General features: G+C 33.5%; 6 protein-coding genes across 17 annotated transcripts; 2 read left to right on the top strand and 4 right to left on the bottom strand.

Annotated features, from left to right (window-relative positions):
- Positions 1 to 121: 121 nt before the first annotated feature.
- Positions 122 to 3405, bottom strand: LOC144571838 (uncharacterized). Of its 4 annotated transcripts, none has more exons than XR_013517592.1 (4): positions 3260 to 3405; positions 1997 to 2426; positions 438 to 1393; positions 122 to 358 (listed from the first exon to the last, which is right to left on the bottom strand). XR_013517592.1 is itself a non-coding variant. In XM_078321217.1 (4 exons), exons 1-4 carry the CDS (start codon positions 3286 to 3288, stop codon positions 1012 to 1014), a joined length of 690 nt encoding a protein of 229 aa, XP_078177343.1. In that variant the 5' UTR covers positions 3289 to 3405; the 3' UTR covers positions 122 to 1011. The 4 variants fall into 4 exon arrangements, 2 of the variants coding, with proteins under 2 accessions (XP_078177343.1, XP_078177342.1); XR_013517594.1 differs by having other exon boundaries at positions 122 to 192; XM_078321217.1 differs by having other exon boundaries at positions 122 to 1152; positions 1304 to 1393.
- A 12495-nt stretch (positions 3406 to 15900) lies between these two features.
- LOC144571870 (uncharacterized) lies at positions 15901 to 18456 on the bottom strand. 2 transcript variants are annotated; one of them, XM_078321258.1, is made up of 3 exons: positions 18335 to 18456; positions 16972 to 17398; positions 15901 to 16544 (listed from the first exon to the last, which is right to left on the bottom strand). In XM_078321258.1, coding segments are annotated over exons 1-3 (855 nt in total). In that variant the 5' UTR covers positions 18337 to 18456; the 3' UTR covers positions 15901 to 16118. The 2 variants fall into 2 exon arrangements, with proteins under 2 accessions (XP_078177384.1, XP_078177385.1); XM_078321259.1 differs by lacking the exon at positions 18335 to 18456 and adding an exon at positions 18095 to 18282.
- Positions 18457 to 36563: 18107 nt separating this feature from the next.
- LOC144571548 (uncharacterized) lies at positions 36564 to 39633 on the top strand. 4 transcript variants are annotated; one of them, XR_013517529.1, is made up of 4 exons: positions 36564 to 36692; positions 37544 to 38009; positions 38117 to 38638; positions 38911 to 39633. XR_013517529.1 is itself a non-coding variant. In XM_078320878.1 (4 exons), exons 2-4 carry the CDS (start codon positions 37572 to 37574, stop codon positions 39007 to 39009), a joined length of 627 nt encoding a protein of 208 aa, XP_078177004.1. In that variant the 5' UTR covers positions 36564 to 36692; positions 37544 to 37571; the 3' UTR covers positions 39010 to 39633. The 4 variants fall into 4 exon arrangements, 3 of the variants coding, with proteins under 3 accessions (XP_078177004.1, XP_078177002.1, XP_078177003.1); XM_078320878.1 differs by having other exon boundaries at positions 38117 to 38206; XM_078320876.1 differs by lacking the exon at positions 38911 to 39633 and having other exon boundaries at positions 38117 to 38788.
- A 3275-nt stretch (positions 39634 to 42908) lies between these two features.
- UVR3 (DNA photolyase family protein) lies at positions 42909 to 49394 on the bottom strand. 2 transcript variants are annotated; one of them, XM_078321195.1, is made up of 14 exons: positions 49015 to 49393; positions 48859 to 48930; positions 48664 to 48744; positions 48096 to 48266; positions 47687 to 47758; positions 47287 to 47373; positions 46814 to 46912; positions 46319 to 46402; positions 46149 to 46235; positions 44944 to 45015; positions 44648 to 44761; positions 44117 to 44204; positions 43932 to 44027; positions 42909 to 43199 (listed from the first exon to the last, which is right to left on the bottom strand). In XM_078321195.1, the coding sequence occupies exons 1-14, from the start codon at positions 49333 to 49335 to the stop codon at positions 43015 to 43017; spliced, it is 1629 nt and encodes a 542-aa protein (XP_078177321.1). In that variant the 5' UTR covers positions 49336 to 49393; the 3' UTR covers positions 42909 to 43014. The 2 variants fall into 2 exon arrangements, with proteins under 2 accessions (XP_078177321.1, XP_078177322.1); XM_078321196.1 differs by lacking the exon at positions 46814 to 46912 and having other exon boundaries at positions 49015 to 49394.
- An 810-nt stretch (positions 49395 to 50204) lies between these two features.
- LOC144571911 (protein ANTAGONIST OF LIKE HETEROCHROMATIN PROTEIN 1-like) lies at positions 50205 to 51346 on the top strand. The gene is made up of 2 exons (XM_078321305.1): positions 50205 to 50597; positions 50651 to 51346. Exons 1-2 carry the CDS (start codon positions 50205 to 50207, stop codon positions 51326 to 51328), a joined length of 1071 nt encoding a protein of 356 aa, XP_078177431.1. The 3' UTR covers positions 51329 to 51346.
- An 8613-nt stretch (positions 51347 to 59959) lies between these two features.
- Positions 59960 to 70526, bottom strand: LOC144572046 (Cyclophilin-like peptidyl-prolyl cis-trans isomerase family protein). 4 transcript variants are annotated; one of them, XM_078321443.1, is made up of 14 exons: positions 70387 to 70526; positions 70095 to 70214; positions 69676 to 69730; positions 69460 to 69548; positions 68934 to 68958; positions 68529 to 68567; positions 67531 to 67648; positions 66600 to 66760; positions 65706 to 66069; positions 65425 to 65537; positions 65134 to 65341; positions 64328 to 65008; positions 64168 to 64239; positions 59960 to 60623 (listed from the first exon to the last, which is right to left on the bottom strand). In XM_078321443.1, exons 2-14 carry the CDS (start codon positions 70170 to 70172, stop codon positions 60290 to 60292), a joined length of 2337 nt encoding a protein of 778 aa, XP_078177569.1. In that variant the 5' UTR covers positions 70173 to 70214; positions 70387 to 70526; the 3' UTR covers positions 59960 to 60289. The 4 variants fall into 4 exon arrangements, with proteins under 4 accessions (XP_078177569.1, XP_078177570.1, XP_078177571.1 ...); XM_078321444.1 differs by lacking the exon at positions 70387 to 70526 and adding an exon at positions 67835 to 67886; XM_078321445.1 differs by lacking the exons at positions 68529 to 68567; positions 68934 to 68958; positions 69460 to 69548; ... (1 more) ...; positions 70095 to 70214; positions 70387 to 70526 and adding exons at positions 67835 to 67886; positions 68088 to 68159.
- Positions 70527 to 71664: the final 1138 nt, after the last annotated feature.

The raw sequence follows: 71664 nt of genomic DNA, 5'->3' as shown, positions 1-71664 counted from the left end.
AAAGAATTACATGCACCTTCGTATGACTTCCGGCTTCTCTTCAATGCAAAACGTAGACAATAAAAAGGAGAATATTTGGGTAGTTCAACTGCAATTATCTATTCGGATTGACGATGCAAAATTTCCGAGTCTAGCACCTTCTATTCTCTTTAGATTGAACAAAACCAAGCTAGCTGCTCCAATGAAGCCAGACTATTATTCAAAATTAAATGCAGCAGTGACCAATTACGCCTTAAATAATTACCTCCAAATTGTAAATTGGCCCCGTTAATCTCAATGAAAAGAAATTAAGCAATGAAACCGGTACTGGCTATCAGTTTACTGATTTCTTCAAGTTGCTCACTCATGATTCCTTGTCCTAAAAGAAAGGAAACTAAAACCAGAAGTGCAAGAAAAAGAAAGAGAAGGAAACTGCTCAATACAAAAGTTAAGAATACCGGCTATTGATTCCTGACGTTGGCCCACATTCCATTCCAACTCAACCCAACAGTTGCAGCAGCCATAGAACCATGCTTGCATTAATTCTTTAAGCACTAATCAGAACTTGTCAAAAGGAAACAAGGATCCCCCATCAGCAAAGGAAAGATCCTTCTTCATACCTCTCATATAAAATAAAACCGACCAGATAGGAATCAGATAAACATGGAAAAATAAATAAAATTTTAATTTGTATGTATATAACATGTTTCATGGTAGAGAGAAATGATAAAGAAGCAAGGAAATTTTAATATAAAGCAATTTATAAACATAACTCTTAGCGAAAGACTATATATTTATTTACCTTTTGAGACAATTGCACTTTCCTCTTTTTCCCTAAATTCATATAAAATTGAACGACCTAGAGAATAGCTTAAACCTATGCTCAACCCTAACCAACAATTCAAAGAAATAACCTAATAAATGAAGAAGGTTTCCATCTTATTTAATCCTATCTAGAAGATGCTAGACTTCTTAGTACAGATTTTTGTTCATCATTAGAGATATTTAACAAAAGACGAAGGTTAGATAGCATTAACTCCTGTTCCCAGGTAATACACCTGTTAGTGTGTAGTGCAGCAATGGTAGCATGGTAGGCATCCAGCTCAAGCTTATGTGCCGCTCTCTCCATTTCTCTCTCTCTCTTTTCCTTCTCCATGCATAAGGTTTCTTTTTCTGGTACAAATGAACTCATTGCATCATCATCTTCAGCATAACTAGTGACCAGGTGCTGGTACATTCTCCCGCTGGTACTACAGCTACCAGTAGAGGATACAGTACTGACATTTTCAAAAGAACTATTCCTGTATTTCTCACTCAGCATTACCTTTTGAGAAATTCGTTGCTTTTTACAGATTTCATCAAATACCTCTGACGACAGCTTTCTCTTCTTTGAGTCCGTTCCATTTCCAGAGTCCTGTTAAAGCACAAGAGGAAAAAAGAGGGTTAATTTCTATGTAAGAATTTATGCAATTTTGTATGGTGCACCTCATTTTGGGATGATTTACTGGATTTGGCCAGTTACAGGGCTAACAGGTTGTGATGTATTTTTCACTTTCCCTTTTGCTGTGTATTTATGCTCAATGTGATGCATTTTACTGATTCTTGGTATGCTTTTAAGGATTTCTGTGGTCCGAGGAACAAAACAGTATGTTGCACATACTTAATTTTTAATGCAATTATTGGCACTCTCACCAGTATTTACAAAAAGTAAAGGCCTAATTCGTAAAATACAAGCATGAAATGGGTACTATAAATGTGCAGGTTTCCCCGCACGGAACAATAAGGCCATGATAAGTACCAGTTATAACTTATTAATTATCATCTGTGGGTGACAAGCAACTAGGCAATTATGACTAAATTGTCCCTCAATGCAATAAATACCCAGCAAGTACTTGGACAGCGTGAATTAAATACAAGAGACAACTCCAAATCTAACTTGAACAGAAACTCCACATTGTGTTAATTCATTGACTATTTTATCCAGCAAAGTTTTATGAAGTAGAGAAAAACATAATACCTTCTTAATTGTAACCCATTTTCCATTTTCCCATTTACGCTGCTTCCTCAGGTTTAGTTTCTTAATTGCCAACTCTCTGCAATTATCCAAGAGCGAGACAAAGTAATACTCTTTACCATAAGCGACACCTGTCACTTTAGCTGGCTTCCATGAGCCATGTACAAGTACCTCGACCATGTCACCTGGGGCCCACTCGTTAGCCTTCTCTTTTACTGGAGGAAGTGGTCTGAGTGCTTTCCTTGGTACTCTATCTGCATATACTACTTCTGATGTGTTGCTGCCTGAAGATGATGAGAAGTGGCAGTGGTTGTACTGCACAATGTATGTACGACCATTGCCCCAGACAATCTTGGCTGGTCGCCAATTACCGCAGTAAAACACCTCCACTTGGCTTCCTTTTTTAAATCTTGTTGAGTGTTTGATCTTAGGCCTGAACACACATCAAACAAAAGATATATATAAGGAGGTTGAAATTCTACACTAAGAAAATAATGTTTTTTTTTTAACGAACATTAAGAAAAGAATTAAGAGAAAAATTGCACAAATATATTAATTTGGAAAATTTGCCTTAATTCAACTTTAACTAAATTTAGTCCGAATAGCAGTATATAGCGTAACAAACAAAAAGTACAAATTACAAATTCCTCCTAAAAGTTTAAAGGTTACAAAGGTAGTACCAAAAGAGGAAACCTTCATAAATTAAATAGAGCAAAATAATTTCCGGATGGGTAAAGAAAATGAACAAACAAACCAACCAACAACATCTTTTCTTTTAACTCGCCGCAAATAAACTATTATTCTTGTTATTTAACAAACTAAAACAGAAAAAATCAATTTCTTTTCTTTGATTATTTATTGATGTGGAATAACAACCAATTTCATAATCGACATAACCTTTTCCAGAATATGATCTGGCGATTCGATTTTATCCATCGTTGAAATACAGACTGGATCAGCAAATTCAAATCAAATTGATTTTATAGTTTACAGCAAGCACAAAAAAAAACTACCAAAGTAATTAGGGAATTGTAAACCAGGTAAATAGCATATATAACATACCAGTACAAATAAAGAGTCGTAACATTAATTCATCAACAGAAAACCACTAAGAGGACAGCATTATTGAACTAATATGGGGAAAAAAAAAATAAACATCACATAAAGCAGAAAAGTCACAGATTATTAAACGATGAAACTAGTTCCGAAAGAAACAAAAAGAAAATCAAGTACAATGCACCGAGATCGAGAGAATTAAGAACTTACATGGCTGAATTGATCAATCGACAAACCATAGGCGAGATGGAGCTCGATTTTCTTCGCTTTACAGCAACAAATTTGGGAAAAAATTATCCCTTCTCTCTTATTAGAGTCGCTCTCGCTCCCGGTTAATACTACGGTAAATTGGTATTGTAATTTGTTAATTTTCAATTGTTGTGTTTAAAACTTTAAATGTTCCCTTAAATCGGCGTCAAATCCGAGCCCCCGATTGAACCGACATTGTTAGGGTCAGCTGAACCGAAATCTCATCCGTTCATTTAACTGGAAATGATTTCTACATAGCGAACCGAAATCACGCTCGTTTATTAACTGGAACTGAGTTCTGAATCAGGGCTGCTCATGAGATGAGTTGAGTCCAAGTTGAAAATAACTTGGATTCAACTCACGAACTTATGAGCGGAGTTGAGTCCGAGTCGTTAATTCAGTTTTAAGTCAAAAACTCTAATTTGAAATTAACTCACTTATAACTCATAATGTAGTACATAGTGAGATAGTCTAATTTAATTATAACAAAAAAATTATTACATAGTTTACCAAAATAATACATAATCTGAAAATGTGAGGTGGACACAAAGTGGAGAATGGGAAATTGGGGATTAGGTTTTGTCGCTTCTCTGATTTTTTTTTTTAAGTTTTTAAGTGGCAATCTGAAAAGCAGGTATAAGATTTTAGAGGCTAAAAAATTGGAAATATATGAATTAGGGTTTGGTGTGATGAGTCCAATTAAGTTGATTCCGAACTGGGTTGGAAATAACTTGGAATCGACTCATAAATCAGCTAAGTTAGTAAACTCGAGTTATAATAAGTTGAATCTGAACTGATTCTGAACTAAGTTTCGAGTCATGAGCTTTTTGTGCACCCCTGGTTCTGATAGGAAAACGGACGGCAACTGATGCTATGTTGCTTTTTTTATGTTATGGACTTTGCGGCCCAGTTTGGGTTTCGTGTGTGTTTTGTTTATGGAACGCTTGACAAGTTGCTAAATATAATTTATCAGTGCATAAATATACCTAGTATTTTACAGCGCGGTATGTATGCCTATAATTCCGTTTACTAATTTCAGACATCATCAGAAGTGTTGCAAAATTAAATAACTATTTTCCATCAAGGAATATATATATTTTTTGTTCTAATTCAGTACAGACATCTGTGCATGCATATATTACTTGTAAAGATTGACATCACGTTATGCGTAGTAATTAAGTATTCGAAAATTTATGATAAAAAAAAATAGAGAAAATTTCTAGTGTATCTATACAAAATTTCAAAATAACCAGTCTCCATTAAAACAACATAAAATCTAATATCTCTATATAAACTTAACTTTCTTTCTTCTATCACTTTTTTTATTTAACTTTTTATTTAATTAATTTAAAAATAAAAATAGACAAATATACCCTCCTCTCTCATCTTTTAAAGTTCACATATTTCAGTTGAAAAACAGAAAATTATAGATAAACCAAGATCCTTTTTTTTGTTTCTATTATAACGTCGTCTTTTATTTTCCTTAAAATAATCCTCTTCATTATTTCGTTATTATTCATTCTTCTATATATTTATGTGTAATTTGCTGTTGATTGGATATTAACAGAGCAATGTACTGTGAAGTAGACGTATTAAACTTATTGTGTGTTAAATTAAAACATTATTGGATCTATACAAATTAAACAAGTATCTATTGACAATATACGGAATTACCTTTTCTTGATATACCTTTTGTCATTCTTTTAACCAGAATTTATTTGCCTCAAAAGGTATAAGCAGATTTAAAAATTGGTCGGGGAAGCTAGGCAAGTCTAGCGAGAGCCTAAGTCCAAAATAAAATATTTGACTTCAGTCTAATTGACTACTTGAAACTTGAAAGGAGTTTCATAAGCAGGGATGCACTCATGCACCTATTATTCATTAGCTTAATATGGCACCACAAATAAAGAACCATGCGATAAATGTGAGAGGACAAATAAAGGAGTGTGGCTAGTATAATATCAGTGTCATTTAAGTTTATATAACACCACTTCTCTGAGTATCTCAGGGACCGTGCTGACATGGATGCCACTGATGCCGTTTTCTTCTCTACTGTCACCCCTGTTCCTAATACTCAAGATAGTTCTTCTCTTGCAAGCTCTCCTGCTGCATTCTAGATGTTCTAGTCCTTAGACATCCTCAAAACTGACCTTCTATTATTTTGCTTCTTAATGTGCTACGGCATTATTTTTGTTGTAATCCTTCAATCATTACTAATGTTACTTTAGATATCCTCTGACTGCTTCACAGTTGGAGTGATCTTTAGTCTAATGTTTGGTTTTTGTTTTTTACATATGAAACTCTATATTTGTATGACTATTGGTTTCTATTGAAATAGGTGGCATTAATGCCACTATTATTCAAAAAAAAAAAGTTTATATAACACCAACTCCAAAATCTATCGAATCGACTTCAAACGGTGAATTCAAACTGTTCAAACCGATCTACTTCATTAGTTGTGTGTTTACATACAAATTTATAAATTTTCAAATTTATTTAGTATCAAGTCAAGCGGTCAAATGAGTGGGTTTTTAAGTTAATTTTAATCCATTCATTTTTCAACATTTTTACAACTTGATTTGATACTAAAATAACTCGAAAATATAAAAATTTTGCATGTAATGCATCACTCATAAAGTAAATCGGTTTGAACGGTTTGGATTAATCGTTTGAAGTATATTCAATCAATTTTGAAGTTAGTGTCATATGACACCAATATCATACTAGCCGGACTCCAAATAAAGAACCATGGCTGAAGTATTGCAATGCAGGCGCAAATAGGCTTATGGGAACAAATCTGTTGCCAGAACCGGATTGAAGAAAATTTCTCTCTGTTGTCTGCAATCTTTTTTTTTTACTTTTATCTTATTTAATCTTTTTTCCTTTTATTTCTTAAGACGTTTATGGTTGTGTTTGGAGTTTAGGTGGTGTTTAATTATGCAATGTTGTGGCCTAGATGTAACTGGGCTAGTCGTTTGTAATTTACATATCCTTTAATATATTCAATTGGCAGCTCCTGCCAATTTTTCAAAAAAATAAAATAAATAAATGTGAGAGGAGAGAGAAGAGAGTATATTTGTCAATTTTATTTTTAAAATAACTATATAAAATGTTATATAAAAAAGTTAAGTTTGTATGGAGACATTGGATATATTGGTGTTTTTATGGAAATATTGGCTATTTAGCAATTTTGTATGGGTACATTAGAATTTTTCCCTAAAAATTATACATCAGTTTAGATCAGAGATGTCAATGAATAAGATCGGAATCAAGCGGAAACATTTTCGTATCCATTTATGTATCAATATTTGTATAAAATTAGTCTTGTCCGTATCTTATCCTAAGTGTCATTAAGATTAAAAGTAATAAATAATTACCTAACAAATTAATAGCCTATATAATCTATCTAAAAAAATATCACAAACAAATAAATATATTAAACACATAATATCATAAAATATATATAAACATAAATACATAATTAATGATCTATATTTTAAAACATATAATCTGTAAATTAATAAACCACATAAAATGTTATTATCTAAACCAATTTTCTCATTAATTAAAAACTATATAAAATTATTTATAAATATTTTTTCTTCATAAAGTACAAATAAAAAAACCTAAAAATATGGTATAAATCAATCTCATAATCATAATAAAATTATATAATTATGTATACAAACTCATCTATAATTACTAATAATACAAGCTCTTCTTGAAATAGTGCTTCTAAATGCTCCGACACTGTGTTTTGCTCTTTTGCCACAGGCCCACAGGCCCACAATACTTGAAAATAGTATAATCAGCGAGAATCTGGGTCTCATAATCCTGTGGATGGAAATTGGAAACTGCTGGCGACGCTTATAGTTTGGGAATCGCCTAATTGTAATTGGTCAACATCTCTGTCCTGTTTCCAATTTTCGTTTCGATAAGGATCACCATATTTCTCAAAGTGGGGCCCGTTATCCTAACGGATCCAATCATCCTAAATAGAAACGGGAGTGCATATCCTCAGAAACAGTATTCATAAACAAAAAGTCATTTTAAAATACAGTTTTGTTTCTTTTAATATTCGTGGGAATTACCGGATTCAGTCTGAAGTGGAATATACATAATTCAGAAATCTTATGTTACCTTAGGTGAAATGATGCGGTGGAGAACAGTGAAAGAGGTCAGATAAATCCTAGCTACAAGTTGGTACAAAATTCATTTATTGCATTATTACATTATGTAGATAAACATGGACCGTTTATTTCGTCACATCTGATGTGAATGATTTTGATTTATATAACACCTAGCAGGCCATCAAAAAAAGAAAAAAAAAACTACAGTTGGATAAAATATTAAAACCCCTATAACCCCTTTTTTTTTTACCTTCACAGGATTAAATAAAATTCTTTTCTCCGTTTATCCGATTCGCATCAAATTCAGTAATAAATATTCATATATATTTTAATTTTCAATCCCCTCTATCAAAATTTTCTAATTCGGTCCCTGATAAAAGCCCTATAAGGCTATGAGTCAAAAGACTGCCTAAGTAAGAAGTTAGACCTTCCTTTTTACCTTCATGACTCAGGATTAAATAAAATTCTTTTATCCGTTTATCCGATTCGCATCAAATTCAGAAATAAATATTCATAATATTTGATGAGGAGGGTTCAAATGTCTCCATTTTTTGTGCCTCCACCATGCCTCCATCTTTTAAAACTTTAATAACTCAAAATTTAAAACTTAAAAGTCAAAATAAAACCGTTAGATGTGATCTATGTTATTTTCTTTATGTGCTCATAAAAAATTATCACATTTCAATTTTGTTTTTATGTGAATCATTAAGTTCAAAAATCAACGTCTAAAAATCATCCAAATTAGTGTGTTTTTTACAAGCTCTTGATGACAATAAAAATAAAATTGAAATGTCATAATTTTTTACACGTGCATAGATAAAATGACGTAGATCATATCCAACGGTTTTATTTTGACTTTTAAGTTTTAAGTTTTGAATTATTAAAGTTTTTAAAAATAGAGGCATGATGGAGGCACAAAAAATGGAGGCATTTGAACCCTCCTCATATTTGATAGATACTACCAAGTTTCTCAAAAAAAAAAATGTTGATAATTTTTTTTTAATTTAATGAGAATAGATACGAAGAAAAAATTTCATCATACCGAAATTTCTATTCATAACATTTAAAAAAAGCTGGTAGCTTCTATCAAGCTTTTCAAAAAAAAAACATTTAAAAGAAAAATAAAATTTCAAATTATAACACCACAGTGAATCAAATTAAAAAAAAAAAAATACTATTTCTGCTAAATAATCTTAGCGAAATGCATGGTGAAATTAGATATCTAATACCAAATATTCAACACTTCTTGTTTATATTTATTATTTTTCATTTATTAAGATATATGGTGGAATTAGATATTTTTATGTATAAACTGTTTAGCAATTTATATCATAACAAAGTAAATGAAAATTATGTCTCGTAATTAACATTTTGATATTTTAAATTACTATTTGATAAGACTTAATATGTTATAATGTAACATCAAAACGAAAATATTAGTAATTTTAAATGACACTGTATTTATTCACCTAAGATTCTGTATTTATTGTCTCTATGTTGTAACTTAATAAGTCTTACAAAATACTAATTTAAAATATAAAAAATGTTAATTACAAGACGTAAACTATTTTGACTTCATCATATAAATTGCTGAGTATTTTGTACATAAAAGGTATCTAATATTCCCATTTAATTTATAAATAAAACAGCGTATATAAAAATTGAAACTGTTGAATATTAGGTATTTTTTTATATTATAATATTAAAATAAAAAATATTTCAGCAGATGGTTTCTTGGTTGAATCAAAGCGGCTCCGTGATCGGAGAATTTTTTATGTAAAAAAAATAAAAATTGTACACATTTGAACCGCTAGAGACGGTGCATTCACATTGTGCAGCGATCCCGCTATTTTGGTTATTATGGAAATTTTAATTCAATTGGTTTATTTTTTTATGCTACAGAAAATTAACACCGGTCCTGTTGCTGTTATTATCAGTCTATTTTAGCTAAAAATGAATTGCTTAATTTAGGTTTAATAATTATTATTAATTCTGCCTCTGCATGGTTTTGTTCGAACTGAACATCACACATCAGACGCTATTTATATCATTTAATCTAACATAGACAAATTCAGATTTATATAATATAATATAATATTATCCTATAAATTTCATACTTACTAAAATAGGTTTCCTTACGCGGAGGCAGATCCGTTTACCATTTTCTACGCATTTTTCTTTATTATATTTTTTCGGTCCCTTTTTCCTCCTGAAAAAATAATAAAAAAAATGAGGGTTCGCTTTTCGATAAGCGTATCCTCTGCGGAGCTTTTAATCTGGTCCGTTCGTTTCGGATTGGACGGATCAGGTCAGATTTTGTCCGAATTGAAAAAAAAAGAAAATATTTTCAAAATTTGCAAGATCTAATCTGGTCCGTCCGATCCGAAACGAACGAACCAGATTAAAAGCTCTGCAGAGGATACGCTTCCTCGCTTTTCGTGCCTTGGTCCTTGGCGAATCCCTCATACTTCACGCACAAGTCGCCTCCATTGCTCCATCTTATGAGTTGATTCATGGCAGTTTTAGCCGAATTTTTTATTCATGGCATTAAAAAAAAAAAAAAAATTAAAGGTAGTATGTATTTTTTAGAATCTCGATTTTTTCGAAACCTCTTCCATCTCTCTGTAACCGTTAATTTAATAGCAAATGTTACAAATTTATGCTCCTCATTATCTGCAAAACATTGACGATAAATTAGAAAATAAAATGCATTTAATATTACTTGTTAATTTATGCCAAAAAAGAAAAGTAATTCACTATGCGTGCAAGCGGGGACCCACTCAGAATGTACCCATATGGACCGTACTCATCTTGTACTACCGGTACGCCGGTACCAGACCGGTTAAAGCATCAAGTCATCAACTATCAAAATTTTTATTCTGTTTTTAAATTTGAATTTTTAGAGGTCTATAACAAAATTATATTTACTAATTCAAGAAATTATCTATTTTTTAAGGGATGAAAATGAAATAATATTTACTTATCTTGTTCAAGTCCACAATTTCTTAAATAAATTACATATTTAAATCCGCTATCACCTTATGGCCTTAATCATCTACTTAAATATTAGTTGCAGTGCCAAGATATTAGATGAGTGATGTCAATTCATGATTTATTTTATAACTTATTTTTACCATAATAAATATATGTTACTGTAAAATTATAAGCAATTTTTTTATAAATAAGTTAGAGTGAGTTTATGATACTATGCATAGCACAGATTAATTGATCCGTAATACGGATTAATATTTTTGTTTTCAAAATACTAACGATTGATTCGAATCGTTCAACATAATTTCCATGTGAATATGTACTTGCAGACTGAATTTATATTTCTTAATAAATAGAAAATCATTGTTTTTGAATGGTCTCAATCAATTGATTTTTTATCTATCTTAAAAAATAATAAATTTTTTTAATGAATATAAAATTAGATTTGTAAGTACATATTCATATGAAAATCATATTTAATAATTTGAAAACAAAAATATTAATATGTATTACGAAACAATCCGTACTATGCATAGGACCATAGATTCACTCAGTATATATGTTTTTTTTAGAACGGACTCACTCAATAATTGATATTACTAAAACCAACGTGGCTCTGCCACAGGCCCACAGCTCAGTGAGCTCTCGTGCTTAGCATGAATGTACAATATTTGAGGGCATAATAAATCCGAAAGAAACACAAATTACATCTGAAATGCGGATTGATTTGATCCAACGGATAAATTGGAATGCTACTGAAACGAACTTGACGTGCTACTTACAAATTTGACTGAGAATAGTTTCCGCCCGGTTTGACTGAGAATCAACTGTTGGTTAAATTTGACCATGACAACAAGTCGAGCACTTTAATGTATCCATGGAGATTACTATGTATGGTTTTCCTGTTTAGTTTGACCTTGTGCTTCATTAAGAGTAATAATAAGAAAAAACAACAACGGACAAACAGTGTCAAGTGCCAACTAAGAACCAAAGGACACTAGACCAAATTATTTGATTAGTGGAGGCACATGTTTGAAAAACTAAAAAGACAATGTTTTGTGGATAATAAATAGTTGGATGATTTGACTTTTAAATTTTATTCAAAAAAAGTGTCTAGTGTCAATTATTAATATATAATTGATGAACTGATAATGATTTATTAAAAACTATTTTATATTTTGTTATATATAATAAATTCAACAATGTGTATAAAATTTGTTATAATTTTCGAAACGTTTTTTTTCTACTTGAAACCAATGTTATCAGAACCGGACTGGACATTGGACCGCTAAAGCTTCGGTTCAATGGTTCACTGGTCATACCGGTGGTTCAACTGGTTCAATTGCTGTTTTTTTTAAATATATATAACTTATAATCTGAAAGCCAAAGTGGATATATACAATGAGAGTATGTATCTAGTTCAATAAAACATGCAATTCTAACAAACTTTAACCAAGACTACATGTCACAAATCATGGAGAAAATAGAAAAAGCAATAACATAATAGAAGTCCAATATCTGATTATTTGATACACTTGACAATTGACACATAATATATCGCAAGTAACCTCATAACACAAAATAAAATATTTAATACTTCTAATAGTTACGACAATTAACTAGCAACAAAATTAAAATTCTAAAACTTAGAAATCTAAAGCTAAGTAAAATGTCACTCAGTAACTGAAATATCATGATATATATCATGGTTAGGACTGTATGTCCTAGGTCATTTCCTACGGTTTCTCTAGCCTCAACACTTCCATTTCCTTGCTCTTGGACTCTTTTTGTATGGTTTGTGCATGGGTCTTCAATCTCATCACCGGAATCAAATTCATCCAAATTTAAAAATTCATCTGCAAAATGAAATTCATAAATACACAACAGTCTAAATGAAAATCCGGATTAAAACCCTTAATTAGAAATGAAAAGGCAAATTGGTCCTATATAGAAATGAAATGTGAAAATTTACTTGAGAGGATCAATATCTACTCGAGTACAGATTTGGTAAAACTAGTATTTTATTTTGAGTCAAACCCAGCTGGGGTGATATTGAGATCTAAAATGATATTGCTTGTTGAGGACCTCTATTTAGTGGTATTGTTATCAGATGTTACTTCTATTAGATCCTAAACTGAATGCTTACTTTGATTTATTATTTGCCAAATTTCTAAAAGTCATCGACTGTCAACAATTAAATTACCATGTGACATTTTACTAGTGTATAGTTAGTTTTTTTATCAGAGTAGCAGACCAGCTTGATACCAATTTAATTTATCCTTTGTTTGCTAGGCCCTTTGGGTTCAACAAAAACTCAACTGGTACCTATGAGGTATGGTTATATAGTGCATGTATGTTATTTCATAGTTCTTACTGGTATGGTATTGCTCTAGCTCACTTCTTGTTTGTAAAGTAGAGTTTGAAAAATAAAGAATATAAAAGCCTTAATTATTGGTAAATTATCTTAATCTGATTCCAGATCATTGTTGTCCAATAATAAAAAAAATGTCTTCACATAAATCTTTAGAATAAGCAATGTGTTCATATAAGGGCATTATTATCCATATCTTTCAAAAAATCATCTCTCTTTAGCCCTTTAGAATTTCTTTCTAAAATTTATACAGTACATAGATTATGGTTAGAAGTATTTTTCTATAATTTTTACATAATTTTTGAATTAACAGATTGAGAGAAATAAATAAAATATCTTGGATCTGGAAAATAAATAGAAAGAGTCAACCGAAAGTTGACCAAATTCGAAAAATATAATTTTAATTCAAATAAAAGTTTATAAATTAACAAACACTTGTGTTCATCTTCTCTACATACTTTGAAGCACTGACATTGCATAATATTAATTTAAAGTTTAATAAATTGATGAATATTGAGTAATTTTGCTTTTTTCTTCTATGTAAAAAACTGAGAAAAAAAAAGAGATTCTTGTATCTTATTATTTGACACTTGAAATGAATTGTGTTAAGCTTAGATACACTAGACAAACCTATAACCATGGAATCAGATTAAGGCAATTTAGCAAGAATTTACCTTTAACATTCAAATAAAATAAATAAATAATATACAAGAAATTTACCAGTAACGTAATTTACCTTTAGCAAGAGTTTTGGATACTTCTGTTGCATCAATGGACTTCAAGAACACCGTTCCCTTTGGACATTGCACCAAAAAGTTTAATAATGTTCTTCTTCTTTGATCTGTCCAGTCGTCAGCCATTATTTTGCAACCAGTCTCCTTTCACACATTACGGAATCCCTCAACAAATTTCTGTGTTTTTTTAATGTACAATTTCATGAGATTTATGAATGTGATTCACATAATAATTTCGAAATCATGCTTCAATTCTAAAGTTTACAATTAAGGGGTTAGTACCTTCTAGTTACAAATTTGATTTTACTGTAATATATTACTCAGTTAAAAATCAAGAAATAGAAATATAAAAAAATCTTGCCAGCTTAGTGCATTTGCTGTAGATCAGACAATATGACAAAATATATGTTTTTTTCCCTCTATTTACCAATACTTACCTCTTTTCCAGTGGAATAAATCACAAGTTTGGTTATGCTTACTACCTTAATGATATGTTATCAAAAATTGTTAAGTCATGCTTACTATCAGTACAAATTTTTGCTCACAAGTATTTGATTGAGAGAGAAATATGTATAGATTTAATACTAGAGTAGAACTAGGGTGCTCTTAAGCTCACCAAAGGGTTTGGTGAGCTTGACTCTAAAACCCATCAAATCAATTTCAAATGATGAATCCGAACCGTTGAAACCCGCCTACCTTATGTGTGATGCGTCTACATGTGAAATTTTTAAACATTTGAATTAATTTAATATAAAGTCAAGCGGTCAAAAAACGTTCAAAAAATGAATGCACTAAAATTAATTTATTAACCTTCTAATTTTGACCGATTGACTTTATACTAAACTAATTCAAATGTTTAAAAATTTCACATGTAGACGCATCACATGTAAGGTAGGCGGGTTCTAACGGTTCGGATTCGTCATTTGAAATCGATTTGATGGGTTTTAGAGTCAAGCTCACCAAACACTTTGGTGAGCTTAAGAACACCCTAGTTCTACTCTTAATACTAGACACTTAGGCACAATTATTGACAACTCCACAACTCTCATCCAAATCTTATTTTGGTTTGAGCATTTCATCGAACACCTTTAATGCATTCATCTATTCAGTACAATCAATTCAATCTTTTTAAGTGCATGTTTTGCAAATTCGAATTTAATGATTAAAGGAGATTACTTACAGTATTTGATGCAGGTTTTGTTAGTGATTTCATTTCAAGCCTACCCGTGGGAATGAGGTTGAGCATATGTGCAATACACAATGATATATATAAGAAGATTGAAGAAGAATGGTGAGCAAATTTCTAATTTCCTTTCATTCCAGCTTAGGGAGAAATGGCGACATGGAGAATTCTAAAAATTAGAAGATATGCGAAATCATGAAATCAGATTACAGCAAGCACAAGATATGTGAAATATGATTTGAACCACGGTTTTACACAGTTTTATTCAGCGAATTTTCAGTACGAACCGGCCGATTAAATCGTTTTTTCCTGATACAATGGCTGAAGCGATAATAGAGTAGAACCGAACCGGACAGGTGACCGGTTCCAGTTTTTTCCGGTCGAACCGACCGGTCCGGTCCGGTTCTGATAACACTGCTTGAAACATATCAACAAGATTATTATGGTAATTTATTGTCAATAATTCCAACTTTAATTTTAATTTTTAGCATAATGTACTTTTTCTGCGCATTATATATGGATGGTATAGTTTTATTTTCACCACTAAAACCTTTTTGTTCTCCGGCGAATTATTATTATTTTTAATTTATTTATCGGAGTTATGGTCTGAGATTGTGTTCTAGAACTCAGGACGTAAAAGGGATGAAAGGAGAGAAAAGAGTCATCCTAAATTTTCACCTCATATACGCTCCAATTTCAGAATCATAAAATGGCTAAATTTATATAGGGACTTCACCTTCTCTTTCTTTATATTTCTCCCCAAACTCAAGTGGTATGGAGTCTTTTGGAAATGCAAGAAATGTTCCAACCGTGACGAGATCAAATATAGACCAAGTTTCAAGGTGAGCACGCTTGATGCACAACTCTCTTGAAAAAATGAGGAAACAGATAAATGAGGTACAAAAAAGAAACAGCATAGTCCGAGTGCCATATTTCTCCAAAAGCAAATTCAATGTAACAGTTCTTGGTGGTGGAATAGCTAGTTTATTGCAAAAACTGTGCAATGAAGACGCCTAATGGTAATGGAACCATGCTTCTTTCAGAACTCATCAAACACTTGCCACTTTCAGAACTCATCAAACACTTGCCAGATTATGCAAAGTGAACAAACTAGGATCCAATCAGCAAAGGAAAAAAAACTTTCTTTGTTAAACCCTTCAACTTTGTTTCCAGAAAATTAACCAGCAAAACTACCAGAAATGATCAGATTACATATTTATACCTATATATTTAGCGAATAACAAATTTTGCTACACTTTCTCACTCTTCTTTCTACATTCAACTTAACAACCTAAAGAAAAAAAAACACCTAAGAAAAAAAGTTAAGATTTATGCTTAGCTCTTTAGCTCTGAACCTAGATGTCAAGGTATTTGACCAAATCAAGGAAAATAATTTCCATGTTTCTCAAATCTATCTCGAAGATGCTAAACTCCGAAGTACATTTTGCTGCTCATCAATGGAGATATTTAACAAGAGACGAAGATTAGATAGCAAAGCCTCCTGTTCCCAACTAATAGACCCGTTTGCATGTAATGCGGCCATGGTTGCCTGGTATGCATCCACCTCTAGCTTATGTGCCTCTCTCTCCATTTCTTGATCCCTCTTTTCTTTTTTAGAAACAGAGGTTTGGTTCATTGGTATGAATGAACTGATTGCATCATCCTCAGCATAGCAACACACCTGATACTGGTATGGTCTGCCACTGGTACTGCAGCTCCCAGTTGAGGATGCAGTGCTCTCATTATTATCACATTTCCTGTGCAGCTTGTTACTAATTTTTCCACATGCCACTTCTGATAGCTTTCTCTTCTTTGAGTTTTTTAAATCTCCAGATTCCTGTCAATTGGGGGGAAATTGTGAGAATGAATGAAACTGATGTACATAGAATTGCAACATGAGATGATACATTAAAAGTTTGGAATGAAATGAAGGTCAATTTGTGCCTCAATGATCTTCATCTTGCAGCCAAGACACAAATCAATTGATTCCCATTATGCCCCGTTTAGAACCTCAATACTGTAAATCGGTTCTTCCCCCATTCTGCAATTAAACACCAGATAAGCTACAAAAGGGGAAAATAAATAAAGGGAATTTTTTTTGGTCTGACATAACTATATTATTTCCGAATTTATACCAAAATCTGACCTAATCAGCACTACAACTGGCTAGACAACCCATCATTTATACTTGACATAGTTATGCAACACACAGTTCGATAGTGTAAAAGATAAAAAGTTAAATCATGTCATCAGTTATGTTATACCTCTTTAATTGTAACCCATTTGCCATTAAGCCACATACACCTCCGCCTCAGGTTTGCTTTCTTAACTGCTACCTCTCTACATTGACCCAATGGCGAGATGAAATAATACTCATTCCCGTATGCAAGACCTGTCACCTTTACCGTCTTCCAAGAGCCGTGCACAAGCGCCTCAGCAAGGTCACCTGGGGCCCACTTGTCAGCTTTTTCCTTTTTTGGAGGAGGTGGCCTGAGCACCTTCCTTTGCACCTTCTCTTCATCTGTTTTCTTGTTTGCAGAAGAAGAGAAGCAGCAGTTATTGTACCGCACCAAATATGTATGGCCATTGCCACAGACAATCTCAGCCGGTCTCCAGCTACCAGAATGGAACACCTCCACTTGGCTTCCTTTTCTAAATCTCATCCTTGCTGTTAAGCGTTTAGTACCAGACCTGTAAGAAAAGCATAATAGATTTATGTTAGGATCCAGTAAAATGAGCAGAAAAAAAAAATTTAGATAAACAAAATTAGAGACCTACTGGGTATTTTATCCCTAATTCAGCTTTAATCCAGACAAAAACACAAGTCTAATGAATTACAAACCACACAAATATAAGGAACATGTGGGTTTTCTTTTTTTATTAATTTCGAAAGGGCATAGAGGCACTATCTAAGAAGGAACAGTCTTAAAATAGATAAAGGAACGATGCTACCAAATTGGAAAAGAAAAAAAAAAAAGTTTGGAGCTTCTGCAGAGAGCTCCAAACATAATCCATACATGGAAAAAAGAACACTGTTATTTCTTATTTAGCAAACAAGAAAGATATTGCTTAAGAGGAAAAGGAACTAGCGAAAGAACAGCTGATTTTGTAACCACAAACCTATATACATTTTCCAACGAAGATCTTAACTGCGATTCAAAATTTAAAATCATAGCACGACAATTAGATTTGATTTTTTAAAGTTAATTTGTCGGATTAATGGCATATAAAAAATAACCTCCTAATTAAAGAATAGTAAACAGAGAAAAAACAACGAACTAAAATATTTGAAATTACAAGAAGAAGACATAAAAGTGTGATCGTTTTCAAACAATTACAAAAAAGAACACAGCACCTTTCTATCAACATAACTAACTTATTCTTTACCTCTTGATTTTGCTTCGCAATTTTCCCAAACTAGCGTCATCGGAAAACAAAAAGAAGTAACATTCAAATATCAATATTAGGCATAGAGATATACAGTTAACCTTTAAAATACTTCGAAAGATCTAAATTAAACAGAAGAGTTACAGATTAATTTCCGATCGAACTACTTCCCAAAGGAAAAGGAAAAAAAAAAGTAGAATGAAACGAAAAAGAAAGAAAGGAGCGAACTATAGAACTTACATGGATCAACTAATCAATCGGAAAACGAGATGAGAACAAATCTCTTCACTTTTCGCGAAAGAAACACCGAATTGGGGAAATTTACTTCCTCTCTGATTAAAATAAATTTATTGCTGATAAAATCGAAATGCAAATGGTAATTTTGAGTTTTTATATGTATCCAATCTTGAAAGGATGCTGCATCCGACCCGTTGATCGAATCCTCCTTGGCGTTAGAGATGAAGAGAAATCATATCTCGGTCGGATGCAAAACAGACAGCTGAGATGAGTTTGATTTCTTTTTTTAATGAGGCATTGGGCTATTTTATGTCATATGGACTTGAATTACATATGGGGCCGAATCTGCCGCTGTCAGCTTGGTGTGAATCCAAACTCAAAGTTTTGAGTTACTTTAGTGGATCCGAATTCAAAAAAAAAAAAAAAAAACACTATGATCAGTTGGGTCATATGTAGGTATTTTAAAAAGTCACGGCATAACCGGATACACCACGGTATGGCACAGAACATGCAAGTTGTGCAAATTGTTAGAATACTAGAAATGTTGTATACATATTAGCTAATTTCATGTATTTTTACATATCATGTTCAACTGCTTAGATTGACTGTTAGTACTTCGAAAATCAATTAAGTTGCAATTCGGTGTTGTCCCTTATAGAATTAAAACAAACTACATAAAATCAATGAGACATTATATATATAGGCAAACTACGTACATAAAATGTGTCCCTTATATATAGGATTAAACAAATATGCCTCTATTTTTGAAAACCTTTATATTTAATAACCAGTTTCAAAAATTTCAATCATTTGATTTTAACATGTTTAAATTATAGTAATTTAAATTAAGGGAAAATTGGTTATTTGCCACTCCAAAACCTTAAATTTTGAAAAATGTCATCCCAAAATTAGAAATCATTCTAATGCCACTCTAAACTTAGTTAATTTTTAATTTTTTCACTCCAAATAATTAATGACTAAAATACCCTCTCCATCTCACATACCTTCCTGAGAAGCCCACCATTACTGAACTCGTGCTTCCTATCTTGAAAATCTTTCAAGACCTTTTCTCTCTGAACATTCCCCATCTCTAACTTGACCTCTCTCTCTTCTCCTCCACTGAAAAATAATCCATGTAAAAGACAAACCCAACAAAGAATAGGTAGAACACAACAGCATGCCAGAGGTATATCTCAGCACTTAGATACACATAAAACAGTGCTGAGGTGGCAACCAGGTAGAAGAACACATCTCTGATAAATGAGGCTGGTTCAACAGAGAAAGGAGTTGCTTGGATTGCCACAACACCTACAACGAAGGCAGAAACAAAAGCACCAGCTGAGAGAATTGCTCCTCCTTTGTGAAGGCAACAAATTTCATCAACAATCAAATAAAATTCAAAGAAATATAGAGGGAAAAGAGATAGGGAGGGTATTTTAGTCATTAATTATTTGGAGTGAAAAAATTAAAAATTAACTAAGTTTAATGTGGCATTAGAATGATTTCTAATTTCAGGATGGCATTTTTAAAATTTTAAGGTTGTGGAGTGACAAATAACCAATTTTCCTTAAATTAATCATAACGATTTACATTTTAATGGAGCCTCTTAATTATGGTTTAGGGTTACTAACAGAGCCCAAATTTTCCTCTAGCTAGCGTCAAACTTTTAGTTTTAAACTTCATCATTTTCCTAAAGTAATGCTAATTATATAATTAAATCTGACCAACAGATTTGAAGTAGCACGAATATTGACATGCACCATTTCATATTGGACAGTCTAATTGAAAACTAAAAGTTTATCATACTATAGGCCCAACTACCAGTGAAGTCTTTTCACACAGAAGGGCGCGCCTCCTAAGATTTTAAAATCGCCATCGTATTGCGCCGATGGAATTAAGTATATACGCCAACGGTTAGGATTCGAAGCCGATAGAATTAAATATACACCAACGGTTAGGATAAGGAGCTGATGGCACATGTATTTTGAAATTTTATTTCACATATTTGATTAGTACCGTAGCTAGGTGTCGTTTCAATTTTCAAATATTGATCGAGATATCACTCCAAATTTACTTTCTCCGCAGCGAGAACTCAAAAGGACTCAAATCTAAGTTTTCTCTTTATCTCACTCACATTAGGTGGCCACCATTCCTTACTCTGTCACTGAAGTTAAGGTTGCTCCCTCTCACTCTATCTTTTCTAGGTTTTTGATGTGAGGTTACAACAAATTTGTAGTGTTTTTTCACACTAACAATAACTTATTTGGATTTTTTTTGGACCGACAGCCATGTTGTCACCTCCCACTGGAGACGAACAACCTCACTCTCCAAAGCATGAAACAACTCCTTTGAGAAAAAGTAGACAAAATGGGAAAGTGCAACTTTGTCTGACAAGGGGTTGGTAAAAATTCGTCAGATAGGGTTTTGGGTAATTTTTTTTTTTTGGGATTTAATTATTCTGTAACATGAAATATATATATATATATATATATATATATATATATATATATATATATATATATATATGAGGTGGGCTACGGTGAGTTGCGAAGTAAAACGCGTTTCTACTTCACGCCGTATTTTTATTTTGAAATTCCAAATGACCGATCCGAACCATTAGATGTTTAATCCATATTGAAATGTGCTTGGAGACAAAATTTTACATTTTTTGGAATTTTTTTACTATTTATTAAGCATTTTTGAAAATTGCTGTTTTGCTGTAAATAGTAAAAAACAGTAAAATTTTCTGGACCATCAGATCAACGACTTTCAAAATTGCTTAATAAATAGTAAACAAATTCCAAAAAATGTAAAATTTGGTCTCCAAGCACATTTCAATACTGAGAACAAGATGAACGGTTCGGATCGACGTTTCGAGCTTTAAAATTGCAAAATATGAGCGTGAAGTAAAATAGTCGCTTTACTTCGCAACTCACCGTAGCCCACCTCATATATATATATATATATGTGATACGTCCAAAGGGTATGTAAAAAGCTTCAATACAATGAGATGTACCTTTTAACCCTAAATACACTTTTTGGTTTGGATTGCAAGTATACAATCCTATCTTGTAGTATATTGTCGGGTATCGATCCACAGGGAGTGTGTTTAATTACTATGCTTAAACTTTAGTAATAAATTTCAGAAAATAAAATAAAGTAAAGTGCAATAAAAGTAAATTGGGGGGTTTGTTCTTACAATTCCTAAGGTTGGGTTTAATACCCAAAAGAAATGAGTTTGAAACAATAATTGTAAATAAAAGAAATAAAGATTGGTTTGCTTTCTAGTTTGAGAAGATCTAGGGGCATTCGGTCTACAATCCCTTGCTAACTCTATCTATTCGGTATTTGTTTAAGTTCATGTATGATTTAATGAGGTTTCTAACCTAATATGTTATTAAGGGTCACTTTTGTGAATTAATAACGTGTTTAAGTAATTCGAACTTCACGATTAAGTCCTTCATCCTAGCTACCTAGACCATATGCTCTTGTTAGTCTCTCATCTCCTCAAATATTGATATTTCACGATTAAGTCCTTCATACCAATACCCGATTCGATTTGAGATGTCCTAATTAGGGTTTGCCTTCACGGTTAGGCCCTTCACCAAATTCCTAACCTTAATTTTTGTAGTTCCGGCTTAGATTACAAATTGGTTAGATCCTAATCCAAACCTAGGGTATTTGCATTCATAATTTGGTACTCTCCTCTCATCATAGCAATATTTGTTCTTTCGAATCCAACACGGGACTACTGTGATTTCAAGTACTAACTATGTAATTAACACAAATGATAAATCACAGAAATTAACATCAAATTCCATAAAACAATCATAACAAAAATAAATAACCGAATAAGATACAATTAAACAAGTTCAAGCATTGACCTAAACTCCTAGAGAGAGAACTACTCCTTCATGGAGAGATCCATTACAAAAAGTTGTCAAAGTAAGAAGAAATGAAATAAAGAAATGATTACACCCTTTATTGAATCAAGAACCTCTATCTTGCCGAACTCTTGCTCAGGAAACCCTTATTCTCCTTGCTTGAAAGCTTTCCTTACTTCAGGATTTATCGCTAAGTATTGTGTGTGTGGAGAGAGAGAATGAGATGATGCATTGATGGATGAATGGGAATGAACCTCCTCTTTTATAGCCAATGACCATGCCCAATTAAGAGGCTAGGAAGTGGAGTTAGTGGGTGTTATATTTGGATTGTTTCCCAGGATTGCCTTTGTTGGGTTTCGGGGTAACCAAAACCTATTTAGGCTTAAGCTGCGGAATGACCGTAGAACAAAAATTTCAACGACCAACTTAAGCTCAGGATTAAACGGGGTATGTCAGGAAACTTTCCAAGGCGGTCCACCTTCAGTATTCCTTTGGCATCAAAACCCAATTTAATCCTTTTACAGATCTACTCCATGATTGATTTCTAAAACTTTAATCTACTTACCAATTAAATAGATTAATATAACATATTTATACCTTGTTTCCAAATCACAGTTGGAATGCAGACCGAGTGAGTAGAGCCTCACCAGGGAAGGAATCGACTCGGAGTATTACACGTGTGATACCTCTATTAGTTATCCACCAGGACTAACCGGAGAGCGGTTTATTTCTTCTGCCAGAAATACTATAAATTGCGGAATTCTGTAGAAACACTATTCACCGAAATAAGGACAGATTAAATATATTTAAGACTCCAAGTTATTTCGTTTCACTTAAAAGAAAAATAAGAAATACCGCAGAGTTTGCAAAAATATATTTTTCCGAATCTCGTAATAACCGAAACCGGGGAAGAGAGAAATTCCGATTAACGAATTAATCAGATTAACATGTGAATTAGTAAGTTTTCTCTCTACCCTCACCCCTCTATTTATAGTGTTTTGAGGAGGTTCGCAAAAGACCGAAATACCCCTCAAAACAAATCTATTTACCAAAAACCCTTGACACCTCATCCTTTAATATGTGAAAAGACCAAAATACCCCTTCCACACCCTTCCACACTCTTCTCCATGCTTCTACACCCTAAGGTGTCATGCAAGGTGACATAGGTGTGAAATGACCATTTTGCCCTTGGCCCATTAAGGCATGAATAGTAAAAGGCTTTGATTTTGGGCTTTAACTTTGGGCTTTTAATTTTAATTAAGGCTTTGATTATTTTTGTGCTTTTAAACCCATAATTCAAATCCATAATTAACAAATTAAAATCCAAATCAAATATATATAATTGTCATATACAATTATATTTCTTTTCGGTTGTTGTTCGGTAACTTTTATACAATGTAACGTGTACGTTTATAAATTAACCGTTGTTTCTGCTTGTCATTCTAAATGACATTTATAATTTAATTATATCACGTATAATTAATTATAACCATCTTAATATTAATTATAATCAATTTATAATTAATCAGTAAGATTCTCCGAGTAGCTCCTATATGGTGTGACCCAATAAGATCTGTGTTATGTTGGTAAACAGAGTTAAAACTGTTTTAACTTCTATAATCATGAGTGGTATCTGGCAACACATCATGACCATCCAATTACACAGATGATGCTGTACTGTACAATATCACGATCCAGTAAACTATTTACTTGTGTCAGTTCTTCTGTCTCATAGCTATCAGATTAGTTTCAAGGTAGATGTGTGTCATCCTTGCTAACTGAATCTTTTCTTGATCTTGAGCAGATTATCAAATATAATTACTCTTGTAATTATACCGCTAGCAGATAATCTTACTCTATCAAGGGGCCCAGTGATGCTATAACTCGTATAGAGATACGAGGGACAAATAGTATTCTTGGTAAACTATCACTTCCTCAGCTAAGCTATACATATGGAAATGCCACCGTTATGACTGTTTTTTACGGACAGTGGTAGATAATAATCACACATACATATTTCTCAGTGGGAACGATAAATACCTCATACTATAGAACGTGACACTGAATGAAAACATAAATGACACGAACACAATTCTATTTCATGTTTCATTCGGGGTCTGTCAAATACCATGTTCCTAGAACATGTATCTATGTGATTAAAATGACATCTCGTGTCAGGTGGTTTGTAAAACTTAACCATCTTTTAATCCACATACTAACCTTATCGCGGTAATTAGTGTTCCTGCTAATTACCTTGGTCAGTGACTTTTTAAGAGTATATATCATCTATATTATGGAGTTTCAAAATTTCAGTCATGAACTCGAAATGATCCATAAATTCAATAATACTCAAGGCAACAAAATGATATATAAATAAACATTCAATTCATGAACAAGGATTTATGATAAATTATCGTATTATTGACTTCTAGATTATTACAAACTAACAGCATTGTCCACATTTGGCTGTAAAAACGTGTTCTTGGTGCGCCAAAAATAGAAACCGTGTTGAAAACGTGTAATTTTGGCTGTCTGCGAGTTTAGTGCGTCCTACTGACTCCCAATTTCATTTTTTAGTTTCTCATGTTGTAGATCTTCTTTCTAGCTTTCCAAAAAGTGGTTGCAAGCCTTAATTGGAGTTACGAGTCAAAAGTTATGGCTATTTTAAGTTCAGGCTCTCGTTATGCGTTCTGCTACAGTGCGCCAGGCCACCCGCACTGGTGCTACAGTGCGTTCAGATTTCATCCGCATCGATATCTGTGCGTCCGCACGGATTTTAACGAATAGCTTATTATACCTTTTTAAAATTGGCACGCGTCCAGAAATCTATCTAAGTACTTAGTGCTTCCGTATCGTAAACTGTGCGTTCGCACTGGGCATTTTTCTTCGTTTTTTTTCGTTTTTCTTCATTTTCTGCAAATTAAAACCAAACAAATGCAGTAACTTGATCCTAGGTGTATTCTATTCACTTTATATTCAAAATACAAGATATTTGGTGTTATTTTGTGATAAAATCAGATCGAATATGTATATAATTTAGGTCTATCAATATGCAAGCAATATGTTGCCTTACTAGAAAATAACATAAAGTACATTGTATCAAGATTTCTATCAATTCAAGAGATCATGCAGCTGCAGAGTCCAAATCAGCAAAGTCACAAGTAGCTCAGCCAAAAGCAGCAAGTCAACATCCCTTGAACTTGATTGAGGTATGTCCACATTACTTTACAATTCAACTGATTCTTATTTGATTCAATGGACTTCTGATTTAATTAAATATTTTATACTTCATTACATCTAAATGCAGGAGATTCAATGGACTTTAGTCAAAGACCAGTCGTTGTTGCAAAAGGGTATGTTTTTCCTCTCACTGAGGGTCAATCATGTTCTGGTGATGTGCTCCTACCAGGGCATGTGCAAGTGGTTGTCGAAAGCATAATTGAGAAGTATAGCATCTTACCTCTACATGTACCGGTTCTAGGCATGATTTTCCTCCGGAATACCGTCGGAGTTGAAATCCAATGGCCCAAGATGGAGATCAGTCTCGTCGAGGTCAAATTAATAAATTATTTACTAAATATTCTCATTAACGTGATCACACTTTTCATTTGTTTAACCATATACGTAATTGGTTCTTGCAGGAATAGTTGGTAGGCGTCGATGGACGACGGTTACCGTTAGTCACTGTGGAAGTGTTGGAACAACTTGGAGATGTGTTTAAAGAGCTCCATAAGGAATATCTCTAGACCCCCTATCAAATGGAGATAACTGAGTATGCCATATCATGCGGGAGAAAACTAGAATTGAGGGCTTCCTAATCTCATTGGGGTTTAAGGAATTGAAGGATTTCATGACTTGGCGATCGATGGAGATGTCTATTATCCAATTTTATTCTTTGTGAGACTTTATTTTTAATTTAAACATATTTATCTCTTCACATTTAACTCCTTTCTCCTCTAGTCTGACAATTATTATTTTCAGCTATTGCATGACCATTGTTCCTCCCTTTGAGAAAGACAACACGTCCATTGGACATATGAATGCTGATATGCGATGGACCAAAATGGTACTACTAACTTTTAGTATATAAAAATATACTTAGTTATCCTAATTCTACTTTTGTTTGAATCACAAGCGTATGATCCTACCGTGTAGTACTTTTATTCGGTTTCACATTGATTGATAAGTTAGCACAGAAACTGATGTAGTTCATAAATGTTTTATTCTTAAAAAAAGGAAAAGGTGGGGCCGCATATTAGTTCTGCAGACTCCAGTCAGGAACTGTGGAATGGTTGTGTGGACCTTTGTATTTGAGTCCGCACAACCAATCTATGGCATGGGTACAACTCGAATTTCCTCAGAACGAGGGTGTTCTGTTTTTTTTTTTTTTGTGTTATAAATAAAATTTCGGAAATTGTTGCACTCAGACATAAGAAGAATTTATTGACGTATCTGTAAGCTTTGTTCAATTTGCTCTGATACATAATACATGCTGTTTTATTAGCAGTAAGAATTACATGTTAAAAAAAAAAAAATAGTTGTCTTGCCATATAAATTGATGTACTTTTTCTTACCTAAACTGTTTTTGAAACATAATGTAAAACCGAGGAAAAAAAAAATTGTAGTGAATAATGTGTTGTATGAATGCCAACTTTTGGCCGAAGTTGTCGTCAAGAAAGTCTGATGTGCCACTTGATCACTTCTTCCATTAGATCAGCTACGCTATTATCTCTGCCTCAGAAGATTCTTGAGCAGCGTTCTCGCCAAAGAACGTGTTATTAGAAGAATTGATCCTTGGTCTTTGGGTGCTGCACTATTTAGGATGATCTAATGTAAAATTTTCAAAAAATATAAAATTTAGTTTCCAAATACATATTAATATGGACAACAAGATGAATGATCGGTTATTTAGACTTAAAATTACATGATTTATAGTTCAATATACAAAAATAGCTATACATTGCAATGTACTCTAGTCCATCTCTTTCTCTCTATATATATAGAGAGAGAGAGTGTGTGTGCTTTGGAAAGTAAAAATGATGTTTTACTTTCCGCTAATATCTCTGTTTTCAAAGTTTAAATAGTCAATTCAAACTTCTCAACATGATCTTCATATTAATATGTGCTTGGAGACCAACTTTTTTACTATTTTTTAGAATTTTTTAAAATTACAGTTTTTCATTAAATAAAATAATAATAAAAAATTCAGAAAAACAATGATTTCCAAAAATTCTAAAAAAAATAGTAAATAATTTTCAAAAAGAGAAAAAGTTTCTGTCCACTGGGTTTTATCCACCATTTGTCCACAACCTTATCCACTCCCGTCTAACTGTCTTTTAACGGAAATCTATTTCTCTTATCCAATTCGAAAAATTATAAAATCACGACAAAAATATTTTTCTCCAAAATTAGCTTTCCCTTCTTCTCCTATCTTTCGCTCTCCGATCAGACTTGTTACCACGGGATGAATCAAAAAAGGATGATCGGATCTCATCTCTCCCTTCTTCTCCTATTTTGTCGTAACATTTGGCTGCCTCTCATCTCTTTCTTCTTCTCCTATTTTGTCGTAACTTATGGCTGCCTCTCATCTCTCCCTTCTTCTCCTATTTTGTCATAACATTTGGTTGCCTCTCATCTCTCCTCTCTCTCACCTCTCTACCGACGGCCGCAACGGCAATGAGAGTAGATAAGAAAGAGATGATCGGATCGAATCGAAAGAATAATCTGGATCGGCCGCGACGGCAACGAAATCGTAATTGTTGTTTTTTTGTATTTACCTTCTCTGATTCATTTTTCCTTTGCAATGTCGATTTTAATTGAGATTACTTATTCGATCTCGTTTTTTATACATGATTGCAATGGAACCTTCAATCGTGGAGCGTGATCGAATAAAAGTTGTTTTTGTTGAAGAGCACGACAAAATTCAAATCTAGTAAGTTATTTCTGTTGAATTTGTTGTTTTTGTTGTATGCAGTAACAGATCTAGCATTTCAAATGAAATCTGGAGGAAAGAGATGATAGAGAGGCGATATGGAGTATTTATATGTTAATTTTACTGTATTGCCCCGTTAATTTTTACAGTATTCATCTTGTCATTTTACAATATTCATCTTATCATTTTACAATATTCATCTTGTGAAAATTTGAAGGAAATAGATGATAGAGAGGCGATATGGAGTATTAATCTGTTAATTTTACAGTATTGCCTTGTTAATTTTACAGTATTCATCTTGTCATTTTACAGTATTCATCTTGTGGAAATCTGGAGGAAAGAGATTTTACAGTATTTACCTTGTAATTTTACAGTATTCATCTTGTGAAAATCTGGAGGAAAGAGATGATAGAGAGGCTTCTTACTCATCTGAACAAGATTCAATTGAAAATTCTACTGTATACAAGATTCAATTTTACAGTTCTGCTGATTCAATTTTACAGTATACAAGATTCAATTGTAAATTTTACTGGAGTATTGATTTGTTAATTTTACAGTATTCATCTTGTGAAAATCTGGAGAAAAGAGATGATAGAGAGGCTTCTTACTCATCTGAATAAGATTCAATTGAAAATTCTACTGTATATAAGATTCAATTTTACAGTTCTGCTGATTCAATTTTACAGTATACAAGATTCAATTATAAATTTTACTGTGTAGAAGATTCAATTTTACAGTATACAAGATTTAACTGAAAATTTTACTGTATACAAGATTCAATTTTACAGCATACAAAATTCAATTTTACAGTATACAAGATTCAACCCAGTGCGGACGTTAATAATTAACTCTAAATGCCAATAACCGCTAATAAGCGCTAATAACTAACTCTAACTGCCAATAACTTTCTATAACTGTAATTTCCGAAAGTAGAGTTTGAAAGTACATTTATTTTGTCCTGTTGTGCAAGTTGCAATCTTTTTCTAACTATCATGGGACCACTTCAAATAGTTGCTGGATGTTTTGTGATTAACTGATATATTTTTATATTGTATAATTATACAGCATGTAGAAGTAATTTTACAGTATTCACGCAAGTCAAAGCTGTGGACAAATGATGAACAAAAGGCTATGGACAATTAGACGCTTCCTATATAGTTTTTATTTGTATTCTTACCTATTAAGTAAATGAAAAAAGGACAATTATATTTATTTTATCCATTGCAATCAACTAACGAAAATAAATTATAACTATATTCTTTCTTATCGAATACGATACTGATTGGATAAATAGATAATAAGGTGTCATTGACACTCCTAAAATAATTCCTGACCGGGATAGCCTTGGTCATTTCACACTTTGTGACGAATTAGCCACTTCATCGAGATGATGCCATGATGGAAGTGTGTAATTTTTTTTTTTTTTTTTTGAGGTTAAAAAGTCTCTAGCTAATATTTTTAGAAGTTTCTTTATCCAATGAGCTCGGTAGAATTCAAGTGGCCTAGCTAACCTAAAATAGGATATTCCGAGAAATAAAAAAGACCCATCAACTGCGGCGAAGTAAAATTAATAAAAATAGAAACCCTGATCATCTACCGTTAAATTAATTATACTCGTTATTAAGTTTTATGTCGGTTCTTACCCAACGAGTCAGCTGTGAAAAATAGACCGTAATTATAAATACATATTCTCTCATTTGCGTTATAAATTTTGTTGTGAAATATTTCTCTGGGTTACTCCGGATCGTCCGTTCTACAAGATTGGCCTCATCATTTTTTATTAATCAATCTACAAGGTAACTCTATGACCTCAATTTCATTATTTATTCAGTATATATAATTCATTTAGGAAGCTTTTCGACCAATAACTTTTGTCCCATTAATTAATTCAGACCCGGCCGATCATGTAGTTTTTTAGTAGGGAATAATTTCACAAGATCAAATTAAAAGGGATGATAAGTAATTATAATATTCATGATTCACCTAATTAATTAATTGTTGCATTTAGATTGCACGTTATTTGTTTGGTTTATCGATTTTTCTAACGATACAAGTCCAAATTAAATGTCCCGGCCGGTTTCATTTCTTAGCTGGTTAGGGTTTGTATGACTACTGCCGCAGGCCTCACTTCATTAATTTCATCTTGTCGGAGAATTAATTCGGATTAGTAATCAGGTAGTTTTCAACTTTAATACATATATAATTTTGTCTTTACTAAATAGTAACTTCCATCTCCTGTTATTTTTCTTCTTCTTTTTTACAATATTGACCGGAATTCATTAGCTTAAAGAAACAGACCAAAATATATAGTGTTTTATCATTCTAAAAGAACTCATCTCCTCTTGTTCTAGTTACTTTTAAATGAGTTCTTGATATAATATATTCCTCAATATATTTGATAATTTGAACCTTTGTTGGAGCTTATCTTGCAAAACACATCCAGTTGGTGTGTTACATTCCCTTTAGTTTAATATCTCTCTAGTGAGTAGCCTATCTTGCAATACAACTTGAACAAAAATTCTAACCTTTGTTGGAGCTTAGATTTTCCAAATTCGCCCATGAAAGGTGCATGTTAGTCCTCTGTGGCGCGCGTAGGTTGTGATCAGCTTGCCATCCAAAGTTAATTAATGTTACCGTTACTGTTTGCCTGAAGAGTTAAGGCTAAAACAATGTTTGTCTTTACTGTTTGAACACATGATCACTTCTTTTGTTGATTATCATATAGACCTCTTTCCTTAATTAGGTGCAGAAAAAGGAGAAAAAAAGAAAGGAACAAATTTTTCTTCACGCTGGAGTTTCCTATTTTATACAACCAATTTTTCTTTACAAATAGGATATATAGAACAAACTTAATTTCACCTTCGCATAACAATATTTGCTCCAATTTTTTGTGTTGAATTAGGAGTTGAAGGATTTAGCAAGTACAACCATGAGAGCCAAGAAAGGAACAAAGTTGACGAGATTAAGAAAAGGCAGCAAGGTGGAGGTGTTTGGCACCACCAAAACTATTCCTGGTGGGTTCTGGCGCCCTGCGCAGATTGTTTGCGGCAATGGCCGAACCTACTTAGTGCAGTATGATTCTGTGCCCTCTTCTATCAAAAAAACAACAAATTTAGAAAAGGTCCCGAGGAAGATGATCCGCCCGTGTCCTCCGGTGAAGGACAAACCTGTCAATTGGATCCGGGAAGATGTTGTAGAGGTTTTTGTGCATGGCTCTTGGAGGGTTGGGAAGGTGACAGGTGTTGCTTACGGGAATAACTTCTGCTTTGTATTGCCGATTGGGCATGCTCGTGAGATCGCAGTTAAGGCTTGCAATCTACGACGACGGAAAATGTGGGTGAACAATAAATGGAGTCTCATCAAGAAGGTAACACCATCAATATTCTCTATTTCTTCTGTTCCTTTTATCTTCTTGGTGTTTTTCATTTTGGATTAAACATTTTTTACATGACAGATAACTTACTGTTACAGGACTCTCCAAAGGCAAGCAGTGGATTTGTTATAAAGTTGAAAGTAATGAACAAGGTGATGCTAGGTCGTAGTGAAAGCAGTCAAAGCACTATATCCTCTACCGGTAGCTGCAGTGCGAGCGGTAGACCGTGTCAGTATCCTGTGTTTAGTCACAATGATGACGATGATGCAATGAGTATGATCCATTGTGCCAACAAATGATAAGAATAGCGCATAAACTGAAGCTGGAGATCCAAGTACCATTCAACTACATACAAATAGTAATAGAGACATTAGTTGGGGAACAGGGGCTCTTTTATCTGACCTTAACATCTCGCTAAATATCTCAATTGGTGAACCCAAATCATCAGTTCCAACTTCCAAGGAGTTTGTCAGAAAGATAGCTACATCCAACATGATGATTTGGGTTCACCTCAATTCGCATAACAATATTTACTATTCTGCCTCTTTCTAATCACCAACGAATTAATCAATCTTACCAATTCAATGCTATAATTAACAAAATCTCATTAAATGAAAGAAATATTGTATCCATTAGATTCTGTAATTCGTACCTTCCCTAATGAGTAATTACTAGCCTAAGTATTCTGTAATAAAATATTACGAATATATTAATTAAAATGAATATTGCATAATTTTTCTCAATCTTTCAAGAAAAATGAGTAATCCAGCATGATGATTACTTATTTCAAGAAAAATTTCTAGTTTTTCTCAATCTCTACAAAGATATCGATCATTGGGAGTTTGATTTGCAAAACTTTCTGATTTTCAAGCATCGGGAAGGGGGAGGAGGAAAGGCCCCTTTATAAATTGAAAAATTATATTTATTGGACATTATAAATTACATTTACTTGCTCGGAATTATCTGCATTACATTATATAAATTATCTTTTTTATTTCAGCTCAAGGGGTAAAGATAATAGTAGAATGACTTAATTTGTATCAATTTAGAATTAAACCGCGGAGATTTTTGACTGCTGAGAAAAAAAAATCTGTGAAATAGGCTGTATAAGAGGTGCTTCTCTCTTGAAGATATGCACTCATTGAACAGGGAGTTCGGCCAGATCACAAGAATTCCTGAGGTGTTTGTTAATGTGTCATCACCACATTAATTAGTTAATGACAATAACTTCTTTTGTGAGTTGATCGTCTTTACAAGTCGAGCTTTCTATCAAACAGATTATGAATTTGAATAAGAATTTGTGACTTTCACCTCTTACCATGGCTCTCGCCATTTTAATTTATCCACTTTACTGAATTTCTGTTCAAAATTCGTTTTGATTATCAATGTTTAGGGGTGTTCATTAAGTCCGGTTTAATTGGTTTTTAACCGAACCGAATTAGTTTGAACCAAACGGTTCGGTTTCTTCAATTTAATGGTTCAGTTCAGTTTGCTTTTAAAACCGAATTAAAACTTTGGTTTGGTTCAGTTTAAAAAATTTCAAAACCAAAATAACCGAACCAACTAAACTCTTATAATCTAAATGCAGATTATTAGATTTTTACAGAATTCATAAACGGATTTATATCTAATGTGAATATATATTCCATATCATATCATAGTGAATTTGAAGTCATCATATTAAATGTTTTAGTTAAAATATCTAAATAATAAAATGCATACATAACATGAACAATATAAATATTTTATATTATAAGAGTAGGGTTCAAATATCTCATGTATTTTATGTCTTGATTGTGTTTCACATCCTTATTTCTGTTTTTAAAATCCAGACAATGAATACGAACCGTTCAATATGATCTCTATATTTAAATGTGCTTGGAGACCAAATATTATATTGTTTGAAAAAAATTTACTATATTTTTAGAACTGTACAAAATTATTGTTTTTTGATGGATGATAATCTTATGAAAAATAGTGATTTTGTACTTATCTAAAAAAAAGTTCAAAAGTTCAAAAAATATATAAATTTGGTTCCAAACACATTTTAATATGGAGATTTTGTTGAGAGTATTAGATTGATTATTTAGATTTTGAAAACAGAGCTGAGAATACGAAGCATAATTGAGACATGAAAAATTCTGAAATTTTTATTAATTTAAAAAAACTACCCTTCTTTGAGATGGAATTCAAAATCTGCCCAAACCAATATTGTTTTTCCCGGTTTCTAGCAAACTTTCTGGAAATAAAGTTTCCGGTTTGAAGCCGGTCAAAATCGGTAAAAAAATAACCAGATTCTAACACCAGTGATAAAAATAAATAAATTATAATATTTTCTGTTTTGCAAAAAAAAAAAACTTTAAAACCGGCAATTTTATCACCGGTGTAAGAATCCGGTTATTTTTTTACTGGTTTTGACCGGCTTCAAACCAGGAACTTTATTTCCGGAAAGTTTGCTAGAAACTGGGAAAAAAATATCGGTTTGGACAGATTTAGAATTCCAGCACAAAGGAGGGTAATTTTTAAAATTAATTATTAATTTTAGATATTAATAAAAATTTCGGTGAAAAATTAGACATTTGAAACATACTCATTTTATAAATATATAAATAGAGAATAATAATTGTTTACTATTTTATAAATAATAACTGTATCTAAATATGAATTGTTTACTATTTTATATGACTAGTTCTTGTTGAAGTTAGTTTTCTATTGAACGTGGTATATCTAATTTGGAAACAATTTACATAATATTTAATATAAGAATAATTATCTTAGTATCCGCACTACTGTACTCGTGCTACAGTACCTGCACTTAGAAAAATAATATATTATGGTTCCCACTAATTATATAGGACTCTGGCTTGTATAACATCAGTATCATTTCAGTCTATATAACACCAACTCTAAAATCTATCGAATCAACTTCAAACGGTGAATCCAAACCGTTCAAACCGATCTACTTCATTAGTTGTGCGTTACATGCAAAATGTATAATTTTACGAATTATTTAGTATCAAGTCTCGAAAATATAAAAAAATTGCATGTAGACGCATCACTCATAAAAGTAAATCGGCTTGAACAGTTTGGATCAGTTGTTTGAATTTTAATCAATTTTGAAGTTAGTGTCATATGACACCGATGTTATACTAGCTGTACTCATTATGTAGTCTCAACTAATTATTATTCTAAAATCTCAACAACATCATTGCTCTATGGTCCCTACTAATTATATAGTTTCCCTTTTACAATCCCCGCACTCGTTCTCACGTCAACATTTCTTTAACAAAAATAGTTGACTTCATAAGAATAAATGCTTCAATGCATGATATAAATACTTTCAGTACTTAGATATTAATACTTTCAGTGCCATATGTAAAAAATACTAAGATATGTATAACTTCGTAGTTCTAAATACTTAGAAGATAAGATATTAACACTTTAAAAAATAGTACTCCTTTGATGTGTGACTTGTTATGATTATTCCTTTTCGAGTTCTTCAATCACCCCCGTGTCAGCCTTCCTCTAACAAAAATAGTTGACCTCATACGTATAAATACTTCAATGTATAAGTATAAATACTTTCAATAATTAGATATTAATATTTCCAGTGTCATATGTAAAAAATACTTGTAAGTATAGGTATAAATACTTGTACGGGGATGTATAAATATTTGCGTGACAATGAGTTTGAAAGTACGTCATCATGGATCTCATTTGAAAGAAAAAAATTACGTAGGTATTAATAATATGAAAAAAATTAAAATTGTGGGGATTTTGCAGTCCCTGCAAGAAGTTATATTTCTGCATTTAATTTTCGGTGGTCCCCCCATGGATACAGTGCTGCAGATACTATTATTTTCGCGCTACAATACCCGCACAATAAATAATTATTCACATCATAGCTATAAATACTTCCGTATATATGTATAAATACATCCGTGCATAGATAATAATACTTTAGGAAAAAAAAATCAAATTGTGGAGTTTTTGCGATTCCCACAAAAGTTATTTTTTCACATTTAATTTTCGGTGGTCCCCTTGTGGATACAGTGCGAGTATTGTTATCAGCTTCCTTAATATAATAAAATAACATTAATACATCCATACATCCCTATCTGTATCCTCCCAGGTACCTGACTCAAGACAATTGAAACAGACGACTCAGATTTACTCTAAACCGGTTGAGATTCGAGATGACAGAAGGGGCAGGGTTATTTGTGCTTTGAGATGCGTGCCAATTCATTTTCGGATTGTCCGATTCGATTCTACTCAGTCAAGTAACCTGAAGGGATACAAATTCTAATGCAAGCCCCCACCAAAGCGGAATTCGGATCACCCCATGTATCTGACTCAAGAAAATTGGAAACATCATTTTTTTAACTTTGCACGAATCTCACTGCACAAATAGTACTGCTCCCTTTGTCATCCCCGAATAGACACCGTCTTGATTTAATCTAGGCCGTTCGTTTCAATTTGTTTGAGTTTTTTTTTAGGAAAAAATTAAAAAAAACTAAACCAGACCTCGAAGGATTCGGATTCCCAAAGCGAGGGAAAGTATTCTCTGTGGAGTTTTTCCGTGCGGAGCTTTTAATTTGATCTGTTCATTTTGAATCGGACGGACTAGATCAGATCTTGTCCGAATTTAAAAAAAACTCAAAATTTGGTGAACCCTTAATCCAGTTCGTCCGATTCGAAACGAACGGACCAGATTAAAAGCTCCACACAGCTCCGCAAGAAAAAACTCCGCAGATGATAGTGTTTCCCCAAAGCGAGGCGTCAAGCGAGTGCTTTCCAATGAGCCAGACCTACCTTGACCGCAAGGCAATACTAAACCAAATCACATCATCTGCTGTTCATATCGAATCTTTTTATCGTTACTCCTGATCTGTACGGCCAAGATGAAACGATGGCTGAGCTAGGACTAAGGAGGCAGTTTTGATCCAACGACTAAACTACGACTGCACGTTTCCTGCACGGCTGCACGGGAGATCAGAATAGTTAGCGCTGTAGGTATATTACCAAATTATTTATTGACAAATCATACTCGTATTTTTTTTTTTTTATCAATAACCTCTTATACGAAAGACATTCCTTCGATCTTGCTTGCGCCGTATTTGGAAAAGAAGAATCGGCCTCATCTCCTTCTTCTCGAACGATCAATTAATTTTCGTAAGTTCTCGATTTTCCCTTCTCTATGATTTTCTTACCATCTGATCAATTTCATTGTGGAATTTTCTGATTTCTTTTGTTATTTGATAATTTTGTTAAAATTGTCTTCTTGTCTAACAAGTATTTCATACTCTAATTTGGGGCATTGGCAATGTAATTTGTATTTCATTAGAAATAAGGAGATAATAAAGTAAGATCGAAAGGAATTAATTAGTATTTTTCAAATTCTCGTTCTTGCCTGGAGGTTTCCATACGTCATTATCTCGCTCGTTTCGAGTAAATTAAGCACTACGAGGTATTAATACGATTTCGGATTTGCTTGTAGAGATAGTTTCTTCTGCCCTCTTTCTCTCCTTTGATTGAATCGGTTGTTTTTGTCGGATAATTTTTATTTGGTTAATAAGTCCTTTTCACCTTTTGTTAGATTAAAGCCTATTTAATTTGTTTCAATATAACACAATACCACTTATAGATTTGGTTTATCAATTACCCAGTTGCGGCAGTTTCTTTTATTACATTAGAGCTGTTGGTATTATTCAACAATCAAGGAATCGTTCTTTTTTTTTCCTTTCCTGGTTAGTTATTTTTAGAATAGTTTTATTTTGTACTATTCCTTGACTTAAATTCGCCACCACAATCCTCCATCAATTTACAATTACTTTTATATTTACCTGTTCATTTTATAAAAGAAAAGATGGAAGGAACAAAACTTTGTTTTTTTTGTTCTTATTCTCTTGATAATAGTCCATTTTAGGTGCCAAAAAGAAACTTTCTGTCAAATTTGGGTTTCCTATTAATAGAACATTTTTAATTTTATGCCTAAAATGCTGAATCTACATTGTTTCAATTAGGGTTTCAAAGAATCAGCAAATACAAACCATGAGATTGAAGAAAGGAAGCAAGGTGGTGAGACTCAAGAAAGGCAGCAACGTGGAGGTTTTCTGTACTGCCAAAAGCATCCCTGCTGGGTTCTGGCGTCCCGCACAAATAGTCTGTGGCAATGGCCACACATACACCGTGCAGTATGACCCTGTGTCCTCTGCTCCACACAGCACTTCAGATCTGGAGAAGGTACCGAGAAAGGCAATCCGGCCGTGTCCTCCTGTGAAGGAGACACCTGTCAAGTGGGTCTTGGATGATGTTGTAGAGGTATTTGTGCATGGCTCATGGAAGGTGGGGAAGGTGGCAGGTGTTGCTTATGGGAATAACTTTTATTTTGTTACACTAATTGGGCACACTCGAGAGCTTGCAGTGAAGACATCAAATCTGAGGCGGCGGCATCTGTGGCAAGAGAACAGATGGGTTCTGACCAAGAATGTATGATATCATGTCAACCTAACTTTTCTACATTATTTTTTTCTATTTAATTAATTATTATTTGTTATTTATGATATATTAATATTATCTTCTTTCATCTGTAACAGGAATCTGGAAACAAGGACATGACGAAGCAAAAGGTCCGTGCTCAGTTGCGTGAGGGAGTTACTAAAGAGCTTCAACTTGCACATGGCAAGGTAATGCTCGGTGACAAGTGCGGGTATAATTCATGTAGAAGTGAGAGTACTGTGTCCTCTACAGGTAGCTGTAGTACCAGCGGTAGGCCGGACCAATATCCTGTTTTTAGTTATTGTGAGGATGATGCGGTGAGTTCATTTGTACCAGTAAAGGAAACCTCACTTTGTGAAAAAGAAAAAATGGATGGAGAAATGGAGATAGAGGCGCATAAGCTAGCACTGGATGCATACTGTGCAACCATGGTTGCACTGCATGCCAAGGGGTTTATTAGTTGGGAACAGGAGGCAATGTTATCAAACCTTCGGCTTTTGTTAAATATCTCTATTGATGAACAGCAATCTGTACTGAGGAGTTTAGCTTCTTCCAGATAGCTAGCTGTGAATTTTTCTTAAGTTGCTCTTCATGGGTTAATTACAGATCTAGATTAACAGGTAGAGAAAGTACTGAAAAGAATTTTGTATACTCTATTGAATAGAAAGAAAGAATAAAATATCGGTCTTTGTCTTTATTAGTCTAATGTAGCTTACAATTCTAGTGTAAAGGTCAAATGGGGCTCTCTTTTTTTGTTTGGTTCTTTGAAATGAGGTAAGAAACTTGGAATGTTGTTTCGTTACTAAAATATGGTAGTAGACTTGAAATAATCATAACTTGATAGCATTTGTCATGCTTCCCTATGTATGATTAACAATATTACTAATTCCAGGACCAAAGTTGGAGGGCATTATTAAGTAGACTCCCTTCTCTTTGGTACTCTGCCAAGTGCGGCTACAATTTTTCTGCATATCAAGCCACTGCTTGGTGAATATCTGGTATGCAATTACTATGTGTTATGCCTCATGGTTTATGCAATCTCTTGCGTAGATCGTGCATAGTGAACTTCCAATTTTTACATTATACTTGCAACATACTGTAGATATTTCGTGATGATATTTTTTTTAGTTTAAAAACAAGGAAACGAAGATCCTTTATGCAGTTATATATCTTGTCATTAGATTTTAGATTTTATAAGCATAACACATACATTTGTGAGATTTTCATAATTTTCTATGTTAGAAACCTGCAACACATGTTTTAGAATAATTAAAAACTTAAATAGGGAAACATTGGACTATCTAAACTCTGTACACTTAACTAAATTGGCTATTATGCAAGATCTATTTAGTGTTGAACAGAAGTATGAAAGCTCAAAAGGAGGTGTCTTTTCTTTCCAAAGATATATTTACATGATATATCTTCTTTTTCATTTGTAGCCAGAAAACTGTTGTCATATTTATCTCTTTCTTGTTCAGGTTGCCTAGCTTAGGTTGCTCTGCTGATTGGCCTTTGTTATTTGGTTATTATCCTTTCTTGTTGTACTTTCATGCATGTCCATGAGGAAACATAAAAATACCTTGTATAATATTCAAGAGACATCTTATTTGTCTCTGTACAACATGAATTATGAGGGATCGATTTGCAAAAGAATGGTCCAGGTTACTTCTTGGGTTTCTGCTAAGAAAGAATGAGTACTCCCAATTTGTTTTCCACTGATACCAATAATTTGCACCAAACGGATCCCTTTTTTTTGTTTTTAAATCATATTACAAGTTTGTAACCAAAACTTGTGAATTTTCATTTTTTTAATGAAATTTGGTGGCATCTACCACTCCCTTGAAAGTGCCGCCCTAGCTTCTGATGGCTGTGATCCTTGTAAAAGGCAGTCACTGGTAATGAAGAAGAAGGTAATTTGGGATTTTTCAAGTAGTAATTTGGAAGGAGGGTACAGAGACATGTATTTTGTATATTTTGTATATTGCATGCTATTTCTCATTTTTTTAAGGTACAGGTGATACTTGGAAATGTTGCAGGTAATCCATGAAACTGCACCTTGTCATCCTGTTGGCATGTTTATTAGTGGTTGCTTACCATGCAAAGAGGGTTGTACACCATCGAAAGATAACAAACTGCAGAAAGGCATAACCATCCTTGCCTTCCAAAAGGATGTTTTCTAACTTTTCTTCTTTAGTTGTTTAATATTGATAATTTAAAGAGATTCTTTTAACCTTTCAAAGGACGCGGTATATTCAGTTATAGATTTTTACATGTGAAGAATTTTAGTTGATAGCGTGCTTTAGGGGGGCTATATTTTAAATTTTTGGTAAAGGTCGTTTTGTGGTTTTTGGACCTGTTCAAGCTGGATTTTTGTTGGTACTTTATTTTTATAAAATTTAGCACGTGGAGTCAAGGCTCTCTTCTTGGACCTCTTTGCTTTCATGTTTTGTGACTAATTCAAGACTAAGTGATGGTCAAATATTCTATGGAGGTGCCGCTTCAACATAGAAGCAAGAAAGACGCGACAATAATACAGATTGCTTAATTAAAAATTGACAAAAATATGAGAGAGATACCACAGCTAAATGATCTGGTCTTGCATGGCTGTTTGATTGTGTCGCTATCGCTTCTAATTTATTGGGCATGTGTTTTCCATGTACTTAACAGGCTACACAAACGCGTACACCAAACTTGCAGCTGCAGTGTTGCTTTGCCAATTATAATTTTTTATTTTGGTTTTAATTTATTTTATTTGAAGTTGAAAGATCTTATATTTTTATATTTTGGTTGAAACGGTTAAGCTCTTATTAGTTTTGTTCATTTAGGTTGTCAACATATGTTATTTCAATTTCCTTACAATTTGAATTGAACAAAGAGTGTTCGAAAAATGTATTACTGAATTTGTAAATAGGGATAACAAAATTCCTACTAGCATACTGCCATGAGTTAACGGACTTGTTTAAAAATAGCTCCAAATCGGCGGTGCCATTTTTTTATTGAACGGTTTGATTATCTCTACTCTATTTACATTACATAAAATTAGATTTAGATTAATTTAGAGTATGTTATAATTTTATAAAAATAGCTCTAGATTTATTTAAAGTAGACCTAAATTTAATCTTCAGCACTTCAATTTTAGTCTTTTATATTATTAGTATTCTCTTAATTAGTGAATAAAGTAGAATCTATTAGTACTTTCTAAAATTTTCTTAGTAGTGGTTATCATATCTATGACTATGAGTGTAATGAATGCATATCCTTTGCATTAACTCAAAATGGAATCTTTTGAGTTAATGAATATCAACCGTCTGATCTTAAACGGAGCCAATTCGGCCTCTACTTATGATATAGGGGGCCCTTTAATATTAGTGCGGATTTAGTCTGTACAAATTTTAAAGCAGATCGGATGGTCAATATTCATTAACTCAAAAGATTCCCTTTTAGTTAATACAGAGGATACGAATTCGAGTGTAATTGTTGTTATCATATCATGAGAAAATCATGTTTATAAGGTTAGGTATTGTGGGCTAAAGTTTTGGTTCGGTATCCTTGTTGGACCAGTTGGGGCCTTTGATAAAAGTTTGTTTGCTTGTGCATTTCAAGTAATTTTTAATTGAGGGAAAAATTGATTGACTAGCAACATTTTGGTGGCTCTTTTAACCGAAGTTTTTATTTATACCATATTTTTTTTTTTAAAAAAAACACCTCAAATTATGGGAATTTCGAAAAATAACAGAGCTTCTAAGTCAATCTACAGCTCCATTCTTGGAAGATCCTCAAAAATCTAAATATATTCAATATTAAAGTTTTCTTCAAAGACCCTAAACCCCAAAACATAGATTTTTAGTTTTTTTTTTTTAATATGGTATAAATAAAAGTTTCGGTTCTTCTAAAAGCATCAGAAAATTCTTTTATTATTTATTTATTCTTTGAAGAAAGCTGTGTCTTAGCACAACCGTTTTGTTGTCAAGAAAGATATCCTTCATTAGATAAAATACGATAAGATACTTCCGTCTTAAAATACGATAAGAACAATATATATATCAATATATGTGATGATGATCGTGTGAAAAAATTCCAGTCGATAACAAACACAAAAATTAATCACTGCATGATATATAGTACGAGTTTCTCTTTGAAATTATTAAAGCTAACATAACAAAAGCATTATAGGAAACCATAATTTAATGTAGGCAGAAAAATATCTTTTAAGACCGATCTTCAATTCTAGGCTGTCGCTACAATATCCCATTAAGATTATTAAAAAAAAATTTCTATCTTCCACAATCCACATGCTTTATCACCTCATGTCTTTATACTCCACAACACGGAAAAGTATATACCTCTGAGATTGCATACAGAGATAAGCTGGCTTTGATCAGCTGTTACACAGACCAAATCCAGGACTGATAATATTATAAGGAATTTTCTAAAGGATAAATTATGCCAGATGTCGCTAAACTATAATCCACCAAGGAAATGTTCATTTCTGATGGGAGTACTAGTTGGAAATAAATCTGCTGTGATTCTAAAAAGAATCGTACAACCCTGTGATTTCAAATTCATCCCTTCATTTTTTGGAATACACAAATCTCAAAAACACTTATTACGAATCTCCAAACAGATGAATGAACAGATTTGGAATAACAAGGTCCTGTGATTCCAAAGAATTACAGAAGATTTGTATCCGTACTAGTTCTTTTATCATCTTTGGTTGAAGGGTCCTTGATGTGTATTTCTTATTTTTCTAGGGTCTTGCATGTAAATTTGTTTCTGCAATGAAACAGATAGAGTTCTCCTTTTACACAAATTTTTTTTTGGGTCTTGTATGTAAATTTGTTTCTGCACTGAAACAGATAGTAGACCTCTCCTTTTACACAAAAAAGTATATATATTATAGGAAATAAAAATATAGAAAATCTATGCAGCCTAGCATATACAAGTCTACAACAACATACAAGTTGGTACATGTATCTAAACTGAATGTAAAAATTAATCACTTCATATTTTTTCTTTGTTTAATTTTAAGAAAAGGAATTTCATGACTATCATTGTGGTGTTGTTTCTTCCTTGAAGAACTCGATGCTTTCTGATCTTGTGGAATAATTTTAGAAGTGGGTGATGCAATGGCTTCTCCCATCTTCTTCTTACATTCTTTACTTGCAATTTCGTGATTGACCACTGCAAATTACCAAACAATAAATGTAACATATGATTAATTAGAAATTTAGAACCAGCTTGTATTATGACCATAGAAGCACAACGAACAGAGAGGGTCATACAGGAAGGCTATGGCTCAAACACTGCTAGAGTTTAGAAGTGTGTAAAAATGTATAGTTGTGGTTGTAATTCTGATGTTTGTTTATTTTATTTAGGTACAACTGATAGCCTCTATCAGTTCTTTCAAAAAAAAAAAAAGAAGCACAACGAACAACTCTTATGTTTAAACTGAGGTTTGAGACTAGGCGCTTGAGCAAATATGAATCATAAAGCATTCCCTTAATTAATCTCAAGCCCACAAATTTGACCTAAAAAGGTATTTTGATACAACCTTGAAAATAATTGGTAAATGAATTAGCCTGGTCCGATCAACAAATCAAACTGAGCCCTGCTAACACATAGGTCTGTACCAAATCCAATTTACCACAAAAATCCAAAATAATATAACCAGACCACATTAGTCCCTGAATTCCAAATCCTTGACTGACCCAATGACAGGGTAAATTTTAACTTTGTCCATAGGGAAACCTGTACCATTATATCTTAGGCCAGCTACGAGCTAAAACTAAATTGCTCTGTCTATAAACCTCGCTATTAAACCCTTATGCCTAAAACAGTTATTATAACATAACTCCAGTATTACATAGGTCTGGAGAATCAATTCAAATAATCATAGCATTTGTATCAATATACCTGGTTTTGGATAATCCCTCCCAATGATGCAGTTTGCCTTTTTCTGAACACTCAGTGGCGCAGTCCACGGTTCGTAAATATATTCCTTTGGAAAATCTACACAAAAGAAGGAAAGAATCAATTGTATTCAAATTACTTTTCAAGAACAAATTGGAGCTAATCTGGAGAAGTAAAATCCTGTATACCTTTCAGAACTGGTAGAAAGTGCCGAATATAATTCCCATTCGGATCATATTTTTTCCCAAAGGAAATTGGAGAATAAATCCTAAAGTACTGCATTGAAGAAAAATATTTTAATATGTTTGAAAGTTAAAAAAAAAAAGGATAATTTTTTTTATTAAAAACCCTCCCATATTAGAAATAATACAAGATCCCCTTTATTTAGAAACTTCAAAAGAGCCTCTTTGTTTGACTGATATGTTTGCCAGTTATATTATGATTCTTTTAAATATCCTCAGATACAGGCAATTTCTGAACAATGCAAATTTGTAACACATATAGGGAGGTAAGACATTTTCTATGGTTATTTTGTTATAACACTGCTCTAAGTACCTTTAGCTTTAACAATTAGCAGCTTTTCTGCAAATATGTGGAAATCGAAAGGACTAATTTCAACAATATTGGAAATATAGGGCCTTCTGCAATTTATAGATTTTATAATTACTTCTCTGTAGCTTTTCTAATGAAAAGATTGTGTTGAAATATAATTACAAAACCTGATAGAAGAAGGAAGAACAGGAGAGCCATAGCCAGTTACCATTGTTTACGGCCCAATCAGAGTCTATCAGTAATCGCTCAAACACATCTCGCCCCTTCTCCCAGTGTATAAACTTGAAAATTAATAAAGAAAATTTATAGTTAGGCTGAAGATATTTTAAAGTTTTCATCATTTGAAGCAATGTTGCTGTCCTAAGTCCTAACCACCATCTTACATCACCAGCAATCCAGCATGTATAGCAGCTGGTATTAGAGATATCAGAATTTTATTAACAACAATAAAATAAATACTTACGAGGTCACCACGAGTTAGAAAACATGCAACAGAATGTCGGGCAAGATGATGAATCCACCCCCATTTCTTCAGCTATTTTGTTTAAAACAAATATATACAAATCAACCATAATGAGAAATCTAGTAAATAATTAATTGGATATAACTTCATCCATTACGTATTTGCCTATACCAAGGATTAAGACACCGCATGCTATTGTAAATACACCCCCATTTCTTTAGCTAGAGTGTATTGTAAATACTTTCCTTTTAATATATATCGTTGCCGACAAATTGTCGACAACCTTCAAAAAAAAAAAGACACTGCATGCTATTACCTTTCTGTGAGGTTTATTGTACCTGTAACACGGAAATAAATCTGTTGTTATTCCAAAGGAATAAAAGGAACCTGTTATTCTAATCTCAACCGTTGTTCTTCGTTGAGATTCGTGCATGAAAAAGTTATATTCGCGCATACAAAAATTTGAAAGGTTGGAATTGTAATAACAGGTTCCTGTTATTCCCTTAGAATAACAGCAGATTTATTTCCCTGTAACACTAGGAATCAGCTTGGGTCCGATGGCCATCGGATCCAAAGTGGTTCCAACGGGTTTTCTCACCGTCGGATTTTCTTTAGAATTCGTGTGTACGGATTTTAAAGCAGACGCGAAATTGCGGGCGCAAATCCTAAAGCAAATCCGATGGTGAGAGAACCTGTTGGAACCACTTTGGGTCCGATGGCCATCGGACCCAAGCTATTTCCGTAACACTATGACTCTAAAGTCTTTTTATGTATGATTTTGCACAACTGATGGCAAATTGGTACTAAAGTTACATGAAAGACTTCACTTATAACTGAAATAAGAGAGTTAACTGAGTCAAGATGGATAAAAGGCATAACTAAGGTATCACCAGAGAAACATATAGTTTGATGATGCATAGTTGCCTTCAGTTGGGGCAAAGTGCAACAGTACGAGAACTGGTACCATGTGGTATAGATGTTTTAGCTACCTTTTATTCCATTTGCTTGCTGTTGTGCAAACAAAAAATTAAGGTAAATTAGGTTAAATGGGGGCTTAAATGACCCCCGTGTAAATTGGTTTTATCTTGGTAACATTGCTTTAAAAGTTTAAGTTGATGCATAGCCTTTTGCTTAGTTAATTTAAAGCAGTACCAGTTGGGTCAATAAACAGTCAAAATAAACTTACTTGTAATCCTCTGTCATACCTGGATCATGATGGCATCAATCCATGGAAAACCAGTTCGACCATCTCTCCACGCCACAAAAAGATCTTCATTCTCCCTCCAAGAAATCTGCACAAGAAATGCATAAAATTGTTTATCTAGAAACAAAAGAACGTAATTGGAACTGTATGCTAACTGCTGACAAATTATACCTGTTTGCATATCTTGTTTCCCTTCATCCTATCAAAGTTGGGGGTAACAAAGGCAACAGTGTAGAAGAAATCTCTCCACAGTAACTGTACAAAAATCCAAAACCCAAGTAACCAAAATGAAAAGGCTCAGCAACAATCCATTTAATTAAAAGTCCATTATCCAACAAATTAAAAAAAAAAAAAAAAAACTGCTGACCCAAATCAATCAGCAGACAAATTGACTAATAAACAGTCTGAACCAATATTACCCCTGGTTCAATATGACATGACATATGAAATTCAAACTTTATCTAACCGGGATCCTTGATAACCCGGTCTGACTAGTTAAAAGAATTCAATCACTCTGTAGTAGACTATTATGAGAATAAGTCGAAGCCTGACACGACACGTGGCAAGGCCCAAGACCTGTTCCTTTACAAGATCCATGCCAACCAGACCTGGCCCGTATCTGGTATTATTATCACTTCCACATATAAAACAAAATTTGAAACGAACCTGACCCACTAGAGAGACCGGAGGCTTCGTATGTTTTCCTACACTTGTGTAAATATCATTCAAGCGCTTGTAGAAATATCTTGAAGAAAGACAACCAAACTGCACATGCAACATTTTGATCATCAACTCAATTGTAGAAACAATAATTACACATTTCTGCCTCAGTTAACCCTCAACCTCAACTATATGGTCCAGCCTATGTTGGATAAAATTTTCCAAATTGACCCTCAGTTGGAAAGAAACCCTATTTTAACCCAAACTTGCCAATAGCCATCAACCTGTTTTGCTTGAAAGTTGAAATAAGCACCAATTCCAGTATTCAGCCCTATTTGGCCTCAATAAGCTCACAAGGGCAATTAAGCACCACAACACGCAAGGAAAAATAACTAAAAATATAGAATAATTAGAAACAACAAATAAACAAATAAACTAAACAGGAGGATTAGAACTAAATTTTGAAATGAAATCCTCACTTTGAGGTAAGGAGACAGTACAGTGGTTGCTGGTTTTAGAAAAGCTGAAGGGTCGCCTTTTGGTTTCTCAAATTGCACAACCCATGCCTGTATATTCAAAATAGTTGTAGACATAAGCACTAAAATTTTCTTTGTACTCCAGCAATCTATATCTATCACTTAGGGTTTACAAAAACTCTTAAAAAAATTTGCTTACACATCTCTATTTGCACAATATAACTTGGTAATAAGTAATAACACTTGCACCATTTGAACTTCAATCACCAAATATTGTGAACAAAGAAAACAAGGCACATGACTTGAGTAAAAAAGACAAGTCCAAAATTTAATTTGTTTCACCATATAAGAGAACTAGACAAAATGAAGACAAGGTACATTCCAATGGTGTATTATATATTACCTTATCTGCAAGCACTTGATCAAGTTTGTTAAGGGCTTCAGTTTCTCCACCGTGAAATGAAGAAAACTCTTCCTACAAAATAAAAAGAGGTAAGATTCAACATTAAAATATATCAAGATTAATAAGATGCTAAATTCTAGCAAACACCCTTAAACTGTAAGGTGCCATTACACATGTTTTGCCATTATAATTTGTTCTTACAAGTAAAATTATTATCATCATGAGATAAAATGGGTATGAAACAAAACCTCAATTTTATTATTTAGGGGAACTCGTGCATTTTATTTAAGTAGATGCCTAGTCCATTTTATGTTATTTTCTTTTTCCAATTTTAGGAGGGGGTTGTGAGCTCAGAGTGTTCCTGTAATCATCCAAAAACTAAGAAGGAATGTAGTTAAGAAGGTTAGACCTGGGAGATATCTCCATAGCCAAGATCTTCAATTTTAGGCACACTTAATAACTCGTGATCTCCAGTTTCTCCTATCGGTGGAAGCAGAGAATACTTTGTGGTAAGTGGATCTACCGGTCTCCCCGCAAGTGCTATGAATGATTGGTATGTCAGAGGCGGTCGACCCCCATTCTTTTGTATCAAAATTACCAAAAATTAGAATACATAGATTCTTTTTTAGTACAGTTAGAAAATTAAGCAAAAACAAAAGGATGTCCAGTTGACTCCATGAGTCCTAGGAAGATGGGCACTAATTTACTGCAAGAAGTAACTATAAATTTCTCACATTTACATCTCCATCCATCATTAACCAGACAATTACATATTGGAAGGATGCAAAAACAACAAACAACAATCACTATTGTAAAGAACTTTTGTTTCATTCATGCAGCAGGTGGTTAATTGACATCTTATTTCCAAAAAAAAAGGAACACAAGAATGCACCTCGTACTCAAGAAGGAAGTTAAATAAGATCTAAAGTAATTGAACAAAATTACTAAACAGTGTGGTGAAGGTTTGTAGTATGAACCTTTCCTATAATGTCAGATGGATTGAAAAGAGTGTGGCTGACAGGAGAATGAACCTCGATCCCATATTTTGAGGAAAAATCCTACAAGAAATTAAAATAAGAATAATGAAAAATCCCACAGTTTCACAATTGCTATGAGAACATTTTTGCAACTGCATATCATTCATTTCCACTAATGAGCAACAAACAATCCACCTTGACTTGCTTGTCTCTGGCCAGTGCATACGGTTCAGTATCAAACTCAAAGCATAGTTTCCCAATCTTCCACTGCACATTTGGAAACCAGACCATGTAGTTAATAAAAAAGTATGAAAATAAAGAAGCGTATTAACCATTTTTAAACTCACATACGTCCTTCAGTAAGCGGCACACCACTGGAGCAGGTTCGCCCCGTAATAGAAGCAACCGGGACCCCAATCGGCGCAGACTGGCATCCAAATCCCTTAGACTCTCTAAAAGGAATTGTATCCGGTTAAGCCCGGACCGAGCGGATCCGGGCGAGAAGGCAGTCTGATCCGGGTCGAGATAATGTGGGTCGAGTACAAAAACCGGGTAGAGATGTTTGCAACCGCGGCGCGCTTGGTCAAGAGCTGGGTTGTCATGAATTCGCAATCCCTTTCTAAACCATATCATCGTGTTCGATTCCATTATTGAATTTGAATTTATGATCATTGAGGGAAATTGGAAAGATTGATTTTGGATTTATTACCGGTGCTTTCTTCTTCGCGCCTTTTAGATTAAATACTGACAGGGGAGAGGAGACGTGGACGGATGACGGAACGGTCAGATTTGAATTCATAGGAAACGGTAACGAGGGGTCTGCGAATTGCCACGTTGTTTTCTTGGGTTCCGACCCTTTTGAGAGGGGGGGAGGTGTGTGTGGCTTAAACCTTTCCAAGTTTACAGCACTACTTAACCCTACTTGAAAACGGAGCCAAAATTTTATAGTCAATTTTAAACTATAAGGCATTATGAAAAATTTTAATATAAGAATAAAAATTTCAATTTATCAAAACTACGGTCATTTAATTCATGAGAAATTTTAGAATATAGGTATTCGGCAAATGCATGAAAAATTTATTATGATGATAGTTTGTTTTTTCTTTTTATAATATATGTAATACTATAATTAAACTATACTAAATGTATTAATACTAATTACTGATTATGATCAATATAATGGTATATATCATATTTAAAAAAAATAGCGAATTGATTATACACTGTAAAGTGATATCAGAGTGAATTGACCACACACTGCAAAGTGATAAATGAGTGAACTGACCACACACTGCAAAGTGATATATAAGTGAACTGACCACGCACTGAAAAGTAACATCATAATTGACAGTCCAGAGTGACAAGGGAGTAATCATGACTACTTTCATTTAAAAAAAAAATGTTTATATATAGAGCTATTGTAGCAAATATTTTTTCACCTCTTTAATAACAAAATAATTGATCATTTTTTTCAATGGAAAATTAATAATGATGATGAGGATTATATAAATCTCATCATGCCACATATAGAGAGAAATATAATGGAACCAACTCCATGCCATACTTCAATCCTTACCGGAATGATGTATGTCGATGAAGTCTTAGATGGTCATGAGTGTCGTTGTAAGCGAGAATTTCGTATGGAGACTTTTGTTTTCCGTGCACTTATCAAGCTGTTGAGAGACAGAAAGTTGCTTCAGGATGGACAGATGTTGATTGAAAAACAAGTTGCAATGTTCTTATACTCACTTGCTAAAAATGCAAGCAATCGCACCGTGCAAGAACGATTCCAACAGTCGAGTGATACAGTAAGCCGGTACTTCCATATTGTAATTAAGGCTATTACTCGACTATCTGCAAAAATCATAATGCCCCCTCGACTTCATATGTCCCAACTTATCCAATCGAGAACAATATTTAATCATTTCTTTAAGGTAAATTTAATGTCAATTATTCTCAAATTAATGTCTTTTTAAATTAAGGTAAGTTTAATTATTCACTATTTTTTAATATACATGATTGTATTGGTGCTATTGATGGTACGCATGTTCCTATAACTATTGCTTACGAAGATCAAACTCCATATCGTAATAGAAAACATACATTGTCACATAATGTTATGCTCGTTTGTGATTTCGATTATCGATTTACTTATGTAATAGTCGGATGGGAAGGATCAGCTTCAGATACAACTGTACTAAAGAGTGCACTCGATGACGGATTCACAATACCACAAGGTAAATACTTTTTGGTTGATACAGGTTATGCCAATACATCGTATTTTATTGCTTCTTATAGGAGTATGAGATATCACGTGCGAGACCAAGGTGCAGCTAATGAACGACCACGAAATTATAAAGAGCTCTTTAATCTCCGTCATGCACAATTTAGAAACCATATTGAAAAACTTATTGATATTTTAAAAATACAGTTTCTCATTTTAAAAGTTGTCACATATCATGCAATTGATAAACAAACGAACATAGTTCAAGTAGCATGTATTATACACAATTTTATTGTGTATCACAATGATGATGCCGCTTGGACTGCGAATGCTAATTTGAAAATTGATCCAAATGATATTGTGGATGTACCAGATGGAGATGAAGAGTACGGTGAAGATGTTGAAAGACTTAACAATCAACGTCAGGCAGGAAATGAATAAAGAGATGAAATTGCTAGACTTATGTGGGATGAGTATAATTCCTCTTTTAATTAATTAATAAACAAGTTAACTATATCTCTTAATTAATGGATTGATAACGGCTAGAACTTGAGACATGCCATAAAAGAAATTTTCTTGAGACAAAGATGCAGAAATATATGAAACAATATCACATATAAGGATCAACCAAGTTTAATTAAACATTGGAATGCGGTCAACAAGCTACAATTTAATTGTTTAATTATTTTTTGCAAGAGCTGTGCCATCATAGGAAAAATAAAGGAGTTCCTAGACAAAAAAAATTTCTCATAAAATGTGAAGAGGACAAAGGAAATAAATCTATAGGAATAGGAAATCAAACTTGAGCACCGAACAGGTCATAGGAAATTTGCCAATGGCCTTACCTTTTCCTATAAAAATCCTATGGGAATTTAGTTGCCAAACAGACCCTAAGAGTGAAATTTTAAAAAAAATTAAGTATATAAAAAAAATTACTACAAATGATAGTTAATTTTACATTATCTATAATATTTTTGTATAAACTATATTAAAAATAGAGTATCGATACAAAAAAATTGAAAATGAATGGAATCAATTGACCTCATTCATTGTATGTGGATTCGCCCATGCTTACAAGGATGATATATATTACAAGGACTACTTAACCCTACTTCACCTATTTTCTTTAGGGCCTGTTCGGATGTTTGAGTATAGTAGGAATTGGTAGGTTTCATGGTAATTTGATTTATAAATCCCAAGTCTGTTCGGATGTTCAGTTTATTCCCATCTTGTTCCTATCATTTTTCCTATACCTTTCCTCAAACAACGTAAATTGATGGGAACTAAAAAATTCAGTCCGATTAGATTTTTATTTTCCCAAATCGTGCTCAGAGCACTACTTTTTCTCTCTCTTCGACCTTTTCTCAATTCTTTGCAGTTTGATTTTGATTTGATAAGTCTTTTCTTATAGCATGATTATGCTAATTGGCTAAAGTTTGCAGCAGATATGGATTTGACAATATTTATTGCAAGAATCTACAGCACAAGCTGCTTATATTATTTATTAATATTTATGACTAGTAGTAATATATGGATTTGTCTTTTGGGTCCTGAACCTGTTTCTCAGAAGAAAAAAAAATTTATTGAATGCACATCATGTTCATCCAAGTAAATACTTCTTATTTAACTATAACAAATGTCTATATTTTTATAAAATAATAATCAAGAAGAAATGTTATGTTATATTTAATGTATTTATTTAATTGCATTATTGATAATATATTAATAAAAAAATTGTATAATATTAAATATTTTGGAAAGAAAAATAGAATTTCCCATAACTAATCTCACGGTACAACCGAACACCTAATTCAACACATTTCCATAATTAATCCCATGCGTACATGTACCCGTGGGTTCCCACTTTTTCAAAAATGAGTTCCCATTCCCGTCAAATCCCATCCAGTTTAATCCCGTGACATCCGAACATGCCCTTAAGAATAAATATATGAATCCCCTCATTCACATCCCCCCATACACCTTTTTAGAGGTGATTTCTTTTTTCTTTTTTCAATGTCATCCACATTTCTCACAATCTATGAAGAATTTTGCGAATCTAAAACTACGAATGCATTCTACGCAATTTTATATTTCAAATAAGATCCATGATGACATACTTTCGGGCACATCGTCACACAAGTATTTATACCTCATCATGCAAGTATTTATACCTATACTTGTAAGTATTTATCCCTATACTTGTAAGTATTTATCTCCAATCGTGTTTAACTTCCATAAACTAACTTAACAAACTAGTTTAATTAAATTTATTCAAAATATCGTGGTCTTCCAAGTTTAATTAAATTCATAGGTATAAATACTTGGAAGATAATAAATTAATACTTGCATATCTAACTTGATATGACTATATGGGGAGACCACTCAAACTACATGGGGAGAATAATCATACACGTTTTAGAGGTGCTTTTTTTCTTTTTTAAATGTCGTCCACATTTCTCACGATCTATGAGGAATTTTGTGAATCTAAAACCGCGAACGTATTATACGCAATTTTATCTTTCAAATGAGATTCATGATAACATATTTTCGGGTTCATCCTCACACAAGTATTTATACCTCATCGTGCAAGTATTTATACCTATACTTGTAAGTATTTATCCCCAATCGTGGACCCCGCATCTCCACATCAACCTTCTCCAATCGTTTCTGTATCAATCTTTCTCTAACAAAAATAGTTGACCACATAGATATAAATATTTCAGTGCATAGGTATAAATACTTGTAATACTTGATGTTAATATTTTTAAATGTCAGCAGTGTCATATGTGTAAAATACTAGGTATAAATACTTAAATGACGAGGTATAAATACTTGCGTGATGACGAGCTCAAAAGTATGTCATCATGGATCTCATTTGAAAAATAAAATTGCATAGAAGACGTTCGTGATTTTAAATTCGCAAAATTCCTTATAGATCATAAAAAATATGGACGAGATTGAACAAATAAAATTAGGGGGTAATAGGGGGATGAGAGTGGGGGGACAATTATCAGGGCCCTTCCTTTAAATTATATAAAAAATTTGAAATTATGTTTTTAGAAACTTATAAGTTAGATTTAAAGAAATAAGGACGAATCAAACTACTATCTCTCATTCTTACTTATTTTTTATTTACATAAATGACAAAAAACAAATAACAAGTATATAAAACGAGATATCTTAGTGTGTCATAAATTGAGGACGGATATGGATATCCCATCCCCATTAATTTCGTGCTAGCGTCCCACTCCAAGTTATGAATATTAATGAGAATGAAAAATTGAATTCTACTTCAGATTTAGAAAGAATCGGGATGAATCTTAGTGTACTTTAGATGATGCTAAGTCACTTATATAATTTTAGAAAAATTAATTAGATTTTCTTTCTTTTAAATTTTTATATAATTCAGTTCTTTTTATAAAATATTAAATATTTGCTTATAATATAATCTATTTGCTTATAATATAATAAAAAAAAATTGAAAAATAGTGGTATATACCACCGATTTCATTGAAATCATAGCATATCTGACTTAGTACCTAATTGGTACCAATATCAAATATGGCAAGTCTATACAGCTATTCAAAACAAAAGCAAAAACAAAAGAAATACCAAAACATCATAACATGCACACAACTAAGGCAACAACATAAGAAAAATATCAAAAACATCAAAATATGCATAAAACTAAGAACTACATATCTAATAAGTCTTCATCATTCTCCTCTTCTCCAGACATTGGAGATGGAGGGTTGCCAGCTCCAAAATCCTGAATATTCTCTGAACTATTCACTTAGGAAATGGACATTAAAAGGTCCACTACTTGAGCCAAATATGGACTTCTTACATCTTCCTCCTGAATTTCATTTGGGAGATCCTTAACATCAGAATGGAGCATTAGACTCAATTTTAAAAATGAATCATCTAATCGAGATTGACACAAAAAACTAGCCAATGAAATAATTTTAGTACCAATAGATTTAATTGGTAATGAGTTAGCATCATTAAAACAAATTCTATTTATTTCCAACCAAATGATCCATAAAATGAATCATCTTAATAGCTCAACCAATAGCCTATCTTTTAAAGGAATATTTCTATCTAATACCCATAAGTCCTCTAAAGATACACAAGTAAATGTAAAATTATTATGATCAGCAATCTAATTCCATATTAATCTAATGTGAGAACAATGTATAAAAAGATGTTCAATATCATTAGGTTGATCACAAAAAACACAAGAAATATCACCTCGCCGACCTTTGGCGGCTAATTAATTTTAATTAGGATTTTGTCCCTCCTAACTAACCATAAAAATATTTTGATTTTCAAAGGGATATGTGATTTTCAAATAGTATTATACTCCTTATTTGGAATATCCCCCCCCCCCCATATTCAAGCGATTAATAAAAAGAATGTACAGTAAAGTTATCATCCTTGGACCATTTCCAAATCAATCTATCTTCTAACTGATCATATAAATTGAAATGTTGAAATCTAAAGTGTAAAGCTTGTCATTCTTCTAAACAGATACCAGTCAACTGTCTTTTGAAAGACAATTGAAGAGTAGAACTATCAAAAGCCTCGGCAACTGAAATAAATCTATTAGATACTATAGAAAATAAGTGCGGATATTGATGTTGTAAAGCACGTTCAAAACACTATCTATCTAACCAGAATGAGGTAGTTTGATCATTGCCTATTTCTTTGTTTAATCCTAAATTAATAACTGGAATATCCTTAAGAATTGATCTCCAGAAAGGAGAGCAAATTGTAGGAGTAGTTCTTGTCTCATATTTACTTTGAATTATATCTTTCCATTTACCATATATTGTATTATCTAAAAATCTAATCCACCACTTAGCCAATAAGCTTTATTCATAAGTTTCAAATCTAAAATTTTCAAATCACCTTGACATTTACTCTTACAAACTATCCTCCATTCCACTAAATGATATTTTTTTTCTTGTAGAATTACCCCCATGCCACAAGAATTTTCTCCTAATCTTATCTATTTTATGTCTTACTTTTACTGGTAATATATAAATAGATAGCCAATATAACAGAATAGCTGAAAGGATAGAATTGAGAAGAGTAACTCTACCCCCCTAAAGATAATAAGGAGCCCTTCCATGTTTGCAATTTTTTCTCAATCTTATCTATAAGAATTTGCCAATCAATGTCTGTAAGAGACTTATTATTGATTGGGACACCTAAATAAGTAAGTGGTAAATTAATTACCTTGCAACCCAATACAGAAGCTAAATCAGCACACTCTAAATCATTCAAATTTAATGGGTACATCTCACTTTTGTCATAATTAATCCTGAGACGTGAGACATTCTCAAATGCCAAAATAAGTCATTTAATATTACCTAAAACATTTTTATCAGTTTTAAGAAATAGTAAAGTATCATCTGCAAAATGTAAATTTAACACATTACCTAAATTAGAAAAATTACCTAAACCTTCTATAAAACCCTCTTGTTATGCTCTCAACAGAATCTTATTTAAAACAACAGTAACTAAAATAAAGAGAAAAGGTGACAAGGGATCACCTTGTCTCACCCCTCTCTTACATGAAAAGTATGGACCTAAAGTTCCATTCAAATTAACACAAGTTCGACTACCTTCTAAAGTTAGTCTAATCCAAGAAATAAATCTAGGACCAAAGCATCTTAATTGCATTACCTCTATAAAAAAAAATCTCAATTAACATGGTCAAAAACATTTTCAAAGTCTAACTTAAATAAGACTCATTTCTGTTTCGTAATCTTAATCTGATGCAATACCTCATGGGCACAAACTACATTATCAAGAATAAATCTACCTTTAATATAAGTTGTTTGTGATGAATCAATTATAGAATCCATAACATTTGAAATCCTATCGGCAAGAAGTTTAGTAATAAGTTTATAACTACAATTGATTAAACTAATAGGTCTAAAATTCCGTACTGTAATTGCATCCTCTTTCTTTGGAATTAATGATATTGATGCTAAATTAAATTTGGCTATATCTAACTCATGATTATAGAATGCTGTAAATAAACTAAGTAAATCGTCCTTAATGATGTCCCAAAAGGTCTGATAAAAAAGAAAAGACATACCATCTAGACCAGGTGCTTTTGTTGGATTACATGCAAAAACAATTTTTTTAATTTCATCTAAAGTAAAAGGTGCCTCTAAAAAACAGCATTGATCCAATGATAAATTATTTGAATTTGACCATAAATTATAATGCAAAGATATTAATCGTGGAACGGAAGTTCCCATGAGACTCTTATAATAATATGTAATATGTCGCAATATAATGGACTGATCATATGACATGACCCCATCAATCTCTAAACAACTAATTGTATTTTTCTTTTTCTTAGCCGATGCCACTACATGCAAAAAATTTGTATTAAGGTCGCCTTCCAGTAACCACTTTAATCTAGATCTTTGGTACCAATATTGTTCCTCTTCTAAATAGATCTTATGTAAATCAAATTGGCAAAGTTTTCAATCATCTAAATTAAGATCAGATAAGCAATTATTCTATAATTGTTGTTCATAAATTCCTAACTTATTTAACAAATCAGATTTCAATCGTTTCTTTTCACCTCTTACATTTGAGTTTCATCCTCTTAATTTTTGTCGTAAAAATTGCATTCTCAATTTCCAACTTAAACCCAAATCAGATATTAAATGGCACTCTTTCAACCAAGATGCAACTAAATCATAAAAGTCGTCATATTCTAACCAAGATTTGTCAAATCTAATAATTTTGGAAGATGGAAAAAATACTGCATGTGTATCTAAAATAATGGGATTATGATCAGAATATGTTCTAGGTAATGAATCAAGTTTGGATAAACTAAAATGAGTATTTCATGAAGTAGTACAAAAGACTCTATCTAATAATGCTTGAGAAGGTGAATTTAAAGACCTAGCCCATGTAAATTTCCTATTTACTAAGGAGAGTTTCATTAATTGGTTGTCTCTAATAAATCCATTAAAACGACTACTAAGAACATAATTAAAAGTTGATCCAGTTCTCTCATTCCTTGTTCTAACCATGTTAAAATCACCCATAATCAACCATGCATCTACTCCTAAAATATTAATATTATTTAATTCTTGAAAGAAAGCTCTTCTAAAATCAGATGTTAAAGAACCATATACAGTGATGAAATGTCATTCAAAATTATCAGTCATATTTCTAAAATGCAAGGTAATTGAGTAATGTCTAAAGTTGCTCATTATAATTGTGTGAGTACTTGATCTCATCTATTCTATTATTCATTTTTGTATTTTATTTTTCAGCTCTTCATGTCTAAATTTTCTAGATCTATTTCGGATTTAGAACACACTAAAATCTTGTATTGCCTTTTTCTTGTTTATGTGAGAGTGAGTAGTAGTCCGCTATCTTTAATTCTCAAAATTTACTTGTGAATTTCTAAACATTTAATTTCGAAATTAATAGAAGTATTTATAATTTTCTCCGCTTACCTAGTTCGCATCTGCTGCCGTAGATAATGTTGGCATCATTAGTAGACTTTGGATGGAAGCTCAACAGTTTAAGATGATATAAAGGGAGTTCTGATCGACTATGTAGATTTTAATCGGCCGGCGTACTAACCATACCATTAGTTTTTGTGAGAGCTTTTTTGAGGCAACGGATGAGCTCATTCAACCCCATCATGTCATCCGATATTTTCTTTTTGAGTAAAGTTAGATGTAGTAACTAGTAACCCTAATGGTTTAACATCCACAAATCATCATCAAGTTTTATAACTCGTCTCACGTCAATCACAATCAACTCAGAAGATCGTATCCAACAACAACCAAGCCTTTTGTCAAGATCATATCAAATTTATTAATCTTTTTTCTTCTGTCTAAGAGCTGCAAAAAAATCTTACAATTTTTCTTGATCATCTTTTACTTTATTTCTGTATTGGACAATTCCGTTGAGAAAAATCTTCTTCTTCAATCATGAAATTTCAAGGACCAAAGTCATTTGCTTTAAAATGATTGTCAATCCATGCTCACAACACTAAGCTCCAAGTTTATAGTACATGATAGTTGTACTGGTAGCCAATGTTATCAGAACTGGTAGCCAATACATGATAGTTGTACTGGTAACCAAGTTTATAGTACATGATAGTACATGATAGTTGCAAAATATTAAAATCAATCACTGCTCGTGATAATCTTTTAAAATGTTAAATTAATAGGCCACTTGGTTCTCCAATCCTCGAGAATCGAGTCAAACTAAAAAATTTTATAAGTTACAGCAAACACCTTTTTTATAAATGGGTCCACTGTCAGAAGCTCATCTTCCCCTTGTCCTTTTCAATGGAGCTCCTCTTCGTGTTTTTACAGTGATTTAGCTCTAAATAAAATATTTAAATGAATGTGTTTTCAACCGGATTTTTTCCGAATAGTTCAGCGATTTCTCAGTTAAATCCGGCCAGTCAAACCAGTTTTGACCGGTTTAAATGCACAAACGATTCTTTAAATGAACCAAACAGCACAAGTCACCAGTTTTTCCAGTCCGACCAACCAGTCCGGTCCGATTCTGATAACAATGTTGGTAGCAACTTGCATACACAAAAAACATCCGAAAAACATCACGAGCTCCTGTAACAACGCAAGGAATCACTACCATTGTTTACCTTTAGGCCCTGTTCAACTTTGGAGGAGCTTTTACTGCTTACGTGGAGAAAGAAAAATTCACTTATAACAATGAATTGTAAACCCAAAACAGTTGAAACTTTGATTTGTAAAGTATACTTTAATCGGCTGGTATTTTTACCAATTCTATTCCTACATCCCATCCCCCTCAGTGGGCCGAACAGACCTAATACAGTTTCAACGTAGTAATACTATAATTTATGCCCACCGCGGAGATAGCCAGAAATAGTTCAGATCCCATCATATACACAACAAGCGACAAATGGTACCATCTCATTTCAATTGTTGTCTAGAAATTTGACTGATGGTCGGGGGGAACGATCCTGTACCTAATGCAATTTCAATGAAATGATCCCTTGAGCCATTATCACAAATTCAGCAAAAGCAGCAATTGCCAAAGCCTAAAAGTACCATCTTCAAAACCATCCTCAAATTATTACATGATAAAACATGCAACAAGTTCCATGACATGCAATAAAATAGTCTCCATAACAGGAACTACCATTAGCTACTCGAACTCAAGCAAATATCAGATGACCACATTGGTACCGACCACTGCATACTCAGAAATCCCTACTACGTAGAGACTCGAAAAGGTTTACTATTACAAAGATCTAACAAATCCACAAAATCCTTCACAACCGTTGCACAGAAGTAGCCTACTAAGATAAAAGGTAGGTAATAACACAAGCACAGACAATGATAATAACAATACGATGATCTAGCTGTCAGGAGAAGCATCTCCATAGGAGACTAAGCCCTTCTTTCCACCAGAGCTAGTAGACGGGGACCTTGACTTCTCTCTGCTGTGCCTTGGAGATGGGGTGTCTGGAGAAGAGTTGCGAGATCTCGCAGGGGGAGGTGACTGAGACCGGGAACGGGACCTGGATCCAGGAGGGCTCCTGCTGCGGGAGGGGGAGCGGACCACGCCAGCGCCACCTCGGTAACGGCTGGAGGGTCTGTCTGGAGAAAGAGGAGAGCGGCTGCGTGAGGGGCTCCTGCGTGAAGGTGGACTGCGAGAGATGCTCCTGCTGCGGCTCCTCCTTCCCCTATATCTGCTTAGCCCAAAAAAGCACAAGCATTACAAATACAAAAAATTAATTGTGTAGAGAGGACCTTGCCAAATATTATATGGCAACAACGATACAGAGACCTTACATTAAGGGCATGTAAGGTTGGCAGTGATTAAGGTTGGTTGGGAGCTTCAGTTAGCGTAACTGGTTTCCATGTTGGGTTGAATGATGTATTATTAGTTGCGTTTATAATTTAAAAGTACCAAGTCATGTGACATGTATTCAATTTTTTACTTTAAATCCAAACAGAGTTGAAACACTGATAGCTGTGACTCTATTTTTTTAGATTACAAATACCTATGGTGGGGTTCTAGTTTTGCCTATCCAAGAAAGCCCTAAAGTATGATTATACTGAAATTATGTAACGATCCACGGAGCAGCTAGTAATTACAATTTAGTTTAAAATAAACAAAAGGCAAAAGCAAGTATTCAGAGATCCCTTGCTACCAATACCAACTGACGAGTGCAACATAGCCATCTCAAAGACAACTAATAAGATATATGTTGCCCATGACACCAGACAACTAAAGACACAAAAGTATCCATGTTGAGCTAGCTTTGTTCTTTGTCTACAAACTAGTCATAAAAAGCATATAAAATTCATGAGAGATCACTAAAGTATACCCAAAACACCAGCCGATTAATCAACTTTGATTTGTAAACAACCATACTGCTCAATTACTAGTGGAAGTCAATGGAGATGCATGCCTAAGAGTGCAATGGGAATAGGGAGAGGTATAATATATTAGCTTAACAGAAATGACTTAATTAGGAATAAATCAAACACAATAATGACTATAATACTAACACACTGCTTATAAATTTCTGAATTTCAGAGGGATTAAAACACAACAACCCACTGTATGGTGGTCCCTACCTATTCCCACCACAATAAGGATTTTCATGTGGTTAGCAAAAGTAGGATATTGACAAAAGGTAACATGCTCAAAAGAGGGTGGATAGGTCCTACTAGATGTCAGTTTTGTATCTTACATGAAACTGTAGATCACTTGTTACTCAAATGTCCTTTAGTGCAAACTATTTGGTTCTGGATGGGACAATGTCAGGATGAATTTAAAAAATAATATTCTGTTAAAAGGACATCTTAGATTTTGCATTCTTACTGCCATCCAACAAACAACAAGGTTTTCTCATCATGATGAGTGCATTGTGTTGGCGTGTTTGGAATCACAGAAATGAATTGAGCTTCCTTAAAATTCCATCAGTTTAGTCTAATAGGAATATGATCTTATTTATCTATTCTACTGTGACTTATTGGACAGGACCTCTAGCAGACAAGGTAAAGGAAGAGATGAAGGAATGGATGCCTGATGACATGGACTGCATCCCTTTGGAAGACTACAAAGAAGTATCTCTGGTGGTGATTGATGCCGATTAAACACATCTTTTAGGGAGAAAATCAAAATACTGATACTATCACTGTTTTGTATAAATCTAGCTAATTTGCAAACTTCCTCATATATAGTTGTATCTCCCTGTGAGGAGTATTCGGTTTTGTCAGTCTCACTTGTTATAGTGAAAGACAGATTCTACTTGTTTTTGTTGTAGCTCAGGTATATATCTGAGCTCCAAGGTTGAACTATCTGTAGTTGTAAGCATAGTAACAGGATACAGTTTTAACTAGCGAATTATTCACGATTTAATCATTTTTGAGATTTCAGCACATCAATCAGTGTTTAATATGTTGATTCACGAGTTAAACTTTCTGTTCATGAATTATTCGCGAATTCGAAAAAACCCGTCGCTCTGTCGTTTATCTTCCTAAATCCTAATTTGTTTCCTGACTTCGCTGAATTCTCTCCCTCCATCATTTCTCTTCCCCTCAAAACCCTAGTTTTTGAAATCTACGACTGACTAAGAGTGAGACTACGACAACAAGAAGAAATCAAGTGGCTTAATTTCTCTCTTAACTTTGATTGAAAATTTACCACCTATTGGCTGCTAAGTGCTAAGCGGTAGCATCTGTCTTTTTGGTTTGATTCTTTCTATTTGAGATAAGACTTAAGATATTTGATTGACCAAAACTGATTAGTGGCTGCCATCCAACTGTGCATTTGTCCTTTCCTTTGGCACCCCGTTATTTTAGCAAGGACCCAAATTTACCTACTGTCAATTGCATTCCCAGTAGTTTGCTAGTGCTTTCACAATTTAATTAAAGAAAATAAATTAAATTAGATAGACTAAATGATGAATTGCATTTGCTAAATAGTATATTAGTTTGCCAAGTTCATTTATCTTTAATTATTTTTGTTTGTTTATTATTTATACAGGCTTCTTTATCTTTTTAATCTGAAGTACAATTAAGAGTTAATAATCAAAAAGGTTGTTTGACTTCCTGTTGCAGCTATACTAAATTGATACAAGAGTGGAAAGAGTTCACACGATTCGCATATATATACAATTGTCAATTGCATTTGCTAAACAGTACATTACTTTGCCAAGTCCATTTGTACCCTTCACCTTGAAGTATCAGTACCAGTACATTATTTCTTTCTATTTAAACATCCTACAGTATCAGTACCCTTCACCATTTCGGCATTGTACCTGGTTCGAATCGTACCAGTTCATTGTGCTTCACCTTTTCAGTGTTCCTAGTAGTTTGCTATGACTGCTAAAGAGAAAGCCGACTCAGTTCCAATTAACCTTGCAAAAATTCATGCGTATGAAGGTGACTTTGAAATTGCAAGAGAGGAAAATGAAGGAGACAGTGAATCTGAGGCGGATGAAGTCTCAAATGCCACAAAAGCTTTAATGAATCAGCATATAATTTCGATGATTTAGTGTAATCTTTAGAAGTTTTTAATTTTGATTAAAAAAGTTTAGAATTACTTTTGAGAAGCTTTTAGTTAGAACTTCTTGAAAGTTATAACTATTTTTTGGACTTCTATTTAGATCAGCTTATGGAAGTTAGCTAGCTTTTGGAAGATGTAACGAATATAACATGTCCTAATATATTTATTTACTTGTTATATGTTTGTATGCCTACTGCTTTCTGTTACTGGTATCCATTTTTGCTAACTGTTTATTGATTCTGTTAATCTAAGTCATGAAATTGATAGGACACATAATAGAACTAAATAAACATGCCTATGTTAAATTTTCTATTTTTACACTAACAAAAAAATTAAAATGAATAAAACAATCTCATTTTTATGATTTTTACAACTTCAGTATTTCAATATATTATTTTGTTTTGAAAAAACGAATTATTCTTGAATTATTTCCGAATTATACCCGAATTATTCCCGAATCACAAATTTTTGACCCCGCCGAACCATTCCCGAATCATTGAATCATTGAGTTGTCACTATTGGTTGTAAGTGACTCTTTGTTTTTATATGATATAAAATGGGCTTTCATGCGTTTTATTCAAAAAAAATAATGACTCTAATTAAGAAATTTATTGGAGATCAATTATTCCAAATTGAAATTTCACACTAATTGATTTGTAGAACAATCAAACCATATAACAAAAAAAATTAACGTGTTGGTCATAAAAACGTACCTTGGTGGAGTTCTTCCCCGTGGGCTTCTATAACGCCTAGGAGGTGACCTATAACGATAGCTCGGATAGTACCTGGATTACCAAGACCAACACAGATGAATAATAATATACAACAGATGCTTGGATATCAAAATACAACAAAAGTACTTCAGAATTGCACCTTCCCCCGTAGCGAGATCTAACAGGCGACCTGTCAGGTGAAGGGGTTCTATAACGCCTTGCATAGGAGTACCTCTGGCTGAAACCACGACCCCGCCTAATACGCTTCGGGGACCCGTCAGGAGACACACTTCTAGATGGACTCCTCCCATGGTTTGAAGGAGGAGAGATTGCCCTTCGAATCGGTGGGCTCCTCGACCTGCCCCCTCTAACTAGAGGGCTCCTAGAGCGTGGGCCTCTAATAGGACTAGGGCTCAAACTCCTGCTCAGACTACGTCTCGGCGACCTAACAGGGCTCCTGCTTGGACTTTTCCTGAAAGATCGAACAGGGCTCCTGCTTGGACTTCTCCGGATAGATCTAACAGGACTCCTACTTGGACTCCTTCGCCTGGCAGGGCCGCCCCGTGCTGAACCCTGGCTGTTACTGCCTCTTCTGGCAGGGCTGGGACTTGTGATCCTACGTGGAAGTGGTGACCGCATGGGAGGGCTCCGGCTGATGCTCCTCCTTCTAGGAGGGTTGGGACTTGGGCTAGGGCTCAGAGACACTCTTCGAGGAGGGGGGCTCTTGCTTCTCGATCGCCTCGTGACCGGGCTTGGGCTCTTGCTGAATGGAGTTTGTCTTGGGCTGATGCTCATGCTCTTGCTCATGGACGGCTGCCGTGCAGGTCCCGGGCTCTCACTCCTATGTTCACCAGTTTTCCAACTTAAAAATTGTTCATCATGTCATCCGGAAATTAAGGTGCAATTCTTATTTTTTAGTGAATATGTTATAATACTGATAATGATGAATCAGCGAGAAAAAAGTACCTAGATTTGCTTGGCATTTCATTTCCTCTTGCAGTAGCACGAAGAGAGCCAGCAGTTTGATGGCCATTATGCTCGGATGTTTTTGAGGTGTGTCCATTGCCATTCTCAAACGCAGACCTCTCTTCATCTCTGGTTGGATTTTCTGGGGCTTCTTCTTTTGTATCCTTTTCAGCGATCAACAATGGTTGTTCCTGCTGCGGCTTCTCCTCTGAAGCAACCATGTCAACAAAAGGAATTAGCATGATACTTACTTTCATGAGGTTAAAATAATACAAAGAAAATTTAACCGACCAGAAACACGCGAAGCAGCCTTAGATTTTTTACTCTTCCTGAGCTTCTTTCTCTCACCCTCATCAGAGCTGCTTTGACTTGAGCTCTCACTTTCGCTCTCACTATCGTCCATCCTGCAATTAGCAAGGTAAGAACAACTAAAGTATACTATCATGGCACAGTACATCTACATGTGCACTAAAAATTCACTAGTTAAAAGAATCCAGCACATCATCAGAGCTGTTACCGACCAGTAAGACAAATTCCTCAAAAACTTGGAAAAACACAAAATAAAAACACACCTCCTCTTGTGTCGTGATTTTCTGTCACGTTTCCTGCGCTTCTTCTCCCTCTTCCTATCCCTCTTTCTCCTACTGCGCTTGTGCTTATCCCTTTTTGAATGACGCTTCCTCCGCCTCCGCCGTTCCTCCTCACTTGAGCTGCTCAGATCTGAATCAGAGTCAGATTCCAAATCAGAAGATGAATCACTCTCACTGTCCGATGAGTCTGATTCGGAGTCACTGTCAGAATCAGATGAGTAATGCTTTCGCCTCCTCTTTCTCCTCCCCTTAGATGATTTCTTGCGGCGATGCCTCCGCTTTTCTCCATAGCTCTCATCACTCGAGACATCCTTTGATGTTTTTGATTTTGATGATTTCTTTTTCTCTGAAGTTAAGATATTAGATATAAAATTAATAGCAATGCCACTAAAAGAAGCTTCCACCATATATGTGAATATTAGTAGATTCTACAAAAGTTTAACACGCAGGTGTGCCCTGAAAAAAGAATGTTCTCACCTGTACACGTACAAAATACAAGAAACTTCCGTCAACCACTGACAGAACAGACATAATCTTTGCTCATTCATTCTTCATTTTCTTCATATCAACAATTATCTAAAGCGCCCCCTCTCATTATTCTCTCTGGTTAATGAAAATACAAGTACTTTGGATATTCCTCTTGGAAGATGGAATGAGGCAAAAATGGACAATTTCTTAAATTATGTGGGGATGGATCGTCAGAGATTTGCAAAGACAGAATTAGTATTTTCAGGTGTTGTAGGTATATGTCAAAATATTCACAGAAAATCAAATTTTGGTATTGAAACATTCCGATGGCCTTTAAACAATGATCTTTTGAATTGCATATTCCAGTAGTTCAAATAAGAAGCATTACAGCTGAATCAAAACTTGTACCTTTTAGCACTGAAACATCTGCCACATCATTACTGTCCTTGAGTTCGCCACAGTCAACCACCTTGATGGTTTCCACAGGATTAGTGCCATCTACCTCAACAGTCTCCATTTTCTTCAGTGTCTCCTTCCCTTGAATCAGCTTCCCGAATACAACATGCTTCCTGTACCAAAACCACCACTTCAAAACCTAAGCTATTACCAACATGTCCACTGTTTTTCAAATCATCAGTCTGGTATGTGCAATGTGCATGATGCACATTATTGGGCATTTTCCTTACATTTCTCAGATAAAAGTTCAATCTAATATTAATCAACACGAACAAACAATCCCAAAGATGTATTTTAAAGAAAGATCACAAAGGATAGCGGGGCTGTTCGGCAACAAGGGATTAAGAGTGAAGGATTAAGAGCTTAAGGAGCGCTAAGGAACCAATGTTCGGTTGTCTTAATCCGTGGGTGAAAGCTAAGGAAGCTAAGGAAGCTAAAGGAAGGGGTAGAGGTGCCTTAGAGTTCCAGCAGAGGATTAAGATCTGGGCAAAAGGAGGCTAAAGGAGATGATCTTAATCTGCGCTAAGGAACCAGTGTTCGACAGGATTAAGCGGCTAAGGAAGCTAAAGGAAGCCTTAAGGAAGCTTAATCTCTTGTTGCCGAACAGCCCTAGCAGTCATACGATTGTGCTGGTATGCTCGCGTTTAAATATTATTAGATAATCAAGCTGCATATCTCGATTAGCCATGAACTGATACAATTATATTTTTTTATAATTTCACTAGTAAAATTGCACATGATACAAATGCTGCATGTCTTTTCTTTCACATATAATTGCACAAGGAAAATAAAATGTGAAATCCATTATAAAAAAAATATCTTCCGTAAATAAAAAATATCAATGCAATGCAGTACATAAGAGAAGGGGATATGAAGAACAAACCCATCAAGGTGGGGAGTAGCATCAAAAGTGATGAAGAACTGAGAACCATTGGTGTCACGGCCAGCATTTGCCATCGATAGTAAACCACGGCTGTCATGGCGCAGCTTAAAATTCTCATCTGCAAAACACAAAATAGAAAGTTTTAAAATGTTTAGAGCTAGGTGGTACAACTTCTGTAAGGTAAATTACGAATTTCCCAATGTAAACAAACATAAAGGATCACAATAGCAAAATTACTCCATTAAGAGGCAAACATCTGCTTTTATTTTTTTTGTACACGTCAAATGTAAAAGCCATTACTTACAAATGTGGGGTAGTGGAGCAACATTTCTCAGCAAAGAGTCAGAAATAAACCACTGGAACAAATTGCCACACTAGAGAGAATTACTAGGAGAATAGTTGATACCAAAAAAAATTAATTTAAGCTTGATATTAAATTTCACAACTCATACTAATTCTACTTAGAAAAAGCAACATATCTTTAGTAGAATGATTTGCTTTCATGATACCATGGTATATTACATAAGTAATTGATATAAATGCATGGACATGTATACCTTTCAAAAATTAGTATAAAGAACCAGCAGGCATATGAAGATAGGAGATGCTTCCCAACATTCCTCTTAAAACTTCAAAAACCAACAAAAAAATGTTTCACATGTCTTTCTTTTTTAAGTTCTATCCTTTGTAAAACCACTATCATTTCATTTAGGTATGCCAAGAGTAGTTTCAACAACAGATTTCAAAGATCACTAGACACTAACAATGGCTTTGTATCAATCAGTTAGAACTTACAACACACATTAGCATATGATTTAGAATTAGCTTTTCAGGTTGATAATTATAAGTAAAAGAGACATCAAAGCAATAGCAAGAAAGATGATATAACGCATCATCCAAAGACAAAAATTAAGCAATCAAGAATTCCACATTCAATTTTGGAAATGAACACAAAATAAATATACAACAATAGCAAAGTTGTTACATAAGAATATTACCAGGAAATTTCCCACCATAAATGCTCTCGCCACCAGTTCCTGAAACCACAATATCCACTATTAATCTAAAAGGCGGAAGAGCAACACTTATTTCTCTTATATACAATAAAAATACTCTTATATCCAACAAAGCACTATTTTTAAGCATGAGATATGCTTTCAAACTGACATAGCTCTAGGATCCTTAAAACTCCTAAAAGCACCTTGTAATATTTGCACCACTAGCTAACAAAGAGTTCTAGTAAGTCAATACAAAGCTTTGAAAGTATTAGCATAACTTGGAAAATTTTGAACTTTTACTTTATACATGAAGGTTCTGGAGGACAATAACTTATGTAGAATGGTCAAATTGCTAATTAAAATGAAAGAGGAAGTTAACAACAAGCAGTGATATGAAGAACATACCATCTCGCTTGGAGAAGTCGCCACCCTAATAAAATAACAAAATGAGTTAGTAACCACACCCAAAAAAAAATGAAAATATATATATATATGTATATATAGTTTAATACATTCCAACTGCAAAAGCTTACATTCTTCTCAACAGTAATATAGCAGCACATAAACATCATAGAATAAGGAAACAAAAATAAGAAACCATGAATGCAACATCCATGAGAAGATAAGTTCAGAGTAGGAATTGTAACTATCTGCTTGACCCTAATGATAACCAAACTAGAATAAAATAAATTAAACAGCATTTGAATTCCTCTTTGAGGCTTTATGCTGGAATTCCTGGACTATACTACTTAAGGATGGCCATAAAGGTTTGTTCAACAGTAGACCAAGCTTATGTCTAATTTCTGCTTACTAAGGAATCTTTTAACTTTTTTTCAGAGCAAGCTTAAGACTAGTATCCCATTGCTAAGGGAATATTTAGCCTTTTTAAATGTATATAAAAAGAAAATAAAACTCAAGAAAGATAAGATACTTGAGCCATAAAACCCTTCATGACACGGTGGAAAATAGAACCCTTGTAGTGCAATGGCTTCCCGGTCAATTGTCCTTGACCTTTCTCCCCTGTTACAGTGCAAAAATCAAATATTTAATTATTCACAATATGTGCAAATCTCATTTCATTAGATTTAGGTAACAAACACCTATGAAACTGAATAGTCAAAGAAAGAATAGTGAGATAGAGACTTACCAGTGCATAGTGCTCGAAAATTTTCAGCAGTCTTGGGAACTGCATCAGCAAATAGCTGAGAAAATTGAAATAATTAGTTAGTCCTGGATGATTACATTAGAACAAGATAATTGCCAATCTTGAAATCTTGAAGCATCCTATATAGGAAACTGAGAATCTCTTACATAGCTTAAATAATATAGATAGCACCCACAAACTAAAAATATCCAGTTTCCAATCATTTTCAAAGTACTCAGAACCGCCCTTGTTCGTATGGTATAACTCAAGATAATTTTGGGGCCGAGGCATAAACATATTGGGAGGTTAACAAGGCCAAACCTGGTCATTCTCCAATGAATAAAATGTTTTGCAATTGAAACATTATTATTATTAATAATAACAAGACAGCTGAACACATCAGGAACAAAAAACAAACGCACCTCAAAGACCATCCGCTCTGCTGGAGCGCCTCCTATGGATACATCAAGATAAACACTGGGATTCTTGGCCTTTCCCATCTCTTCACCTCCCACGATGGAATCTCTAGAGAAAATTATATACTGAACAAAGGAAAAAAATAGAAACTCCCATCAGATCGTCAACAACGGCGAAACGAAACTCCCCAGGGTTAGATCTAAAACCTCGGTCGTATATATAACAACAGAAAATTAGAGGAGATACGAGGAAACAGATGAAATAAATCGTCAGGTGGTAGGATATTTGAAGACAGACCTAAGCGAGTTCACTGGGATATGCTAATCGCCGCTCTGGTTTGCTGTCACATGCGGCTTGTCAGCTCTCTCCTTCTAGGGTTAGGGTTTTTGCTTTGTTTATTTCGACAATTGGGTGGTGATTGGGCGAGCGGAGGCCAATTAAAGGTACAGGTGCAATCTTCTTCTGTAGGGTCGGCCCGGGCTCTTTATATCTATATCCCCTTCCCTTCCTCAAAAAAAAAATAAATAAATAAAAATGTCTCGCCTTCCCCGGTTCTATTTTTTCCACATTCAACATAAATAATATCATTTAATCAGTGTGTTTTTCATTATTTATTCAAATTAAATCATTGTTTTTAATTTTAATTTTATACATAATAATAGAAGTATCTAAAAAACGTTAAGTTTTTCAAACTCATTAGCATGTCACATCATGTATCCTATTTTGCTTCTCTTTTCTCATTTGTCTTGATTAAATTGTTTCTCTTTATAAGCGTTCATTTTTTATTATTTTTTATCACTAAATTTGAAAATTTATAAATTTTGCAAGCAAATTCATAAGTAGTAGATTGATATCAACAATTTAAATTCAATATTTGAAACTAATCTGATAAATTTTGATACTGAGCTCATCAAATTTCCAAGAACATCCTAGTTCTACTCTAAAATAATAACTCTTTATATATATATATATTATTGTAAAAATTGCTCACTTATCATATTATTTTTCTAATATTATATTTCTATCGTGTAGGCAGGGGTGAAAACAGAGCGGATGGTAAAACCATATCCATATTCCTTTTTTATTTTCCGGATTACATCGGATATTTATTAAAATAATATAAAATATTAAAAAATTAAAGTTCATATTATTGTTAGATTGGACCATAATCTATTTGTCTATTTGACTAGATTTGCAAAACATATATTAATTTAATTTTACAGTTTTCCTGTCTTGAGATATTGTGCAGGTTCACGACTATAGAGAATATGATATATGCATCAAAGATGAACGAACAACTTCAATACTTATCAAGGAAGTAGTCATGCAACACTGAGCATTGGACAGCAGAAGCATCACCTCAGGATTAGGAATCAATATCTGTAAAATTGGTAAAATAACCTTGAGATTAACCTAAGTAAGGCCTACCGCTGTAACGGTCTAGTGACCGTTGCAACGGTCAATTAATCTGTCACACATAGAATAAAATAATCCCATAACAGTAAAAAATGGTTGGCACGTCAAAACTCCAGTGGCCGACCGTGATGGGACCGTTACGCCAGTCCATAGACCGTT

Source organism: Carex rostrata, chromosome 19, assembly GCF_964058835.1.
Source record: "Carex rostrata chromosome 19, lpCarRost1.2, whole genome shotgun sequence".
Lineage (NCBI taxonomy): Eukaryota > Viridiplantae > Streptophyta > Magnoliopsida > Poales > Cyperaceae > Carex > Carex rostrata.
Note: the sequence above shows the minus strand (reverse complement) of the source record. Positions and strands in the feature narration are given on the sequence as shown.

Bases quoted from the DNA above. Each gene is read 5' to 3' on its own strand.
- LOC144571838 (XM_078321216.1), bottom strand. From the start codon at position 3,288: ATGGTTTGTCGATTGATCAATTCAGCCAT. The intron at 2,427-3,259 runs GTAAGTTCTTAA...ATGTGTGTTCAG, and splicing joins CGATTGATCAATTCAGCCAT to GCCTAAGATCAAACACTCAA. The intron at 1,394-1,996 runs GTATTATGTTTT...GTGCTTTAACAG, and splicing joins AATGGGTTACAATTAAGAAG to GACTCTGGAAATGGAACGGA.
- LOC144571870 (XM_078321258.1), bottom strand. The intron at 16,545-16,971 runs GTATAACATAAC...CCCAATTGACAG, and splicing joins AATGGGTTACAATTAAAGAG to GAATCTGGAGATTTAAAAAA.
- LOC144571548 (XM_078320876.1), top strand. From the start codon at position 37,572: ATGAGATTGAAGAAAGGAAGCAAGGTGGTGAGACTCAAGAAAGGCAGC. The intron at 38,010-38,116 runs GTATGATATCAT...CATCTGTAACAG, and splicing joins GATGGGTTCTGACCAAGAAT to GAATCTGGAAACAAGGACAT.
- UVR3 (XM_078321195.1), bottom strand. From the start codon at position 49,335: ATGATCATAAATTCAAATTCAATAATGGAATCGAACACGATGATATGG. The intron at 48,745-48,858 runs GTGGATTGTTTG...AATTTCTTGTAG, and splicing joins CCAGAGACAAGCAAGTCAAG to GATTTTTCCTCAAAATATGG. The intron at 44,028-44,116 runs GTATACAGGATT...TCTTTTGTGTAG, and splicing joins CTTTCTACCAGTTCTGAAAG to ATTTTCCAAAGGAATATATT.
- LOC144571911 (XM_078321305.1), top strand. From the start codon at position 50,205: ATGGAACCAACTCCATGCCATACTTCAATCCTTACCGGAATGATGTAT. The intron at 50,598-50,650 runs GTAAATTTAATG...AATTAAGGTAAG, and splicing joins TATTTAATCATTTCTTTAAG to TTTAATTATTCACTATTTTT.
- LOC144572046 (XM_078321443.1), bottom strand. From the start codon at position 70,172: ATGGGAAAGGCCAAGAATCCCAGTGTTTATCTTGATGTATCCATAGGA. The intron at 66,761-67,530 runs GTTTGTTCTTCA...GTTTTGGTACAG, and splicing joins GCTACTCCCCACCTTGATGG to GAAGCATGTTGTATTCGGGA. The intron at 65,342-65,424 runs GTCGGTTAAATT...TGGTTGCTTCAG, and splicing joins GGCTGCTTCGCGTGTTTCTG to AGGAGAAGCCGCAGCAGGAA.